The sequence below is a fragment of the Azolla caroliniana genome, unplaced genomic scaffold, assembly GCF_043228905.1.
Source record: "Azolla caroliniana isolate FFs.n. ecotype wild unplaced genomic scaffold, voAzoCaro1.0.p SCAF_4, whole genome shotgun sequence".
NCBI classification, from domain to species: Eukaryota; Viridiplantae; Streptophyta; class Polypodiopsida; order Salviniales; family Salviniaceae; genus Azolla; species Azolla caroliniana.
In genome coordinates this window covers 20,537,200-20,609,288 of record NW_028230439.1, presented here as the reverse complement: position 1 = coordinate 20,609,288, position 72,089 = coordinate 20,537,200, and the positions used below count along the sequence as shown (strand labels likewise).

General features: G+C 44.2%; 1 protein-coding gene and 5 non-coding genes across 6 annotated transcripts; all 6 read left to right on the top strand.

Moving 5' to 3' along the window:
- Positions 1-34,076: 34,076 nt before the first annotated feature.
- Positions 34,077-34,148, top strand: TRNAH-GUG (transfer RNA histidin (anticodon GUG)). Its single transcript has one exon. It is a non-coding gene; the product is annotated as a tRNA-His (tRNA).
- A 758-nt stretch (positions 34,149-34,906) lies between these two features.
- On the top strand, positions 34,907-34,978 carry TRNAH-GUG (transfer RNA histidin (anticodon GUG)). Its single transcript has one exon. It is a non-coding gene; the product is annotated as a tRNA-His (tRNA).
- Positions 34,979-35,736: 758 nt separating this feature from the next.
- On the top strand, positions 35,737-35,808 carry TRNAH-GUG (transfer RNA histidin (anticodon GUG)). The gene has a single exon. It is a non-coding gene; the product is annotated as a tRNA-His (tRNA).
- Positions 35,809-36,631: 823 nt separating this feature from the next.
- TRNAH-GUG (transfer RNA histidin (anticodon GUG)) lies at positions 36,632-36,703 on the top strand. The gene has a single exon. It is a non-coding gene; the product is annotated as a tRNA-His (tRNA).
- Positions 36,704-37,461: 758 nt separating this feature from the next.
- TRNAH-GUG (transfer RNA histidin (anticodon GUG)) lies at positions 37,462-37,533 on the top strand. Its single transcript has one exon. It is a non-coding gene; the product is annotated as a tRNA-His (tRNA).
- Positions 37,534-44,825: 7,292 nt separating this feature from the next.
- Positions 44,826-52,984, top strand: LOC147865332 (transcription initiation factor IIB-like). The gene is made up of 7 exons (XM_087318117.1): positions 44,826-45,311; positions 50,948-50,972; positions 51,215-51,344; positions 51,432-51,562; positions 51,656-51,744; positions 52,247-52,323; positions 52,720-52,984. The coding sequence occupies exons 1-7, from the start codon at positions 44,962-44,964 to the stop codon at positions 52,851-52,853; spliced, it is 936 nt and encodes a 311-aa protein (XP_087174243.1). The 5' UTR covers positions 44,826-44,961; the 3' UTR covers positions 52,854-52,984.
- The last annotated feature ends 19,105 nt before the right edge of the window (positions 52,985-72,089 follow it).

Genomic DNA, 72,089 nt, shown 5'->3' with positions numbered 1-72,089 from the left:
GGAGATGAAAAAGAAGAAGGGTTAGGTACTTTTTTTTATATGAAATTAAGAGAAGAAAATTCGTTATCGAATTGATTGTGTAACTTGTTTCTTAAATCTAAAGTCAATTGCTCAATCTTAATCTCTCTCTTTCGCCATATCAATCTTTCTCAATCTAAAGTCAAGCGTTTAATCTCAAACTCTCTCTCTCAAATTATCTTAAATACTTTCTCGCTAAAGTTTGTGCCAACTTTGAATCCTTTCAGTCCAGGACCCCGACGGTTCTACCTCGCGATCCACGCTTAGTGACGGATCTTCACGACAACGCTTGGCGCTTCCGTAGTCGTTCGACGAGTCGTCGCGCTTGCTCCGTTGTTGGGTCATTTGTTGGTTTAGTCATCCATGCCCCCCGTTGTTCACTACGCTTGAGTAGGAATCGTGGTCACCAAAAATTGTGTTACTCCTTGGGGCAGGACTAGCCCTAACATAGGGTGTCCCTCTAGGAAACTTCACTAAAGGGTGGTGCAAGTGGCGTAGGCATAGACCGTGATACAAAAGTATTCCTAACCAGCTATTAGTCGGTGTGGTTAATGATCTCAATACACGCGTAAGATATTCTATTAAGCACAGAACGATAATTAACTAAAGCTCCAAAGATTAAACAAGATATAGAACAACAACACTTTCATTAATAAACCGCTAATTGATTACAATCTAATCGGGTCCTTTTATAGGTCACCGGCTCTGGGTATGAACCGGTGCCAACCAGCAACCGGTTACGAACCGGTCCGGATCTGGATTGGCATACCGAATCCGGGTCCGTCCGTTCGCTTCTCAAAATATAATAATTATAGATAGTTCTAAAATAAATATCCCTTTCCCATTCTAGACTTTATCCGGCCTGTAAGTCTTTGTTGCCAGTCAACAAAATCGGCCATGTATGCCAAAGGTCTCAAAACCGAGACAAGCATCAAGTTGTGGCATAAGAGAATCGGCCACATCAACCTCCAACGATGCCAAGCTATGCAATCAAAGGGAGTCGTCATCGGAGTTCCGACCTTTGAGTCAAAACGAGTCGACCGAGTGTGTGAAGCATGTCAACTCGGCAAACAACATCGACTCCCATTTCCAAAGGAGAGCTATGTAAGCAAAGGCCTCCTTGACGTCATCCATTCGGATGTATGTTGATCGGCTCAAACACCGATGATCGGCGGATGCCGATACTACGTCACCTTCATCGATGACTAATCGCACTACACGTGGATCTTTTCGATGAAGAAGACGAGTGAACTGCTCTCCCACTTCCAAAAGCTCAAGAGCCAAGTGGAAAAAGAAACTGGTCGGCGCATTCGATGTCTACTATTGAATGGAGGCAATGAGTACTTCTCCGACGAATTCGTCTCCTACCTCCAAAGTGAAGACATACGAAGAGAATTCTCATGCTGACACACACCTCAACAAAATGGAGTAGCCGAAAGGAAGAATCGACACATACTCGAGGTGGCATGTGCCATGATGCATGAGAAGCACATGCCACATTTCTATTGGGCCGAAGTGGCATCCAAGACCGTCTATGTCATGAATCGGTGCACCACTAATGGAGTACATGAGCTAACTCCATACGAGATCCTTGTTGGAAGGAAGCCGATCTTGTTGCACCTCAAAGTGTTCGGGAGCATTGCGAATGTACGCATCCCGAACAAAAAAAAAAAAAAAAAACACTAATGATATTGGCTAAAGAAATAAATATATGTTCAATTCCAACACAAGAGGGCCCTTTATAAAATAGGGTTTGATTACAATGTGGCAACTTATAGTTAACCACAAACTCAACAAAACATAAATACTAAATGCCCTTAGAGACAAGAGCAAATCTGAACACGGAGCACGAACACACAAGCACCACAAAAATGCCGACCCCAACGAACCACAACCACCCGAACGGCGAGTACATTGGCTCGCAATGACAAACGGGGCGAACCAACGTCGAACCAATGAAGCTCGGGCTCACGAGCACCATAAACGAGTAGTTTGAGTGCCAACGCGAAGAAGATGAGCACATGGCGATGAGGGGATGAAGAGAAGTGGTGAAGAAGAAGATGAAGAGCTCTAAAGGAAAAATGGCGATAGTCTCCGCCTCTAAAAATGTCCACCCAAATGAGCCCCCCTCGACCTCCTTTTATAGGAAAAAAAGAAGGGGGTCGCCAATTTTGTCTTCAATGCAAAAGGAATAAAATTTCCTTAAATCACGTTGCATTATAAGACCAGATTTGAACCATGCACCTCTAACTAAAAATTAATGTGACTATTCACTAACCCATTAACTCTCTTTTATATAATATATAATTTTATCTCTACAAATTCATAGCCTATCTCCCCTCAACTTTTTATCTCTCCTCTCTCTTACTTTTTACACGAGCTTTTATACATCCTTTCCACCCTTTCTTTTCCCTTTTCTTTTGCATGTGCATAATTAATTGCCTTTGTGTGCACACACATTGTACATGCACATTTTGAACCCCCCTTTCGCCGGTTTTTCCCACTCTCGAGCACGCCACATCACGACAACGTAAGTGGGGATACATTCTAGATCCTCCACTACCAAGTTCATTTAATATAGGACTTATACCTTTGTACCTATATTCTCCTCACACATGTGCACTCTTGCACATAATATCTATACATACCTCATTGTGGGTATATTTGTATTAAATGATGATGTGTTTTAATATACACTCTTGTTAATCATCCCCCATTTCTATTATTGTTCATAAGTGTAACTTCCTCTCTCTCTCTCTTCCTCACACGCACATCACATAATCTTCCGTTGCTTAACACATACATGATTAACTACTCACATAATTAGATGTTAATTAACCCTTGCTTAATTACCTAATTATTAATAGGCCTCAATCGGTGCGTTCGGTCGAAATGATCTTTGTTCTTTTCCTACGCCGTCTGTAGCTTTTCCTTAGCTTGTTCTACGTCCTCCAGTCGTCTCTCGAGTTGTTGAATCTGCGCGACCATCAACCCCTCTCGACTCATCTCTTCTACCCAATCAACTGTCATCCATGATGTGATCGTTTGTTTTTCCGTCACGATGGGCTTCTGTCCAAACATGAGTTCAGCTGGCATGAACTCGGTTACCGAATTGTGTGTAGTCCGGTTCGCCCATAGCGCATAAGGCAGTCAACGCGGCTAGTTCTCGACTCATCTATCGCACGTGCATACGATGGCCTTCACGATCAGAACTTGCCCTCTTTCGACCTTCCCGTTTGCCTCTGGATTGTATGTCGTCGTGAGGAAAAGCTTGACCCCTAGTCGGCTGAACAACTCCTCGGCTTCTTGTGCCTCCAATTCTCCCCAGTCGGGCACGATCCTCCCTACGCATCTGTACCGACAAATCATGTCCTCGATTAAGAACCAGCATACGGCCACGATTTTCTTGTTTGTTAAGGCTCGACCATTTACCTGGTTCGTCAGGTCCTCCTTTGGAAGCACTAGGTACCTAATTTTCCCTACCCCCCTCGACATCGTCACTAAATCGACCATCCACTTGAAGTGTATGGCTAACGGGTAGGTCGAGTGCAACTCGTCATGGTGCCAAATCACAGAATGTACCTGAAAACTCTCGCAGGTCGTCACGAAGAGTTGCAGGCCATGATACATTCTCGGCCACCAATACTTCTCCTTCAGCTTCTCGAACGTTGCCACATATCTCAGTGTTTGGACTTGAGACTCGCATGAAATTTTGACATGACTACTGCTTGGTCCTCGTAGGAAGAACTTATATGCCTTATTCCGGATCCGACTCGCCTCCTCCCTCGCCGAGGACTCGTCCGGCGCCATCGTGCTTAGGAACCTTCCAATTCGAAGCTACTCCCTGTCGTAGTTGTTCTCATTGAACTCGTTCAGGGCCGGAGTGCTTCGTTTGTTCGCCGACACTTGAACCGACTCGAAGAAGTCCATGCTGACTTCTTCGTCCTCCAATACGATGTTGTTTTCGTCTTCATACTGTGCCCTCAATAGCATGTCGGCCATGGCATTATCTTTCCCGGAGATGTGTCGTATCTCCGGATTAAGGGACTTTATGTACGCAATCCACCTGAGCATTTCTAGGGCTAGAGTCACACATCCGGAAACCATATCGAGAATCGGTAGGCAGTCCGTCTCGATTATCACCTTCGTCCCAATCAGACAATCCTTGTCGGCCTTAACTGCCGAAACGATACCCCATAGTTCACGCTTAACTTGGGCATATCCTCGCTGCACCTCACTTAGAAACTTTGCGCCGAATCAGATAGTGAATCGCATTCTACGTTCATCCTCCAGGTTAATCACCCATCTGATTCTGGTCGGACTCGTGTTGACCATGACGAAAATCGGAGAGTCCTTCTCGTATATCGCCTTTCGATGAGCCTGTGTCACCGTCAACATCCCCTTTAGTCTCTGAACTGCCTCCAAGTGTTCTCCTCCCCACTCAAATTTCCGCCCCTTTTTAAGCAGGCCCCTAGGATTCGTTGGACGTCTGTGATTGTCCGACATACTTTTTTCATTGCCGAAATGGCCTCTACTTTCGTCGGAGACGATTTCCAGCCGTATGGTTCGCAAATGCCGATTTCTCTCCGGAGAAGGTCAGTATCTTCTCGTAGTCGACGATGTGGTCTGACATGAACTTCCTACATTCGTCCTCTCCGACCAACTCATCCTTCGCGTCCTCCGGACATCCCTTTATTGGGATGTCGTCCAGAAATGGCATGTTCATGTCCAGAATGCAATCCCTCAACACTTTGTTCATTGCATTCACCATGTGCGCCACTGAATTGGTACCTCCTTGCGGCAGGGTTCACATCCGAACTAAGCCGAGAGGGGTCCGCATCGTCGTGATGTCTCTGCTTTCAACGGCTAGCTAGAATTGATCGTACCCTAAGTATAGATAGTCGACCGAGTAGATTAACCTTCCGGTGAAGGCCTTTGCAAACTCATCGATTGTCGACCGTACTCTTGCGTTTTGAATGTTCACCTTGTTGATCAGTTGTAGGTCCTAAATGAAGCGCAGTGTGCCATTCTTTTTCGGCACGACGAACCACCGATTCGAATATGGAGCACTCGACGGATCGAGAATTCACCATGTTGACCTTTTCCTTGAGCAACTGCATCAACTTTGGGATGTGAGCCCTCGGCACCGAAATCGGTTTGAGGTTCCATGTTATAGGCGGTACCGCGAAGATTACCATCGGTTCCACGATTGTCGGGTTGACATACCTGATCTCCCCCGGTGAGAATGCAAAGGCCTTCCCATGCCTTTCGAGCATCCTCCAAAACCGGTCCTCCTTTGCGGGCAGTAAGAAGCCACCCCCACCGAACTTCAACTTCTGTAGCGTCTAGTCGGTGAAGCGGTGCCCTATGCCATACGGATCTCATAAACTTGGGTCGATCGCAGCCCCTTTCATCTGCTCCCAACTATCCTCCGGTAAGGGATCTGCAACTGGCCTCACCTTCCGGTCCACTGTCTTGTACTTAGTGCCCACTTGAGTGGTCCGATTTGCCCCAACCATCCATCCGAACTCCGCAATAACCTCATACTTGTGAATTGAACCGACTGGAATCGTCTGGCCTTCACTTAAGCCTTCCTCTATCACCTTCCCGATCTCTCTGAGGATGTCGTCGAATGAGACCGCCTTCACGATGCCACTGATCTTGTCGTCGGGGCCCAAGGCTCCCAAGCCTTCAAGTGCCCTTGCACCCATCTTTTCTCCTGGCCAGCGATGTCGGTTATGATACAACTGTTGGGAGACAGGTCCCTCTGGATGGGAAAGGAGAAGAACAGTGTTGATGAACAGTGGGAAACCGTATGATGAGTACCCAGCTACGGAGAGCCGGATGGTGTAGACCCGGTGAAGACCGGATGAGGAGTACCCAGCTACGGAGAGCCGGATGGTGCAGAACCGGTGAGAAGTGCTCACCGGATGAAGAGACATATTCGTAAATATGTTTCTGAGAGCCCATCATGGCTATATTTGTAAATAGCCGAAAAGTCATAGTAGTATAAATATGACTTAGGGCAAACTTTTTATGTGACTATGTGTGGTTATTATTCTTGTCTGCGTGAGATTAGAGCGTGTTGTCGTGAAGAAAACCGTCCACGAGCGGAATCGGTGCGCCGGAGCATAGGAACCGGCTCTTCATGTACGTACGCCTTGTGTTGTACATAGGAGAGAATTAGGGACATGGGAGATCCTAGGTAGGTAGATTCGGTAGGTAGGAAGTTAATAGGAAACGGATCCCTTCTTGCCTATGAAAAGGAGGGAGACAAGGAGGAGGAGGGATCGCGAAGGAAGGAGGACGAAGTGTTGTCGGATTGTGGGCCGAAGGCTTCTCTCTCTTCCAAACTCCATAGCTTCTTCTCTGCAGGTTTCGGGAGGCTCGCGCTGCTTATGAGGAATGCCCGAGTGCTTCCGGCAGCACCTCCAACCTACTCCTTTCTTTCTGTGCGTTTACGAACAGGCATCGGCATCTGTTCGCCGGCCTGGTCGGTTGTAACCGACTTCGTGTTCTTGTTGTTTGTCTTTGTTAATACATACATACATTCGTGTCTCTCTGTGTCGCTGTCCCACTCGCGTCTTTGTGTCGAAGGGCCATGTCCTTGTGAATCTACGCTCGCACGTAGTGGGTCTCTTCTCCTTTCTCTCTTGCTCTTTGGTACAGGACCCCCGAGGTCCCGCCTCTTCCTACGCATCCGCGAGGAATACCTCGACATCTTGGTGAACCCGACGTGAAAGGGGCGGCAGAAGAGCAGAAGATGAAAGGGTCAGATCTTGCGGAGGCCATGGCTTCGGTCGTGGATCGGATATTGAGCGCACGTGAGGGCTCCGGCGCCCTCAATAGAGCCATTGAGGCGGTCGTCGGTACGATCGGCCGGTTCAGCGGAAAGGATGCCACGAAGTATTTGGCGTCCTACGGGGCAGAAATGCTAATGCGGGACATTCCGGAAGAGAGGCGTCTTGCCGGGTTTCCTCGAGTGGCGATGCCGAGCATCCATGCGGAGGTGCTCGAGGTGCAGGCGGAGAGCCGTACCTGGGAGGAGTTCGAAGGCCGACTCCTAGAAAAATATGGGTTGGACGACGCGCTCCGGCTTTCGAAACGAGACTTCATGGAATGGGTGGAGTCCCCCGGCAAGGGAAGAAACGCGTCGGCACTCCTCCGGGAGTTCGAAGAACGCTTTGCGTGCCTTTCGGCGCTTGACCGAACCGTTCTGGATACGAGCCGGGTCCTACTGTTCGTCAAGTCGGTGGACGTGCGGGACCGGGATCAAGTTGGCTCGTTGCTGGAAACCGAAGACGGGCTGACGACCGACTAGGCTGCGGTTAAGAGAGTCTGTGGCCGTTTCGACAAACGGCGAGAATGGGCTGACAACGGGGCAGCTGGTGCGGGCTCTGTCACAGCAAGGAGGCTTGAACCGGCACCGCAAGGGCGAAGGGAAGAAACCCGGGAATGTCTAGAAACTGGTCCGGCTTCGACCGACATGGTCAGTGGCTCGTCCGAAGGAGCAGCGCTGGAGGAGTTGACGCGGGCGATAAAGGATCTCCAGATCACCCAGACTCGAAGGGAAGGCGGCGAACCGGCTCGTGACCGACGGCCGGTAGCGGGGAACATGTGCATGTGGTGCGACGAGGTCGGCCACATCCGGAAGGACTGCGGCGATTTCGCAGAAGCGTTGAGGAACCGGGTGGTATACCTGTGGGAAGGCCGGGTGCACGCCGGCGACACCAGAAGGGACCTAAACCGAAACGACGGGCGAGGAGGGATGAAGAGACTGATGGAAGAGGCAGCGGCCCGACACGTGGAGGCCATCCACTATTCGGCGTCGGCCGGCATTTGGGTCGGGGGCAACGAGGCCCGAAAGGAGGGCAAAGACGGATTCTGGTCGGCAATGCTCGAAGGTCTTGCCGGCGCACGGCTAAGGAAAGATGAAACGGACCGCGCTGAGAGACGGGTCCGGGAAATAACCGGGTGGAGCGATCCGGTCGAGGAGAAGACAGGCTTCGTAGAAGCCGCCTGCCGGAACAACGAGGCTCTGGTAGAAGACAAACGAGTGGGGAAAGTCGGAGCGGCCGGGCCCTCACAACGGTACGAGACCCGATTCGGGCAACGACGGAACGATGCCGGTGGGTCCAGCTCGCAAGATAACCCCAGGAAGGGCGGATACGGACTGGGGACGGAAATAGAAAGGACTACGGACCTACGAAAGGTCCTAGAAGAACGGGTCCTCGACAACAAAGTGGAGCTGTCATTACGGGAGGTGCTAGGGATCGCCAAGAAGGAGTTCCACGACTCCATTGTGGACCTGGTGAAACGGAGGAGGCTGTCGACGGAGACGGAACCGGAAAGACCGGTGGAGGTGCGAACGACGCACATCGACGACATGGCGCTAGAAGATGAGTGGGCGGAGAGCCACTATTCAAGGCCGCACTGGGCCCAAGCGACCACGGAGACCCCGGTAAAGATCGAAGATGTTTAGGAACCGGTGGTGGCACTGGTGGACCACGGTTCGGAAATAAACCTAATGTCCATGGACTTCTATAAGAAGGGAAAGTGGCCGATCAACACCAAGCACGGGTGGAAGATACGGGCGGCGACGCGTGCCACCGAGGAACTGCATGGGGCCTGCCCGAACGTGTGAGTCAAGATTGGCGACGTCGAGATTGACCAGCACTTCTTCGTACAGGAGACGTCCTCGCACCCAGTCATTTTAGGGGAACCATACATCACGGTGGCGAGAATGGAGACCAAAGTGCTGGACAACGGTTCGGCCTACGCGAGGGTCAAAAGCCAGGACGGGCGCCATTCGGTCCAATTTCTGACAGTGCGGCCGAACCACGAGCGAAACCGCGAGTCCCTCGGTGGCGAGAACCGGGAGGATTTTTAGAGAGGGCTGCCAAGGCGTGGGGCCGAGACAGTCCGGACACTCGGGAAAGACCCCACAGCTGTACGATAGAACCGAAACCGAAGAAACCCTGTACGATAGGTAGGAAATTTTGCTTCTCCAACAACGGAGGGTGTATGCTAGTCGGCATTGTTGGCCGAGAAAGGGCAAGGGCGGAAGTACAACTTCAAGCGAGCGGAGTTCTCGGCCCGGACGAGGAAATCAGCGGGGCCGTGGAGGCGGTCTCCTTCGACGACACCTTGGGGATGCTGAGGAAGGTAGCCGGAGAAGACCTTAACGAAGACCGGACGATACCGGTATGTTCCGAAGAGATGTACGAAGTCATCGCGAACTTCAGCCAGGGACTCCAGTCGGATCGGACGGCCCGAGTTAGCACAAAGTACAAGACTGTGGACTGGAAGGTAAGGCCAGTCGCGGCACCCTTACCGGAGGGCAGCCAGTCCCGAATCAGAGGGGTTGCGTCAGACCCCAGTTTACGAGATCTGGCCTGCATAGGACACACCTTCACCGACGGGATGCTCCGGGAGCTCAAGATCGGTGGGGGCGGGTTCCTACTGCCGGCGGAGGAATACCGGTTTCGGAGAATGCTCGGAAGGCACGGGAAAGCCTTCGCATTCTCACCGGAAGAGATCGGGTGCGTAGACCCGACAATCGTGGAGCCGATGGTGATATTCATGGTACCGCATGTGCCGTGGAATCTCAAGCCGATTCCGGTACCAAGAGCTCACATCCCGGAGTTGATGGAGCTACTGAGGCAGAAAGTCGATATGGGTATTCTCGAGCCGTCGAGCGCGCCATACTCGAACCGATGGTTTACCGTACCAAAGAAAAACGGAACATTGCGCTTCATTCAAGACCTGCAGCCGGTCAACAGAGTGACCATTCGGAACGCAGGAATCGGACCGACCATAGACGAGTTCGCGGAGGCCTTCGCCGGAAGGTCGATTTACTCGATCGGTGATCTGTACTCGGGGTACGACCAGTTCCAGTTAGCCGTGGAGAGCAGAGACATTACGACGATGCGAACTCCCCTCGGCCTAGTGCGAATGTGTACCCTGCCGCAAGGAGGGACCAACTCGGTGGCCCACATGGTGAATGCAATGAACAAGGTACTGAGGGATTACATCCCGGACATCACCATGCCATTTCTGGACGACATCCCGATAAAGGGGTGCCCGGTGGAAGAGAAGGACGAGACAGTCGGGCTGGACGGATGCCGGCGATTCGTGGCAACACACATCGACGACTGCGAGAAGGTGCTACAAAGGCTAGAGGATGCGAGGCTCACCTTCTCCGGGGAGAAATCGGCCTTCGGGCAATCAGAAATCCTGGTGGTCGGACACCTGTGTGGACCGTATGGCCGGAAGCCGTCTCCGGCAAAGGTAGAAGCCATCTCCGCGATGAAGGCCGACTGTAGCTCGGTTACGGAAGTTCGGAGGTTCCTGGGGGCATGCGCATTCTACCACATATGGATCCCGCATTACGCCCACATTGCGGAGCTGCTATACGGGTTGCTGAAGAAAGGGCAAAAATTCGAGTGGCGAGACGAGCACACGGAGTCGGTCCGAAAGCTGAAGGAAGCTCTTGCGGTAGCACCGGCGCTCCGGAAGGCTGTCTACGAGAAGGGTACCCTGGTATACATAACGGTGGATACGAGCCCGACCGGGATAGGATGGGTCGTCAACCAAGAAGACAAGGACGGCATTCGGTTCCCGATCCGATTCGGCGCGAAGGTCCTCAGTGAGCGACAGCGAGGGTACGCCCAGGCTAAACGCAAACTCTAGGGTATCGTTTCGGCAGTAAAGGCCGACAAAGACTACCTGATCGGGACAGAAGTGATTATCGAGACGGATTGCCTGCCGATTCTCGGATGCGCGACACCGGACCTGGCGATGCTCCGGTGGATAGCATACATCAAGTCCCTGGATCCGGAAATACGGCACATTTCCGGAAAGGACAACGCCATGGCCGACATGCTTTCGAGGGCGAGGTTTGATGACGAGGGCGGCATGGTTTCGGAGGACGAAGAAGTCGGCGTGGACTTCTTCGAGGCGGCGTACGTGACGACCGATGGGACGAGCACTCCGGCACTTAACGACTTCGACAAGAGCAAGTACGACGGCGAGTGGCTCCAGATCGGTGGCTTCTTGCGGACAATGATGCCGGATGCGTCGTGGACGAGGGACGAGGCCAACCGGATCCGGAAGAAAGCATACCGCTTCTTTCTCCGGGACGGATACTTATGGAAGCACCCAAAGAAGAGGAACGGCGTCCCGCTCCGGGTGGTGGAGATGAAGGAAGAACAGGAGGAGCTGCTGACGGCCTACCACGACAGCCCTTGGGCTGGTCACCGTGGAACGTGGGCCACGTTCGAGAAGATATAGGGGAAGTACTGGTGGCCGGGACTGTACCGGGACGTGCATCGGTTCGTGACAACTTGCGAGAGCTGTCAGATGCACTCCGTAGTTCGACATCGGGACGAGCTTCACCCTACATACCCTCCGACCATCCACTTCAAATGGATGGTAGACCTGGTGACGATGCCGATGGGAGTAGGATAGATGCGGTATCTGGTCCTGGCTCGGGAAGATCTGACGAACCAGGTGGAAGGCCGAGCCCTTCAGAACAAAACGACCGCGGTCGTATGTCGGTTCCTGATCGAGGACGTGATATGCCGATACGGGTGCGTCGGGAAGATCGTGGCTGATCGCGGGGAGTTGGACGCTGAAGAGGCCGAGGAGCTGTTAGACCGGCTAGGAGTCAAGCTCTCGCTCACCACTGCATACAATCCGGAGGCGAATGGGAAGGTGGAGCGCGGACATGGACCGGTCATCAAGGCGTTAGTTCGGGCATGCGGAGGACAAGTCGGGAACTGGCCGCGGCTATTGCCTTACGCGTTGTGGGCGGACCGAACTACGCACAGTTTGGTAACCGGATTCATGCCGGCAGAGCTCATGTTTGGGCAGAAGTTGATCATGCCGATGGAACGTACGATCTCCTCGTGGGCAACCGTGGACTGGAGAGACGAGATGAGCCGGGAGGAACTGCTGGCGGCGCGTATACGACAGCTCCAGCGAAGACCGGAGGACGTGGAGCAGGCTGCAGAAAAGCTTCGAGAAGCAAGGATGAGGAACAAAGCCCGGTTCGACCGAACGCACCGGCTCCGACCGAAGAAGATCGAGGAAGGCGACTGGGTGCTAGTCTACGATAGCAGCCTCGACAACCAGCACCGAACGACACGGAAGTTCGCAAGAAGGTGGTTCGGGCCTTACGTGGTACAAAGCGCCAACGACAATGGGACGTACCATCTGGCGGAACTCAACGGCACGAGAATGGCAATACCGTTAGCTGGGAAGCGGATCAAAACGTTCAAGAAGCGTCACGACGACGAGCCGGATCCGGTTAACTTGGACCGGAACGACGAACGATCCGAAACCGAGGAAGAACCGACGGGCGGGGAATGAAGGTTGGACCGGTTTTCTCCGTCCCAACTCAATTTGGCGCATACCGGTGGATGTGCGGTTAGGTGGGGGCGGATGTCGTGAAGAAAACCGTCCACGAGTGGAATCGGTGCGCCGGAGCATAGGAACCGGCTCTTCATGCACGTACGCCTTGTGTTGTACATAGGAGAGAATTAGGGACATGGGAGATCCTAGGTAGGTAGATTCGGTAGGTAGGAAGTTAATAGGAAACGGCTCCCTTCTTGCCTATGAAAAGGAGGGAGACAAGGAGGAGGAGGGATCGCGAAGGAAGGAGGACGAAGTGTTGTCGGATTGTGGGCCGAAGGCTTCTCTCTCTTCCAAACTCCATAGCTTCTTCTCTGCAGGTTTCGGGAGCCTCGCGCTGCTCTGAGGAATGCCCGAGTGCTTCCGGCAGCACCTCCAACCTACTCCTTTCTTTCTGTGCGTTTACGAACAGGCATCGGCATTTGTTCCCCGGCCTGGTCGGTTGTAACCGACTTCGTGTTCTTGTTGTTTGTCTTTGTTAATACATACATACATTCGTGTCTCTCTGTGTCGCTGTCCCACTCGCGTCTTTGTGTCGAAGGGCCGTGTCCCTGTGAATCTATGCTCGCACGTAGTGGGTCTCTTCTCCTTTCTCTCTTGCTCTTCGGTACAGGACCCCCGAGGTCCCGCCTCATTCCACGCATCCGCGAGGAATACCTCGACAGTGTAACTGTGTACAGAGAGAGAGAGTGAGAGAGGAAGAGGTCCTTGCCTCTGTTGTAACCGCCACTTGTGGTGAAGATCGTGAGCACGAGGTCATTGCCTCCGTGAACTCACTGTTGTACATTCTAGCATAGTGATAGTTTGCAGCCTGTGGGCTGCCATGGTTTTTTCCCTAGTTTGGGTTTTCCACGTAAACATCATGTGTACTCTTCTCTTCTTTGTGTCGTGCGTTTTATTTCCCATTTTTCTGTGTATGATTCTAAGCTCGGTTGTGGCTGAGCGTTGCGTATAAGGAGCGTACAGTTCCTGTCAAGTGGTATCAGAGCGAAACAACACAGAAAATAGACGAATCGTTTGGCGGCATGTTCAAGCTCACCGGCTCCAACTATTCGGTATGGAAGTCGAAGATGAGGGACATGCTCATGGTTAAAGATCTTTGGTTGCCGGTTCAGTTTGGGGACAAGAGACCAGACAAAATCGACGCCACGATATGGGAGGTGATGCACATGAAGACAACGACTTACATATTGTGCTTCATTGACATGAGCCTATACAACAACTTCAATGAAGAGAGCAAGGCTCATGAGCTCTGGGAGAAGATCGGCATAATGTTTCAAAACAAAAATGCTGATAATCAGGTTTCGGTGTTCTGGAAGCTAGTAAGACTCCGGTACCAAGATGGCTCCAGCATGGCGGAGCACATGAATGCCTTCCAGGGGCTGATCCACCAGGTAACTTCATTGGAAGTACCTCTCGCCGATGAGGTACTTGCGCTACTCCTGCTCGGTTCCCTCCCGGATAGCTGGGAGACGTTGGTTGTCACTTTGGGCAACGCCGGGCCGGAAGGAAAGCGGTTACCCCTAGCAAGAGTAAAGTCGAGCTTGCTAGATGAGGAGGCACGTCGGAAAGACAAACATACGAGCTCCGACTCCAAAGCGTTCCTTACCGAATCGGAACGCGGAAGACATAGAAACCGTAGTCCCCAGAACCGGGAGAAGTCGGGGACACAGTCAAAGTCAAGGGGAAGACCCACTTGCTTCTATTGCGGCAAGCCAGGACACTTCCAGAAGATTTGTCGGCATTTCCGAAAGGATAAGGAGACCGACGGTACCGATTCGAAGCGAACCCCGGACCGGAACGGTAAAGACCGGAGGGGGCCGGACCGGAAGGGAACGACGACAATCACGGCAAGTGAAGAAGAGTTGATGCTCATCACCGAGGAGAGTGAGATAAACCTTGCCGGAGACGAGATGACCTGGGTGGTAGACTCCGGAGCGTCGTTCCACCTTACCCCGGACCGGAAATGCTTCTCATCCTACTCAGCTGGTGATCACGGCTGTGTCCGGATGGGGAATGAAGGTACATGTCGAATTGTCGGCATAGGAGACGTGTGGCTGACAACACCAACCGGATGCAAGTTGCTACTGAAGGATGTCTGACACGTTCCGGAGGTTCATCTGAACCTGATATCAGCTGGTCGGCTAGATGATGAAGGCTACACAAGTAGCATCCGGAACGGTGTCATGAAGTTCAGCAAAGGGAACTTGATTGTGGCTCTGGCCCGGAAGGTAAACACGTTGTACCTGATGAATGCCCGGTTATGTCTGGAAGAAGTGAACGTGGCATTCGACACTGCCGGTGAGCTGTGGCACAAGAGACTGTGTCATATGAGCGAGAAGGGGATGAAGAGGGTTGCAGACAACAACCTCATTCCAGTGAAGAACGTGCACTTGGAGAAGTGCACTGATTGTCTGGCCGGTAAGCAAAACCGGACCTCCTTCCAACCAAGGCCACCGATGAGACGTAATGCACCACTGGAGTTGGTGCATATGGATGTGTGTCAGGTAGACACGAAGTCATATGCCGGAGCGTAGTACTTCGTGACATTCATAGATGACCACAGCCGGAAGCTATGGGCCACACCGTTGAAGACGAAGGATCAGGTGCTATCCGTCTTCAAAGAGCTCCACGTGAGAGTGGAAAGAGAAATCGGCCGGAAGCTAAAGGCGGTTCGAGCAGATAACGGAGGAGAATACCGGGGGTAGTTCGAGGAGTACTGCCACTCGAAGGGAATCCGGCTCGAATTTACCGTGCGGAAGATGCCAGAACTAAACGGACTGGCCGAGAGGATGAACCGGACCATAATGGAGAGGGTCCGGAGTATGCTAGCGCATGCAAAACTACCCAAGAAGTTTTGGGCTGAGGCATTGTCGATGGCGACATATGTGATAAATAGATCACCCTCAGTACCCTTGGACAGAGACACGCCACAGAGAGTCTGGACCGGTAAGGAAGTGTCCTACCGGCATCTGAAGGTGTTCGGGTGTCTCGCGTACGTGCATGTAGCTAAGGACCGGAGAGGAAAGTTAGATCCAAAGACCCGGCCATGCATATTCCTCGGTTACGGCGACGATGAGTTCGGCTACCGAGTTTGGGACCCGGTCGACAAGAAGGTATTCCGGAGTCGAGATGTTATCTTCATGGAGGACAAGAAGCTTGCCGACTGGGAGTCGGAAAAGAAGATAATGAAATCTGAGTCCACTAGTAAGGATCGACTCTACGATGAGCAGACCCAACCGGCAAGAGACCGGTTAGCACTCGAGGAACCAGTCGATTATGGTGAGAATACCGAACCGGCAGAAGAAGAAGTAGAGGAAGTTGAGACCGGAACCGGCCAAGACCCCGAATCGGATTCGAATGAAGAGCAAATGGATTCCCTGCATGAGAACCATACGTACGAATTGGTGGAGTTGCCGAAAGGAAAGCGGGCACTCCGAAACAAGTGGGTGTACAAGTTGAAACCGGGAGATGCCGGCAACCCCCCGAGATACAAAGCCAGGATCGTGGTGAAGGGGTTCCAGCAAAAGAAGGGCGTGGACTTCGACGAGATATTTGCCCCGGTAGTAAAGATGACCTCCATCCGGACGGTGCTGAGTATAGCGGCAAGCATGGACCTCGAGGTAGAACAGCTGGACGTGAAGACGACATTCCTTCACGGCGACCTCGAAGAGGAGATCTACATGCAGCAACCGTAGGGATTCGTGGAGAAAGGGAAGGAGCACCTGGTATGCCGGTTGAAGAAGAGCCTCTGCGGGTTGAAGCAGGCCCCCTAGCAATGGTACCGGAAGTTCGACTCCTTCATGACCAATCAAGGGTACCACAAGACGCAGGCCGATCACTGCGTGTTTGTGAAGAAGTTCGAAGGAGGCGACTTCCTGATACTCCTTCTGTACGTGGACGACATGTTGATCGTTGGACAGGACCAAGTCAAAATACAGATGCTGAAGAAGGCTCTTAACCGGACCTTCTCAATGAAAGACTTGGGTCCGGCAAGACAAATGTTGGGGATGCATATTATCCGAAACCGGTCAGCGAAGCAATTATGGCTCTCACAGGAGAAGTACGTGACAAAGGTGCTTCACCAGTTCAACATGTTAGATGCGAAACCGGTCGGATCGACACTTCCGGCAAACTGCAGGTTATCCGGTAAGCAAAGCTCGAAGACGAAAGCAGAGAAGGCGGATATGATGAAGATTCCATTTGCCTCTGCCGTCGGGAGCTTAATGTACGCAATGGTTTGTACCCGACCGGATATAGGATACGCAATCGGAGTGGTGAGCCGGTTCATGAGCAATCCCGGCAAGGAGCACTAGAACGCGGTCAAATGGATACTCTGGTATTTGAAGGGCACTTCAAATATGTGTCTCTGATTCGGCTCCGGAAAACCTCAACTGGACGGCTTCACCAATTCGGACATGTCGGCTGATGTGGATACCAGCCGGTCTACATCCGGGTATGTAATGACATATGCAGGGGGAGCTGTTTCATGGCAGTCGAGGCTGTAGAAGACGGTTCCATTGTCAACCACGGAAGCGGAGTACATGGCAGCTGTGGAAGCCGGCAAGGAAATATTATGGATGAAGGACTTCATCGGAGAGCTCGATATCCGACAAGAGGAATATCGGCTCTATTGCGACAGTCAAAGTGCAATCCACCTTGCTAAGAATGTGGCCTATCATTCCCGGACAAAGCATATCCAACGAAGATATCACTGGATCCGGGAAAGAGTAGATGACTAAGAGTTCGCACTGACAAAGATCCACACGACCGAGAACGGGTCGGACATGCTGACCAAAGTGTTGATACCCGACAAGCTGGATGCATGTCGGAAGAGGATCGGACTAGTAAGACACCCCATGCCGGAGTGAAGGGGGAGTTTGTTGGGAGACAGGTCCCTCCGGATGGGAAAGGAGAAGAATAGTGCTTATGAACAAACTCGGCCGAGGCCGAAACCGTATGACGAGTACCCGGCTACGGAGAGCCGGATGGTGCAGACTCGGTGAAGAACGGATGAGGAGTACCCTGCTACGGAGAGCCGGATGGTGCAGACCCGGTGAAGACCGGATGAAGCGCAATGTGCCTTGCGTTTTGAATGTTCACCTTGTTGATCGGTTGTAGGTCCTAAATGAAGCGCAGTGTGCCATTCTTTTTCGGCACGACGAACCACCGATTCGAATATGGAGCACTCGACGGATCGAGAATTCACCATGTTGACCTTTTCCTTGAGCAACTGCATCAACTTTGGGATGTGAGCCCTCGGCACCGAAATCGGTTTGAGGTTCCATGTTATAGGCGGTACCGCGAAGATTACCATCGGTTCCACGATTGTCGGGTTGACACACCCGATCTCCCCCGGTGAGAATGCAAAGGCCTTCCCATGCCTTTCGAGCATCCTCCAAAACCGGTCCTCCTTTGCAGGCAGTAGGAAGCCACCCCCACCGATCTTCAACTTCTGTAGCGTCTAGTCGGTGAAGCGGTGCCCTATGCCATATGGATCTCATAAACTTGGGTCGATCGCAACCCCTTTCATCTGCTCCCAACTATCCTCCAGTAAGGGATCTGCAACTGGCCTCACCTTCCGGTCCACTGTCTTGTACTTAGTGCCCACTTGAGTGGTCCGATTTGCCCCAACCGTCCATCCGAACTCCGCAATAACCTCGTACTCGTCAATTGAACCGACTGGAATCGTCTGGCCTTCACTTAAGCCTTCCTCTATCACCTTCCCGATCTCTCTGAGGATGTCGTCGAATGAGACCGCCTTCACGATGCCACTGATCTTGTCGTCGGGGCCCAAGGCTCCCAAGCCTTCAAGTGCCCTTGGACCCATCTTTTCTCCCGGCCAGCGATGTCGGTTATGATACAACTGTTGGGAGATAGGTCCCTCCGAATGGGAAAGGAGAAGAATAGTGTTGATGAACAGTGGGAAACCGTATGACGAGTACCCAGCTACAGAGAGCCGGATGGTGCAAACCCGGTGAAGACCGGATGAGGAGTACCCCACTACGGAGAGCCGGATGGTGTAGACCCGGTGAAGACCGGATGAGGAGTACCCGGCTACGGAGAGCCGGATGGTGCAGAACCGGTGAGAAGTGCTCACCGGATGAAGAGACATATTCGTAAATATGTTTCTGAGAGCCCATCATGGCTATATTTGTAAATAGCCAAAAAGTCATAGTAGTATAAATATGACTTAGGGCAAACTTTTTATGTGACTATGTGTGGTTATTATTCTTGTATGCGTGAGATTAGAGCGCGTAACTGTGTACAGAGAGAGAGAGTGAGTGAGAGGAAGAGGTCGTTGCCTCTGTTGTAACCGTCGCCTGTGGCGAAGATCATGAGCACGAGATCGTTGCCTCCGTGAACTCACTGTTGTACATTCTAGCATAGTGATAGTTTGCAGCCTGTGGGCTGCCGTGGTTTTTTCCCTAGTTTGGGTTTTCCACGTAAACATCGTGTGTACTCTTCTCTTCTTTGTGTCATGCGTTTTATTTCCCGTTTTTTTGTGTATGATTCTAAGCTCGAATGTGGCCGAGTGTTGCGTATAAGGAGTGTACAGTTCCCGTCAACAACCTCCATTTCCAAAGAGCCAAAACTTTGTACTGAGGGTACAAGTGTGGGGATTCTTCCGGTTTTCTGGACTATCACGACCCCACACTTTGATAGACCTCTCTAAAAATCCTCTCGGCACTCGGTGCCAAGGGAGTTCCGGTTCCTCTCATGGTTCAATCGAACTTTAAAAAATTGGACGGAGGGCCAACCATCTTGGCTCTTCACCCTCGTGTATGTTGAACCGTTGTCCAACACCTTGGTCTCCATTTGACCTGCCATGATGTAGGGTTCGCCGAGTATCACTAGATGGGAGGTTGTCTCCAGCACGAAGAATTGTTGGTTGATTTTGACGTCACCGACCTTCACCCATACATTCAGGCATGCATCGTGCAGCCCCTCCATAGCGCGGATCACTGCGTATATCCTCCATCTGTGATTTGTATTGATCAACCATTTGCCCTTCTTGTATAAATCCATAGACATCAGGTTTATCTCTGATCCGTGGTCAATCAGAGCCGCTACTCGTTATTTCACATCCCCGATCCGAACTGGGGTCTTCGTTGTCACTCTCGCCCAATGCGGCCGCATGTAGTGGCTTTCGGCATATTCCTCCTCTGCCACCACCTCATCGATATGCGTTGCCTTGACATCAACCAACTTCTCGTTTTCAGGCTCTATCGAAGTTGCTTTCTCTTCGCGAGGTCGATGATTGAGTCGTGTAACTCTTTCTTCGCAAGTCCTAACACCTCCCGCAATGAGAGTTCCACTCGACTGTCGAGGACCCGCTCCTCTAGGGCCTTTCATAGGTCCGTCGTCTTTTCTATTTTCGAGCTCAGTCGGAAGCTCGGGAACTTTCCCTTGTCTTTCTCCTGCCAGTGAGCCAAACCAACGTCATTCTTTTGTGCTCCTCCTCAAGTGTCGTAGTGATTCGAAGGACTTGCTCCTCCCTCCTTCCCGACTCATTTTTCTTCGACCAGAACTTCGTAGTTCTGGCATGCGGCTTCTACGAAGTTGATTTTCTCCTCAACCAAATCAGCCCATTAAGTGACCTCCTGAACCCGTGTCTCCGCGCGGTTCGCCTCCTCCTTCTTCAACTTCTTCCCGGAGAAGCCTTCCAGTATAACCGGCCAAAATTCTGAAGAGAATCATACTTGGACACAACCGGTTTCAAATACTAATGGAAGATTAACAAAAAGTAGAAACAATGCACTTACGCAAAACAACGAGATGACACCAAATGTTTACATGGAAAACCTCGAGAGACAAAAACCACGGGAGTTCACAAACTCCAAACAAGATCATTATATGGGAGAGGTACTACAATAGGAAACTCAAAGGCAACGACCTCGAGCTCTGTGTCTTCACCAACCGACGGTTACAACAGAAAAGCTTTATGTATATCTCTTTCTCTGTACAACAATACCTAACTCTTGCCCGCACAAAACTATTATTGCCCTAGTTATATTTATACTTATATAACTTTGGAGCTATTTACAAATATGACCTCAACAGTCACATCCGAACGTATTTACTAATATATCCCCACTTCTCGTTTACACCATATCCTGTTGGATACATCCGGTCTTGTTCCTTCCTCCAGCTCGTCAGATCCGGCTCGTCAAGTTCCTATCCGAAGGCACCGGTTTCTGAACAAAACTCCCCCTTCACTCAGGCATGGAATGTCTTGTCAACCCGATCTGTCTTCAGCGCACATCCAACTTCTCAGTCGACAACACCTTGGTCAACATGTCTAACCCGTTCTCCTCCGTGTGGATCTTCGTCAGCAAAAAATCTGTCTTCTACCTTCTTTCAAAGCTAGTGATATTGTCATAGACAGGATGCCACATGGAATGTAGGGGGTTGAACTCATGACCTCCTGGTTTTATTGGGCAACCTTACCAATTGAGCTACATCCATCTATACATTATTATATTGTATAACATTCAACTTATTACATTGTAGGTTAATCACTAGAACTTTCAGGAAACTTCTAGAGAATGCATCTTAATGCACTCTCTAGAAGTTTCCTAGCTTACATGCATACCTCCACATTCTTGTATAAATACTCTGGTGCACCTTGATAACAAGGCGAACAACACTAGTTACGGAAGCATAATATCAATTCTTGTTATCTTGTCTATTCTCTCTCTCCCTTTCTTATTCTCTCGTCTACCCACCCGTGACAGATATCTCCTCTGGATGTGCTTTGTCCGGGAGTGGTAGGTCACGTTCTTCATAAGGTGAATGGCACTTTCACTGTCATAGTAGAGCAAAAATTCCTCTTGTCGGATCCCTAACTCTTCGATGAAGTCCTTCATCCAAATTACTTCCTTGCCGGCTTCTATAGCCGCTATATACTCTGCTTTTGTTGTCGACAGAGCCACGGACTTCTGCAACCTCAATTGCCATGACACCGCTTCTCCTACATAGGTCATGATGTATCCAGACGTGGACCGGCTGGTATCTACATCAGCCGACATGTCTGAATCCGTAAAGCCTTCCAATAGAGGTAGAAGCCATCTCGGCGATGAAGGAAGAGTGCAGGTCAGTCAAGGAGGTTTGATGCTTCTTGGGAGCGTGTGCCTTCTACTACATTTGGATTCCCCATTACGCACATATCACCGAGCCACTCTACGGCTTGTTGAAGAAGGGTTGAAAATTCGAATGCAGGGAAGAGCCCTCGGAGGCGATCCCGAGACTAAAGGGGATGTTGATGGCGACACCGGCTCTCCGAAAAGCAATGTACAAGAAGGACGCTCCGATTTACATGACGGTTGACATGAGTCCGACTGGAATCGGATGGGTGATCAACCAGGAGGACGAAGGCGCAACACGATTTGCCATCCGGATCGGAGAGAAGGTCCTAAGTGAATGGTAGTGAGGATACGGCCAGGTTAAACGCGAACTGTGAGGTGTCGTTTCGGTGATCAAGGCCGACAAAGAACACTTAATCGGGATGGAGATGATTATTGAGATGAACTGATGGAAATAATCGAAACTTTCCGAACTTCACCTCTCGGCCACAACCAAGGAAACACACGAATCGTTGTTGCAGAAAATGGGAAATGCGAAAAATAGAGAGGACACACGATTTATCGTGGAAAACCCTGTACGGGAAAAACCACGGGAGTACAAGACTCCGAACCAAAACTATGCACAGAGAAGTATACAATGGCGAGCTGCAAGGCGACGACCTTGAGTTCGCTGTCCTCGCCACAGGCGGCGGAAATACACAGAGGCGTCGACCTCTTCCTCTCTCTCGCGCTCTATCTCTCTCACGGCTGCTCTCTCTTCACTCCTCTTGAGTGGAAAAACAGAAAAATAAGTAGCAACATTAAAACTGTTTGCCCTAAGTCATATTTATACACATATGACTTTAGGGCTATTTACAACTATAGCCTCAAGGGCCCTTGGCAAACATATTCACAGATATGTCCCCGCATCCGGATCTCGCTCCGGGTACATTCGTCATCCGGCTCCGAAGCCGGGGTCATCATCATCCGGTTCCGAAACCGAAACCGGGCTTGTCGGCATTCATCTCCGACATCCGACCATCCCATCCGAAGGGACCGTAATCCCAACAAACTCCCCCTTCACTTCGGCATGGGATGTCTCTCCAATCCGATCCTCTTCCGGCACGCTTCCAGCTTGTCGGGTGTGAGCACCTTGGTCAGCATATCCAACCCGTTCTCGTCCGTGTGGATCTTCGTCAGCACGAACTCCTTGTCTTCTATCCTTTCCCGGATCCAGTGATATCTTCGCTGGATGTGCTTCGTCCGGGAGTGATAGGCCGCGTTCTTCGCAAGGTGGATTGCACTCTGACTGTCACAGTAGAGTTGGTACTCCTCCTGCCGGATACCGAGCTCTCTAATGAAGTCCTTCATCCATATTATTTCCTTGCCGGCTTCAACAACCGCCATGTACTCCGCCTTCGTGGTTGACAACGCAACTGTCTTCTGCAGCCTCGACTGCCATGAAACAGCTCCCCCTGCATACGTCATCACATACCCTGATGTGGACCGGCTGGTATCTGCATCAGCCGACATATCCGAATCGGTGAAGCCGTCGAGTTCGGGCTTACCGGAGCCGAATCGGAGGCACACGTTTGCCGTGCCCTTCAGGTATCGGAGTATCCACTTGGTCGCGTTCCAATGCTCTTTGTCGGGATTGCTCATGTACCGACTCACCACTCCGACTGCGTATCCAATGTCCGGTCTTGTACACACCATTGCGTACATCAAGCTTCCGACGGCAGAGGCATATGGCACTTTCATCATGTCCTCCTTCTCAGCCTTTGTCTTGGGGCTTTGCTTGCTGGACAGCTTGCAGTTTGTCGGGAGGGTCGATCCGACCGGTCTTGCTTCCGACATGTTGAACCGTTTAAGCACCTTTGTCACGTACTTCTCCTGTGACAGCCACAACTGCTTCTTGCTCCGGTCCCGGATGATGTGCATCCCTAGTATTTGTCTCGCCGGACCCAAGTCCTTCATTGAGAAGGTTCGGTGAAGAGCCTTCTTCAGCATCCGTATTTTGACCTGGTCTCGTCCGACGATCAACATGTCGTCCACGTACAGGAGGAGTATTAGAAAGTCTCCTCCTTCGAACTTCTTCACAAACACCCAGTGATCGGACTGCGTTTTGTGGTACCCTTCGTCTGTCATGAAGGAGTCGAACTTCCGGTACCATTGCCGGGGAGCCTGCTTCAGACCGTAGAGGCTCTTCTTTAACCGGCATACCAGGTGCTCCTTCCCTTTCTTCTTGAATCCTTCCGGTTGCTGCATCTAGATCTCTTCTTCGAGGTCACCGTGAAGGAATGTCGTCTTCACGTCCATCTGTTCTACCTCGAGGTCCATGCTTGCCGCTATGCTCAGCACCGTTCGGATGGAGGTCATCTTCACTACCGGGGCAAATATCTCGTCGAAGTCGACGCCCTTCTTCTGCTGAAACCCCTTCACCACGATCCTGGCTTTGTATCTCGGGGGGTTTCCGGCATCTCCCGGTTTCAGCTTGAACACCCACTTGTTTCGAAGTGCCCGCTTTCCTTTCGGCAACTCCACAAGTTCATATGTGTGGTTCTCATGCAGGGAATCCATCTCGTCCTGCATGGCACTCAACCACCTGCGGCTCTGGGTGTCATGCTTTGCTTCTTCAAAGCTCTCCGGCTCCCCCTCGTCGGTTAGCAGCACGTGCTCTGGTTCCGGAAATCTCCGGGGGGCCCTTCTCTCTCTTAGAGGATATCTCCGTTCTGGAGCTTCGGTAACCGGTTCTTCCGATTCTTCTTCATCCGAATCCATTTCGGGATCGGGGCCGGTTCCGGTATCATTTTCATCTTCCTCGACCGGTTTTGTTTCTTCACCGTCTTCGGCCGGATCTTCGAGTGTTAACCGGTCCCTTGCCGGTCGGGACTGCTCCTCGTAGAGTTTATCCTCACCGGTCGACTTGGAGCTCTTCATCTTCTTCTCCGACTCCCAGTCGGCGAGTGTCTTGTTCTCCATGAAGATGATATCACGACTCCGGAATATCTTCTTGTCGACCGGGTCCCATACTCGGTAGCCGAACTCGTCATCGCCGTAACCGAGGAATATGCATGGCCGGGTCTTTGGATCTAGCTTTCCTCTCCGGTCCTTTGCCACATGCACGTATGCGAGACACCCGAACACCTTCAGATGCCGGTAGGATACTTCCCTACCGGTCCACACTCTCTGCGGCGTGTCCCCGTCCAAAGGTACTGAGGGTGATCTGTTTATCACGTATGTCGCCGTCGACATTGCCTCAGCCCAAAACCCCTTGGGTAATTTCGCATGCGCCAGCATACTCCGGACCCTCTCCATTATGGTCCGGTTCATCCTCTCGGCCAGCCCGTTCAGTTCCGGCGTCTTCGGCACAGTAAACTCGAGCCGGATTCCCTTCGAGCGACAGTACTCTGCGAACTGCCCCCGGTATTCCCCTCCGTTATCCGCTCGTATCGCTTTCAGCTTCTTGCCGGATTCCCTTTCCACTCTCGCGTGGAGTTCTTTGAAGACGCACAACACTTGGTCCTTTGTCTTCAACGGTGCCGTCCACAGCTTCCGGCTGTGATCATCAATGAATGTTACGAAGTACTGGGCTCCGCCATGTGACTTCGTTTCTACCTGACACACATCAGTATGCACCAACTCCAATGGTGCGCTACGTCTCGTCGGTGGCCTTGAGTGGAAGGAGGTTCGGTTCTGCTTACCGGCCAGGCAATCGGTGCACTTCTCCAGGTGCACATGCTTCACTGGAATAAGGTTGTCTTCTGCAAGCCTCTTCATCCCCTTCTCACTCATGTGGCACAGTCTCTTGTGCCACAGCTCACCGGCAATGTCGGCTGCCACGTTCAACTCTTCCGGACACAACCAGGCATTCATAAGGTACAGTGTGTTGACTTTCCGGGCCCGAGCCACTATCAGGCTCCCCTTGCTGAACTTCATTACGCCATTCCGGATGCTACCTGTGTAGCCTTCATCGTCTAGCCTCCCGGCCGAAATCAGGTTCAAACGAACCTCCGGAACGTGTCGGACATCCTTCAGCAGCATTTTGCATCCGGTCGGGGTTGTCAACCACACGTCTCCTATGCCGGCAATTCGGCACGTACCTTCATTTCCCATCCGAACACAGCCATGCTCACCGGCTGTGTAGGATGAGAAGTATCTTCTCTCCGGGGTCAGGTGGAACGATGCTCCGGAATCGACCACCCAGGTCGTCTCATCGCCGGCAATGTTTAGTTCACCTTCTTCGGTGATGAGCATGATTTCTTCCTCACTTGCCGCGAGTGTCGTCGTTCCTTTCCGGTCCTGCCCTCGCCGATCCGGACCTCTCCGGTCCGTGGCTCCCCGGTATGCACCGTTTCTCTCCGGTGACTTCTTCGAATCGGTGTCGTCGGCTCCGTTGTCCTTTCGGTAATGCCGACAATTCTTCCGGAAGTGCCCCGGCTTCCCACAGTGGAAGCATGTGGGTCTTCCTCTTGACTGCGACCGGGTCCCCGACTTCTCCCGTCTTTGCGGACTCCGGTTCCATTGTCTTCCCCGTTCCGATTCGGTAAGCAGCGCCTTTGAGTCGGAGGCCGGTTCCTTATCTCTCCGACGCGCTTCTTCGTTCAAAATACTTGTCTTTACCGTTTGTAGGGACAAGTTATCTTCCGTGCAGGAGGTGCTGAGAGTCACCACCAAGTTCTCCCAGCTTTCCGGCAATGTACACATCAGAATGATGGCTTGCATTGCATCCTCCAGTGGGAACTTAATCGCCGCAAGCTGGTTCACGAATCCCATGAACGTGCTTACGTGTTCCACCATACTCTCGCCGTCCCGGTACTTGAGGTTCACTATCTTCCTCATCAGGGAGGTCCGGTTCAACGCATTCTTCCTCTCATAGAGGCCCGACAGCTTCCGCCACATCTCATATGCGTTGATGTCGTTCGCCACATGTTGTAGAACGCTCACGTCTACGTATTGCCGAATGGTTGCAACGGCTTTCCGGTTCAGAAGCCTCCATTCCGACTCAAGTACCCCTTTCGGTATTTCCGACCTGTCAATCGGTTCGTACAGGTCCCGAACAATCAGAAGATCCTCCATCTTGATCTTCCAGTCGGCGTAATTCTGCGCATTCAGCACCATCATCCCCGGCTGCCCGCTGCCGCCGCCTTCCATTTTCTGCAGCAGTTCGCTCTGATACCAAATTGATGGAAATAATCGAAACTTTCCGAACTTCACCTCTCGGCCACAACCAAGGAAACACACGAATCGTTGTTGCAGAAAATGGGAAATGCGAAAAATAGAGAGGACACACGATTTATCGTGGAAAACCCTGTACGGGAAAAACCACGGGAGTACAAGACTCCGAACCAAAACTATGCACAGAGAAGTATACAATGGCGAGCTGCAAGGCGACGACCTTGAGTTCGCTGTCCTCGCCACAGGCGGCGGAAATACACAGAGGCGTCGACCTCTTCCTCTCTCTCGCGCTCTATCTCTCTCACGGCTGCTCTCTCTTCACTCCTCTTGAGTGGAAAAACAGAAAAATAAGTAGCAACATTAAAACTGTTTGCCCTAAGTCATATTTATACACATATGACTTTAGGGCTATTTACAACTATAGCCTCAAGGGCCCTTGGCAAACATATTCACAGATATGTCCCCGCATCCGGATCTCGCTCCGGGTACATTCGTCATCCGGCTCCGAAGCCGGGGTCATCATCATCCGGTTCCGAAACCGAAACCGGGCTTGTCGGCATTCATCTCCGACATCCGACCATCCCATCCGAAGGGACCGTAATCCCAACATGGACTGCCTACCGATTCTCGATATGGTTTCTGGATGCGCGACTTCGGACCTAGCGATGCTTAGGTGTATCGCCTATATCAAATCCCAGAATCTGAAGATACAACACATTTCCGAAAAAGACAACGCCATGGCCAATATGCTGCCGAGAGCACGGTACAACGACGAGAACGGAATTATGGTGTCCGAAGATAAAGAAGTCGACAAGGACGTCTTCGAGTCGGCTCGGATGTCGACGAACAAATGAAGCTCAGTCCGGCCCTGAACAAGTTTGACGAGGAGTGGCTTCACATCAGAAGGTTCCTAAACATGACGGCGCTAGACGCGTCGTAGGGGAAGGAGGAAGTGAGTCAGATCTGGAAGAAACCATACAATTCTTCCTGTAGAATGGGAAGATCTAGCAGCATCTGAAGAAGCGGACTAGCACACCACTCTAGGTGGTGACGAGGGGGGAGAACCAAACGATGATCATATTAGAGTTCCATGAGAGTCCCTGGACCAGACATCGGGGAACGTGGGCCTCGTTCGAGAAACTTAAGGAGAAGTATTAGTGGCCAGGGATGTATCATGGCGTGCGTGCACCACTTCGTGACGACATGCGAGAGCTATCAAGTACATTTCGTGATTAAGCACTGCTACGAGCTGCACTCGACCTACCTAACAACCATACACTTCAAGTGGATGGTCGATTTAGTGACAATACTAATGGGGGTAGGGGAAATGAGGTACCTGGTGCTTGCGAGGGAGGGCCTGAAGAACCAGGTGGAAGGTTGAGCCTTCACAAACAAGACGACCGTAGTCGTATGTCGGTTCTTAATTGAGGACGTGATTTGCTGGTACGGATGCACTGGGAAGATAGTAGCCGACCAAGGGGACCTAGACCCGCAAGAAGCTGAAGAGTTGTTCGACCAACTAGGGGTCAAGCTTTCCCTCATGATGGCATACAATCTGGAGGCAAACGGGAAGGTCAAAAGAGGGCACAGTCTAATGGTGAAGGCCATCATATGTGCATGTGACAGACGTGTTGGGAACTGGCCGTGACTATTGCCTTATGCGCTATGGGCAGACCAAACTATGCACAATTCGGTAACCGGGTTCATGCCGGCCGAAGCCATGTTCGGACAGTAGCCTTTTTGAGTTGGGACTCTACCGACTTGTTCATCTCCGACTAAAATCTGGGGGGCTGGATCATGTAGACGTGTTCTTCAAGGTCATCTTGAAGAAACATGTTGTTGAGGTGGGGGGATTGAAGCCTAGAATGGCTTCACCCCCCTCCCAAGGGGGTTAAGTTAGTGAGAGACCTAGAGAGAAAGATAAATAGAAAATTACACAAATGTGAGAGGGGAAAAATGCCCATCCCTTATGTGCCCCATAAGGGGATTTTATAGCACATAATGTAACGGTAAATAATGACCATTACAAAAAAACAACCGTTACATTCCTGTCACATGCACATACAATTTATTTTGAGCACGAAACTACTCCCCAACAATGATTCTTTTCCATCTAAGAAACATTCGGTGGTTGTAGTTTAGTGATTAGAATTCCACGTTGTGGCCGTGGAAACCTAGGCTCAACAAGAAATGAACTTGGCATTATACATTGATGTCACAGGTACTTCACTCATATTACGTATAGAATATGCACATGAATTTGTGTGTGCCAATGCAAACAACCATAATAATTAATTTCAGCAAAAAAATCGAGTCAATGGTTAGAATTCCACATTGCCACGGTGGAGACTTGGGCTTGAATCCCATTAAGCACACCGAAATTCAGTCTATATTCACTTGTGAAAAATTTTGGCTTTTGAATTAAGCAAGGTATGAAGGTGGCATATCATTGCTATACATGTTCCACATTACACAATGATGTTGTGCAATCTTCTCTCAAATTTCATATAGAATGTGGACATGAATTTGTCCATTCCTTTATGGATACCTCGCTCACGTATCATATAGATTGTGTACATGAATTTAGTCACGTGAGAAAGGGAGTGAAGACTTACTGAGGAATTCCATATTTGTGGATGCCTTTATGGAGACTTGACTCATATCTTATATAGAGTGCATATATGAATTTATGAATGTAACATGGGAACTCAGTACTCAGTCGTTAGAACTCCATCTTACGGTTGTGGAGATTTAGTTCCCATATAATATGACAAATTCTGTGGTTATAGTTTAGTGGTTAGAATTCCACATTATGTCCGTGGAGACTTGGGCTAGAATCCCAGCAACCACACTATACATTCTTGTGAAAATTCGTAGACTCCCAATGGATGCGAGATAGTAAGCTACATACAAATCCCAAGAACTGTAACAATTTATTTTGAGCATGAAGCTAGTCCCCAACAATTATTCATTTACATTTAAGAACAATCGGTAGTTGTAGTTTAGTAGTTAGAATTCCATGTTGTGGCCGTGGACACCTACGCTCAACAAGAAATGAACTTGGCATTATACATTGATGTCGCAGGTACTTGATTCATATTACGTATACAACGTGTACATGAATATGTGTGTGCATATGCAAACAACCATAATAATTAATTTGAGCAAAAAAATCGAGTCAATGGTTAGAATTCAAGGTCATCGTTGTCGAGACTTGGGCTTGAATCCCATTAAGCACACCAAAATTTAGTCTATATTCACTTGTGAAAACTGTTGGATTTTGAATTGGGCACGGTATGAAGTTGGCATATCATTGCTTTACATGTTGCACATTACACAATGATGTTGTGCAATCTTCGCTCAAATTTCATGTAGAATGTGCACATGAATTTGTCCATCGCTTTATGGAAACTTGGCTCATATATTATATGGATTGCCTACATGAATTTATTCACGTGAGAGAGGAAGTCAAGACTTAGTGATTAGAATTCCATATTTGTGGATGGCTTTATCGAGACTTGCCTCACATGTTATATAGAGTGTATATATGAATTTATGAATGCAACATGCGAACTCAATACTCAATGGTTAGAACTCCATGTTGCGGTTATGGAGATTTAGTTCCAAATTCAATTAAACATGGCAAAGTCTGTGGTTATAGTTTAGTGGTTAGAATTCCACGTTGTGACCGTGGAGACATGGGCTCGAATCCTAGCAACCACACTATATAGTCTTGTGAAAATTCTTAGACTCCAAATGGATGCGAGATATGAAGCTAGCTACAAATCTCAAGAACCGTAACAATTTATTTTAAGCACGAAACTAGTCCATCTAAGAACATTCGGTGGTTGTAGTTTACTGATTAGAGTTCCACATTGTGGCCATGGAAACCTAGACTCCACAAGAAATGAACTTGGCATTATACATTGATGTCGCAGGTACTTGACTCATATTATGTATAGAATGTGTACCATAATAATTCATTTGAGCAAAAAAATCAAGTTAATGGTAAGAGTTCCACGTCGTCGCGGCCGAGACTTGGGCTTGAATCACATTAAGCACACCGAAATTCAGTCTATATTCACTCGTGAAAACTGTTGGATTTTGAATTGGTCAGGGTATGAAGTTGTTATATTATTGCTTGACATGTTGCACATAACACCATGATGTTGTGCAATCTTGGCTCAGATTTCATATAGAATGTGCACATGAATTTGTCCATGGCTTTATGGAAACCTGGTTCATGTATCATATAGATTGTGTATATGAATTTATTCACGTGAGAGAGGGAGTCAAGACTTAGTGATTAGAATTCCATATTTGTGGATGCCTTTATGGAGACTTGCCTCATATCTTATATAGAGTGTATATATGAATTTATGAATGCAACATGGGAACTTAACACTCAATGGTTAGAGCTCCATGTTACGGTTGTGGAGATTTAGTTCCAATTTAAAATGACAAATTCCATGGTTAAAGTTAAGTGGTTAGAATTCCATGTTATGGTCGTGGAGACCTAAGCTCGAAACCCAACAACCACACTATACATTCTTGTGAAAATTCTTAGACTCCCAATGGATGTGAGATACTAAGCTACCTACAAATCCCAAGAATCGTAACAACTTACTTTGAGCACGAAACTAGTCCCCAACAATGATTCATTTCAATTTAAGAACATTCGGTAGTTATAGTTTAGTACACATTGTGGTCGTGGAGACCTACGCTCAACAAGAAATGAACTTTGCATTATACATTGATGTCGTAGGTACTTGACTCATATTACGTATAGAATGTGTACATGAATTTGTGTGTGCAAATGCAAACAACCATAATAATTAATTTGAGCAAAAAAATCGAGTAAATGGTTAGAATTCCACGTTGTCACGGTGGAGACTTGGGCTTGAATCCCATTAAGCACACCGAAATTCAGCCTCTATTCACTTCTAAAAACTTTTGGATTTTGAATTAACTAGGGTATGAAGTTGGCATATCATTGCTTTACATGTTGCACATTACACAATGATGTTGAGCAATCTTCGCTTGGATTTCATATAGAATGTGCACATGAATTTGTCGATGGCTTTATGGAGACCTAGCTCATGTGTCATATAGATTGGTTAGAATTCCACGTTGTGGCCGTGGAGACCTACGCTCAATAAGAAATGAACTTTGCATTATACATTGATGTCACAAGTACTTCACTCATAAATTACTTATAGAATGTGTACATAAATTTGTGTGTGCAAATGCAAACAACCATAAAAATTAATTTGAGCAAAAAAATCGAGTCAATGGTTAGAATTCCACGTCGTCACGGTGGAGACTTGGGCTTGAATTCTATTAAGCACATCGAAATTCAGTTTATATTGACTTGTGAGAATTGTTGGATTTTGAATTGGGCAGGGTATGAAGTTGGCATATCATTGCTTTACATGTTCTACATTACACAATGATGTTGTGCAATCTTCTCTCAGATTTCATATAGAACATGCACATGAATTTGTCCATGGCTTTATGGAGACCTGGTTTATATATCATATAGATTGTGTACATGAATTTATACACATGAGAGAAGAAGTTCCAATTTGATATGACAAACTCCGTGGTTGTAGTTTAGTGGTTAGAATTCCACGTTGAGGCCAGGGTGACCTTGGCTCGAATCCTAGGACCCAATGGATGCGAGATAGTAAGCTACTTGCAAATCTCAATAACTGTAACAATTTATTTTGAGCACGAAACTAGTGCCCCACAATGACTCTTTTCAATTTAAGAACATTCAGTAGTTGTAGTATATTGGTTAGAATTGCACGTTGTGGCCGTGGAGATATACGCTCAACAAGAAATGAACTTGGCATTATACATTTCTGTCGCATACTTGACTCATATTACGTATAGAATGTGTAAATGAATATGTGTGTGCAAATGCAAACAACCATAATAATTCATTTGAGCAAAAAAATCGAGTCAATGGTTAGAATTCATAGTTGTAACGATGGAGACTGGGGCTTGAATTCTATTAAGCACACTGAAATTCAGTCTATATTGACTTGTGAAAACTGTTGGATTTTGAATTGAGCATGGTAGGAAGTTGGCATATCATTGCTTTACATGTTGCACATTACACAATGATGTTGTGAAATTTTAGCTCAGATTTCATGTAGAATGTGCACATGAATTTGTCCATCGCTTTATGAAGACATGGCTCATATATTATATAAATTGCCTACATCAATTTATTCACGTGAGAGAGGAAGTTAAGACTTAGTGATTAGAATTCCATATTTGTGGATGCCTTTATCGAGACTTGCCTCATATGTTATATAGAGTGTATCTATGAATTTATAAATGCAACCTGCGAACTCAGTACTCAGTGGTTAGAACTCCATGTTGCGGTTGTGGAGATTTAATTCCAATTTATTATGACAAACTCCGTGGTTATAGTTTATTGGTGAGAATTGCATGTTGTGGCCATGGATACCTGGGCTTGAATCCCAGAAACCACACCCAATCTACTTGTAAAAATTCTTAGACTCCAAATGGATGCGAGATATGAAGCTAGCTGCAAATCCCAAGAGACGTAAGAATTTATTTTGACGATGAAACTACTCCCCAACAATGATTCTTTTCCATCTAAGAACATTCAGTGCTTCTAATTTAGTGCTTAGAATTCCACGTTGTGGTCGTAGAAACCTAAGCTTGACAAGAAATGAACTTGGCATTAAACATTGATGGCGCAGGTACTTGACTCATATCACGTATAGAATGTGTACATGAATATCTGTGTGCATATACAAACAATCATAATAATTCATTTGAGCAAGTATATATTCACTTGTGAAAACTGTTGGATTTTGAATTGGGCAGGGTATGAAGTTGGCATATCATTGCTTTACATGTTGCACATAACACAATGATGTTGTGCAATGTTGGCTCATATTTTATATAGAATTTGCACATGAATTTGTCCACGGCTTTATGGAGACTTGGCTCATATATTATATAGATTGCATACATGAATTTATTCACGTGAGAGAGGAAGTCAAGACTTAGTGATTAGAATTCCATATTTGTCAATGCCTTTATCAAGACTTGCCTCATATGTTATATAGAGTGTATGAAGGCAACATGCGAATTCAGTGGTTAGAAATCCATGCTGCGGTTGTGGAGATTTAGTTCGAATTAAATACGACAAACTTCGTGGTTGTAGTTTAGTGGTTAGAATTCCACGTTGTGGCCGTGGAGACTTGGGCTCGAATCTCAGCAACCACACCATATATACTTGCAAAAATTCTTAGACTCCAAATGGATGCGAGTTAACGGCAAATCCCATGAACCGTAACAAATTATTTTAAGCAGGAAACTAGTCCCCAAGAATGATTCCTTTCCATCTAAAAACATTGAGTGGTTGTAGTTTAGTGGTTAGAATTCCACGTTGTGGCCGTGGAGACTTGGGCTCGAATCCCAGCAACCACATGTTACATTCTTGTGAAAATTCTTAGACTCCCAATGAATGCAAGAAATGAACTTGGCATTATACATTGATGGCGCAAGAATAATTCATTTGCGCAAAGAAATCCGATCAATGGTTTGAATTTTACGTTGTCGCAGTGGAGACTTGGGCTTGAATCCCATTAAGCACACCGAAATTTAGTATATATTCACTTGTGAAAACTGTTGTATTTTTAATTGGGCAGGGTATGAAGTTGGCATATCATTGCTTTACATGTTGCACATAACACAATGATGTTGTGCAATGTTGGCTCATATTTTATATAGAATTTGCACATGAATTTGTCCATATCTTGATAGAGATTTGGCTCATATATTATATAGATTGCGTACATGAATTTATTCACGTGAGAGAGGAAGTCAAGACTGAGTGATTAGAATTCCATATTTCTGGATGCCTTTATCAAGACTTGCCTCATATGATATATAGAGTGTATGAAGGCAACATGCGAATTCAGTGGTTAGAAATCCATGTTACAGTTGTGGAGATTTAGTTCCAATTAAATATGACAAACTTCGTGGTTGTAGTTTAGTGGTTAGAATTCCACGTTGTGGCCGTGGAGACTTGGGCTCGAATCTCAGCAACCACACCATATATACTTGCAAAAATTCTTAGACTCCAAATGGATGCGAATTAACAGCAAATCCCATGAACCGTAACAAATTATTTTAAGCAGGAAACTAGTCCCCAAGAATGATTCCTTTCCATCTAAAAACATTGAGTGGTTGTAGTTTAGTGGTTAGAATTCCACGTTGTGGCCGTGGAGACTTGGGCTCGAATCCCAGCAACCACATGTTACATTCTTGTGAAAATTCTTAGACTCCCAATGAATGCAAGAAATGAACTTGGCATTATACATTGATGGCGCAAGAATAATTCATTTGCGCAAAGAAATCCGGTCAATGGTTTGAATTTTACGTTGTCGCAGTGGAGACTTGGGCTTGAATCCCATTAAGCACACCGAAATTTAGTATATATTCACTTGTGAAAACTGTTGTATTTTTAATTGGGCAGGGTATGAAGTTGGCATATCATTGCTTTACATGTTGCACATAACACAATGATGTTGTGCAATGTTGGCTCATATTTTATATAGAATTTGCACATGAATTTGTCCATATCTTGATAGAGATTTGGCTCATATATTATATAGATTGCGTACATGAATTTATTCACGTGAGAGAGGAAGTCAAGACTGAGTGATTAGAATTCCATATTTCTGGATGCCTTTATCAAGACTTGCCTCATATGATATATAGAGTGTATGAAGGCAACATGCGAATTCAGTGGTTAGAAATCCATGTTACAGTTGTGGAGATTTAGTTCCAATTAAATATGACAAACTTCGTGGTTGTAGTTTAGTGGTTAGAATTCCACGTTGTGGCCGTGGAGACTTGGGCTCGAATCTCAGCAACCACACCATATATACTTGCAAAAATTCTTAGACTCCAAATGGATGCGAATTAACGGCAAATCCCATGAACCATAACAAATTATTTTAAGCAGGAAACTAGTCCCCAAGAATGATTCTTTTCCATCTAAAAACATTGAGTGGTTGTAGTTTAGTGGTTAGAATTCCACGTTGTGGCCGTGGAGACTTGGGCTCGAATCCCAACAACCACATGTTACATTCTTGTGAAAATTCTTAGACTCCCAATGAATGCAAGAAATGAACTTGGCATTATACATTGATGGCGCAGGTACTTAACTCATATCACGTATAGAATGTGTACATGAATATGTGTGTGCATATGCAAACAACCATAATAATTCATTTGAGCAAAGAAATCGAGTCAATGGTTTGAATTTTACGTTGTCGCGGTGGAGACTTGGGCTTGAATCCCATTAAGCACATCGAAATTTAGTATATATTCAATTCTAAAAACTGTTGGATTTTGAATTGGGCAGGGTATGAAGTTGGCATATCATTGCTTTACATGTTGCACAATAACACAATGATGTTGTGCAATGTTGGCTCATATTTTATATAGAATTTGCACATGAATTTGTCCACGGCTTTATGGAGACTTGGCTCATATATTATATAGATTGCATACATGAATTTATTCACGTGAGAGAGGAAGTCAAGACTTAGTGATTAGAATTCCATATTTGTCAATGCCTTTATCAAGACTTGCCTCATATGTTATATAGAGTGTATGAAGGCAACATGCGAATTCAGTGGTTAGAAATCCATGCTGCGGTTGTGGAGATTTAGTTCCAATTAAATACGACAAACTTCGTGGTTGTAGTGTAGTGGTTAGAATTCCACGTTGTGGCCGTGGATACTTGGGCTCGAATCTCAGCAACCACACCATATATACTTGCAAAAATTCTTAGACTCCAAATGGATGCGAGTTAACGGCAAATCCCATGAACCGTAACAAATTATTTTAAGCAGGAAACTAGTCCCCAAGAATGATTCCTTTCCATCTAAAAACATTGAGTGGTTGTAGTTTAGTGGTTAGAATTCCACGTTGTGGCCGTGGAGACTTGGGCTCGAATCCCAGCAACCACATGTTACATTCTTGTGAAAATTCTTAGACTCCCAATGAATGCAAGAAATGAACTTGGCATTATACATTGATGGCGCAAGAATAATTCATTTGCGCAAAGAAATCCGGTCAATGGTTTGAATTTTACGTTGTCGCAGTGGAGACTTGGGCTTGAATCCCATTAAGCACACCGAAATTTAGTATATATTCACTTGTGAAAACTGTTGTATTTTTAATTGGGCAGGGTATGAAGTTGGCATATCATTGCTTTACATGTTGCACATAACACAATGATGTTGTGCAATGTTGGCTCATATTTTATATAGAATTTGCACATGAATTTGTCCATATCTTGATAGAGATTTGGCTCATATATTATATAGATTGCGTACATGAATTTATTCACGTGAGAGAGGAAGTCAAGACTGAGTGATTAGAATTCCATATTTCTGGATGCCTTTATCAAGACTTGCCTCATATGATATATAGAGTGTATGAAGGCAACATGCGAATTCAGTGGTTAGAAATCCATGTTACAGTTGTGGAGATTTAGTTCCAATTAAATATGACAAACTTCGTGGTTGTAGTTTAGTGGTTAGAATTCCACGTTGTGGCCGTGGAGACTTGGGCTCGAATCTCAGCAACCACACCATATATACTTGCAAAAATTCTTAGACTCCAAATGGATGCGAATTAACGGCAAATCCCATGAACCATAACAAATTATTTTAAGCAGGAAACTAGTCCCCAAGAATGATTCTTTTCCATCTAAAAACATTGAGTGGTTGTAGTTTAGTGGTTAGAATTCCACGTTGTGGCCGTGGAGACTTGGGCTCGAATCCCAACAACCACATGTTACATTCTTGTGAAAATTCTTAGACTCCCAATGAATGCAAGAAATGAACTTGGCATTATACATTGATGGCGCAGGTACTTAACTCATATCACGTATAGAATGTGTACATGAATATGTGTGTGCATATGCAAACAACCATAATAATTCATTTGAGCAAAGAAATCGAGTCAATGGTTTGAATTTTACGTTGTCGCGGTGGAGACTTGGGCTTGAATCCCATTAAGCACATCGAAATTTAGTATATATTCAATTCTAAAAACTGTTGGATTTTTAATTGGGCAGGGTATGAAGTTGGCATATCATTGCTTTACATGTTGCACATAACACAATGATGTTGTGCAATGTTGGCTCATATTTTATATAGAATTTGCACATGAATTTGTCCATATCTTGATAGAGACTTGGCTCATATATTATATAGATTGCGTACATGAATTTATTCACGTGAGAGAGGAAGTCCAGTCATACCTCGCAGATCCGAGAGACTGTCGTAACCTCCGAAGAAGTAGTCTCCCGGAATGTTCTTTACCGACGTCGGCGAACCGACGTCTTAACAAGAAGCATCGGCAGCTGCCGATTCAGCCACATGGCATCTGGCGATAGAGTCGGAAATGCACTCCATTCGGGCAAACAAGACTTGGGACTTGGTCGAATTACCGAAGAATCGACTCACTCTTCCATGTAATTGGGTCTATCGACTAAAAGAGACGTCCGACTTGACCAACCCAAACTATAAGGCCAGATTAGTTGCGAAGGGATTTAGATAAGAATATGGCTCGACTTCGATGAAATCTTTTCACTAATGGTGAAAATGACGACCCTCCGTTTCATGCTCGGCGTCGTGGCCGCCGACAACTTGGAGCTAATTCAGCTAGATGTAAAAACGACATTTCTCCACGGTGACCTACAAGAGGAAATCTATATGGAGCAGCTGAAAGGCTTTGTGGCATCCGACCAGGAACATCTAGTCTGCCGACTCAGGAAGAGTCTCTATGGCCTGAAACAGGTACCCCGACAGTGGTACAAGAAGTTCGACGACTTCATCCAATTGTTCGGCTTCTCAAAGAGCGATGAGGACCACTGTCTCTTCACCAAAACAACTCAAGACGGGTCTCCCGTCTTCCTCATCATCTATGTGGACGACATGCTACTCTCCAGTCGGCATGTGAGAGAGCTCACCGAACTTGTTCGGAAATTGCGGTTGAAGTTTGCCATGAAGGACCTCGGTTCGGTAAGACACATACTCGGTATGAAGATTAGTCGGCATCGCGATACACGACAACTTCTCTTGTCTCAAACCGACTACATCGGACGTGTCTTGGAACGCTTCAACATGCACTCGGCCATGTCTGCTTCAACCCCATCAACCTTCGGCTATCTCAACGAGACTGCCCGACATCCGGTCTGGAGGGGGAAGATATGAAGTCGATACCATATGCACCGGTAGTCGGCTCCCTCATGTACGCGATGGTCGCGACACGGCCTGATATTTCTCACGTCGTAGGAGTCGTCAGCAGATTCATGCACAACCACGGACGATTGCACTGGAACGCAGTCAAGCATGTGTTCAGATATCTAACTGGCACAAAAGACCACGACATTCTTTTCGGCCCAAACTCAACCTCAGGCGTAGTCGGTTACACCGACTCGGACTTCGCCGACTGTGTGGACAGTCGAAAATCAACAACCGGATATTGTTTCAAATTTGGCAATGGAGCAATCTCGTGGAAGTCAAAACTTCAGGAGTGCACAACCACCTCAACGATCAAAGCGGAATATGAAGCTGCGTCTGACGCGGCAAAAGAAGCTTTATGGCTCGGTCGGCTGGCGCACACGTTTCGACAGGTCGACTCCGACTCGGCTCCAGTTGTCTACAACGATAGTTAGGGTGTTATTGCTTTGTCAAAAAATCCGGTTCACCACAACACCTCTAAGCATATCGACGTTCGATATCACTTCGTTTGGGACTGTGTCATTTCAAGGAAAATCGGTCTCGAGAAGATATCCACAACCGATAATGTCGCACATGGAATGACCAAGTGTCTTTCGGCGGATCATTTCCGCTCCCTTTGGCACCAGATGGGCATAACGAAAAATCGGTCCGATTAAAGTTGGACGCATAGCACAGGATGGTTTCGGACCACCGACATCAGTTCTCTAAGGATCGGCTTCAGCTCTTCCGACCCGACCGGTTCGGTCCTTTGTCTTTGGATCTTGCCGACTCTAACAAAACCGATTTGTCCGATAAACCTTGTATATATACTTGTAATTCTTTAGATAACCCATGTATATGCCCATTATGGGGGAGTGTCGAATACGAGTGAATAATGGCCGTATTCACATTGTCCCTTTGGACACCCCAAGTTTGGGCCATTTCTGTAAATAGCATAAAGGGCAGTTGGCCTAGGATAGTCACTATATAAAGTGACTTTGTAACCTTTAGTGAAGGTTGGTTGTCATTTGTAACAGTTGCTATTGGAATATAACGTTTCCTTTGTGCCTCTCTCTCTCTCTCTCTCTCTCCCTCTGTGTCTATCTTGCTCATGCATACACATGTTCTTCTTCATCACGAATGTTGCTTGCACTTCCACATTGACCGCCTTGTCCCCAACACTCCCTCTGTTCGGTTGTTCCTTGGTTCAGGACCCCCGCAGTCCCGCCTTGGCTTCTCCTGCGCGTGAAAAATAACACAACAACGTAGTTGGGCACTTGACTATTAATGAGTCAGGCTCCTCATTAATCAGTCGGGCTCCCTCCTATAACATTGTTGTACATTGCTTTGTCTACCTTCTCCATTATTGACTAGTATTGCATTATTGTACATTGCTTTTGATACCTTCTCCATTATTGACTAGTATTGCATTATTGTACATTGCTTTGGAATAAGATTCACATTGAGTCACACACTAACCAAAATGAGATTCAAATTGAGTCATATACAACCAGAATGAGATTCAAATAATAAGACTCACAACCAGAATGAGATTCAAATAATAAGTGTCACAACCAGAATGTTCATCAAATTGAGTCATATACAACCAAAATGAGATTCAAATATTGATTTGATATTACAAAATGAGATTCAGATAGAGTCCACATTGAGTCATATACAACCAAAATGAGATTCAAATATTGATTTGATATTACAAAAAAGTTGGCAATCCACATGAGATAGTACATTGAGATCATATGTTTGATGTTACAAAGTAGTGATTAAAATAACCCTAAGCCTAGAGTCCTTCGTGACCATTTTGCCATGATTTTCCGAAGGAACTCCACGTCTTCAAATCCAAACCATTGCTCCTTACCCTACACCACAAGATGCCATCAACCTAAGCCCTTACAAAAACAAATGCTCAAATTCAATTCTCATAAATACTTACAAATTGATCGGACTCAAATCCTTGAATGAACTCCTCGACCAACATTTGAATGGTTTGCATCACGTTGTCGTGAAGATTTTCGTCCATAGGCGGAAACCGGGGTGGAATAGGCAAATCGATGGTGTGCACCATGTGCACATGTATACTAGGAAATGGTGTATAGAAATAAGAGGGGAAATTCTATCCCACATTGTAAGGTCCCTCCCTCTTTGGGCTATAAAAGGAAGGGAGGGGTCACTTATGAGAGGTTGCCTATTTTGAGGGAGAGAGGCATACCACTTAGGTCGAGGGTTTCCTATTCGGTTTTAGGGTTTCGGTTAGGGTTTTCTTCTTGGGTTTTCCTTTAGGGTTTTTGATATAGTCGTTTGGTGCGGCCATGGCGGCCACCATTGTAAAGCGTTTGTGTTTCCTTAAGCTAACTTGTTGAGCATCTTGCCCATCTATTCTACGTTATTGTCTTATTCTTTCTCACCTCCTCTTGAGCTAAGCTTCCTTTTTGTGTCTTATTCTTTCTCCTCCACTCCCTAGTCCAAGACCCCCGTGGTCCCGCCCCTTCTACACGCACGCGCGTAACAACGCGACAACGTAATACCCACAATTTGTCCCATTAGGTTGGGTTGGGATATGCAATACATGAAACCGCTCCTTGTTGATGATGCAATGGTCGTGTGTGTGGCGCTAGAGATATGTCGTACATCCAAATCACCCAATGTCTTCATGTCGGTAGTCGGATGATTATTTAGTTGATCGCAAAAAACAATTGGGCTCCTCACCTTGGCATCAAGACCTGTAGGAGTCTTTCGCAAAGTACCCATTGCCTTGAGTGCAATATTGGAATGAAGACATATTCCCGTTCAGGGACCTGAGTGAGTATGTCTTCTACCTTATCACTTTGGCCTTCTAGCTGTATCCACAGTGGATCCACAATATGAAACTGCTTGTTGATCTCGGGGGGCAGCGAGTACTCCATCCATAAGTGGAAGAGGGTCATCATCCATGTGGATGCCATCTCCCCTATAGTGCACAACGAACATAGTTCTACCTCCATTAAAAAGACCGCTAGATCTAGTCGTCGTCAAGCCACCTGAAACTTGTTTATTAGGCCAGATTAGTAACTACAAAAAAAACATGAAGTGTACTATTGATCTCATGCCCCCACCATAACGGCATATGTAGTGAACTTATTTCTTGTTGTGTTATCCCATGTTTTCGTGATTGTCCCAGGACCAACAAAGACAATCCCAATGTCTGCACCCTCATCTGTGTCAGATGATGTAATGAACAACAATTTACCAGGGTCCACTTTTTTCTTGCGGATTTGGATTTTAGGCCTCCTTGGTTGTTTGGTTGTTGATTCTAATAGTTGGTCTTGACCACCATCGATCTCGACATGTGCCTCATCTTCTGGCATGGGAAGCCCATGATTCATACACTGAAATTCATACATAAGATTCACACATAATCATTCACACACTGGATTTAGACTCACATAAGATGCACACATAATCATAAACCATACTTACATAAGCTTTAAACGTAGCCGCAATCTTGAACTTCAATTTTGCCATCCTATGCTCCTTCCCCCCGTCATACCTGGCTATCTCTTGGCTGACGAATTGGGCAATGAAAACGGCCTCCTTGGATGTTCGAAGTGCGTCTGGAGTGGCTTTGAAGATCTTAATCGCTCTTGTCCTCAACTTCCTCATGTGTGATTGGCATGATCTGTTGTACTTTAGCTTCGGATCCAAAAAACGCTTTATTGATCATTGTCTTTCATAGTGGTTGAAGAATGACGTGGTTGTGCTCCTCATGGAGGTCGATTGCTCTTCTTCTTCTATCTTTAGCCCCTAAGGCAGTATTACACGGATGCCATGTGCCTTCTGTAAGTGAGCCTCCATGTTAGCTTTTTTGCGAAACCATCATACCTCTTTTCTACACGAATCTCCAACGATACATGTGCGACATTTGATACCTGTCCAGTCTCTTCCACACTTGAAGAGGGACATAGGGTCCACTACAACAATGGTGTGACATTTGCATTAGAAAAACCCAATATATACTTCTTCAATAATGATTACAAGAAAGTACATCAACGCATCATTTAGTTTGATATCTTCAACACCTGACCCCACGTCATGTATGGGGTTCGTATCCATGTTCGAGTCTTCAGTAATGATGTATTCAACATCCATATCGTTGGATTTGGGGCACCTAGCACCCATGGTTGTTTACGTACCCGTATTTAACGTTTAAATACGTATAGTACCTCATCATTTGTATAGTACGTACTATACCTCGATGTTGTTCAGTCAAATATCATGTACATTTGTCCAATACAGTATTTAACGTATTTATAAAAAAACTGGTATAATATGTATTTATAAAGAAAATGTAAGTAAAACCCTAACAAAAAGCAAAAGTAAAAAGAGATTTTAGTGAAAAAGAAGCCAAAGGAAGGAAGAAAGAAGAATAGAAGAGACGACGATGAAGAAGATGAAGAAGAAGAAGAAGAGAGAAATGAAGACATAAACCTATCCTGAGTGTGATAATCGCAATAGATAGAAGAAGAAGAAGAAGAAAACGAAGAAAAGAGAAACCTATCATGAGTGTGATAATCGTAGATGATTCCTTGATCTATGAAGACATAATTGTAAATAATTACAATTTGAAGTAGAACATCGTGATACACACTTACACTGATTTATAGAATAAGGGAATGTCAACATCCATATTACTACACGTATTTTAGGATGTGAAATGTTCAAATGTCTTATATGCATTTTAGGATGTATAACTATATTGTACATCACAAAATTGTGTAAACATAGATGTTTTTTACAATATTATAGATAGTTTTTAGAAAGGTAAATAATTTTCAAATTCTAGAAGTATTTAATGTACTATATGTAAAATACGTATTTTATAAGTATTTAACATATTAAGAAAACATATTTAACGTATTTTTAAATTGGGAGGTACTATATGGGTATTAATACGTTAAATACGTATGGTATCCGTACCGTACCTAACAACCTTGCTAGCACCCTTTCTGACAAAAACCCTATTCAAGTTAGCACACAAACATCACTATTTATACACAATATATAGTTGGGAAATGATTCAGGCCATACCTCCCTTCATAGGATATTGTTTCACCCCAATCCACAACAAAGTCTATGAAGGTCTTGGACCGACTAGCCATCTATACAAAACACATGCCATCTTCAAAAACCACCAATTTGTGCAACCCACCCAAGCATTACATGATTGAAGGTTCGGGTCTTTTTCTTCTTACTCTGTTTCATATTAATATGGATTCCATATTATCTTATCAAGATTTTGACTTTGGCATGTAGTGGAGGTCAATAATAATATGGATTCCAGTTGCGAGGAAAATATGATTTCAAACACAAAACTCGAAGGTATAACCTCCAGAAAGTCTGGTGATACATACCTCTGGACAGCAGGACAACAGGTGCTCGCGGACAACAGGATAGTAGGTGGTGCGCCTCGTTGAAGATGCCTACACCCTAAACCTCTTTATACTCATCACAAACTAATGAATCAGGCTCCTTCTTTAGTGAGACGGGCTCCCCAAAAAGAGAACTTATGATGGTGCGCTTTTCGCGCTTTTTCTTCATCCACATTGGACGGTGCAGATCGCACGCGCCCTCATCTAGTGACCTGCACCGTCCCTCTCCGCGATTCCCGCTTGCCCTCATAAATATTTGGTAATAGTTAGACACGTCGATGTGTGTGTGTGTGTGTGTGTGTGTGTGTGTATGTGTGTGTGTGTGTGTGTGTATGTATGTATGTATGTGCGTATGTATGTATGTATGTATGTATGTATGTATGTATTAATTATAAGTCAGAAGGTTCTCCGGAGAGAAAGACAGACAGAGTCACAGAGAGAGAGAGAGAGAGAGAGAGAGAGAGAGAGAGAGAGAGAGAAGCAGAAACTAAGTTCAATCCAAAGAAATAACCATCGGCCGAATCCTGATCAACCCTTGCTACCTGACAGAGAAACCCTAAAGTCGAAACTATGGGCAGTGAGCCAATGTGCCCCGAGTGCAAGCGAGCAACAGAGATGGTTCTTGACCATGCTGCTGGTGACATGGTGTGCCGGGAATGTGGGCTCGTGCTAGAGTCCCGGTCAATTGATGAATCATCCGAATGGAGAACTTTTGCTAATGAATCTGCTGACAATGACCCCGTCCGTGTCGGCGGTCCATCCAACCCGCTCCTGACAGATGGTGGCCTCGTGACAGTCATCTCCAAGACCAATGGCTCCCAAGGAGATTTTCCCTCCCTCGGACGGTGGCAGAGCCGCAGTTCAAATCCTGATCGGATGCTTATTCAAGCATTCCGTGGCATCGCGATCATGGCTGATCGGTTAGTCTCGATGATGAAAACTCTCTCCATCTCTCCATCTCTCTCTCCATTTTGTTCAGTTTAATAACATTTTAATTTAAAGGAAAAACTTTCATTTTCACCTTTGTACTGTGGAAAAAATGTTTCAATGTCAATGTAGGTAAAGCCTTTATTTTAGGGAGCAAATTGGGCGAAGATTTTTTTGTAAGGTGGTGCCAAGTTGGTTAGAGTGGACATCTCTTATACCTTAAGGTATTCGGGCCTGGATGGGTAGACCAATTTGGGGAACCTTGCATGAAGCTCGCAGGCAATACTTAGATGCATGACCTCCCCATGAAGTTTGTCCCCCCAACAAGAAGTGTTATTTTCACTCTTTGCTTAAATATTGTAAACCATTCTGTTAGGATAAACCTGGACAAGCCTGTGTATTTGTGTCAATGTTGTAAAATTTTCCATCTCAGAGGAAACCGGGAGGTGCCATGGTTTTCAGTCTTTTTCTCAATGCTGTAAAGCCGTTTGTTTAGGAAGAAATTGAGAATTGCAGTTATTTTTAGTCATTGTGTCAATATTAAAAAACCATTCATGTAAAAGGAAACTGGGCAGTGCTATTGTTTTCATTCATTGCACTGTGGAAAACTTGTCAATGTGAATGTTAATGTTATTAAGATTCTGTTAAGAGAAAATTGGGAATGCTATCGTTTTCACTCTTTGTATTGTGGCAAATGTGTCAATGTTGTAAAGCCTGGTTTTTACTAGCACCATGGGCAGTGGTTGTTTTCACTATTTTATATGGATGTTTGGGCAATGCTTGTCGATAAATGATTGGTTAATTGGTTCTATGGGTCATAGTGGCTCCTACTCATCATGTCTAGGAGAATGAAAGCTAGCACAGCACAATGCTATTAATATGAGAACATGTGCCACTTGAGCCTCACTCAAATGTAACTGAGGTTGGGGTGGGCCAGTATTCGGGCAAGCTCATGGAATGAAATACTAAAGAAAATTCTAGCACATATTGAAATAAGTAAAATGTCTTGAAATCGCAATGTCACAAACAGGAGAGCTTGTCCATGTTTACTCACCCACCCACATTAGATTCCCTCATGAAATGTAGGCAACCCAATGTAGATCTTATTTTGAGTATTATTTGCAGTTTCATTAATACTCAAGGACTGCTGATGCCAAAGTTCACATCAGGACATCCATCCCAAAGCAAGCTGTGTCATCACACTGATGATCACATATTCACACGCTTAAAAAATAGAAACTGAGTGATGGTTAAATATTGGGCAGAAAAAGAGAATGTATGATTTATGTTGCCTCAACGTACTCAAAACAGAAGAACATGTCATTTTGGAATTCTTTGTTCACATATGAAGACATCCAGCATGATTTTCAAGGTTGTACTAGCTTTCAAGAACTCCTAATGAGGCTGGAATGATTGCTGACCTCACTAGGAATGCTCTTTGGCCCACCAACACAACCACATAACCAAACTCTTGGAAGAGCAGAGAACACAATTATGAAACAAGCTTTTTTACATTACAATTGTTCTCTTTTTGTTTTACCATTTTAGAATCCCTCACTGACATGGCTTGGGAAGATCACATTATAATGATTTTGGTTCCCTATAGTCGTGAATATATCATCATCATCATCTCTCTCTTTAGCCCCATCACTCCCACTAATGCTACAAGTCAATCAAGGGATACACAAATGGGCTCCTGACCAGGACATAACAAAGGGGTTACAATAGATCAGGCAATAGCAATTTGGCGTGCATGTATGCTCCAATCCCATGGACCATGACCTCAGCACCCTTGTCATCGACAGATAAAGGCCACTATCTCCTGCCATTGCAGGTGCTTCCCTCGCTACGGAGACCTCTCCATTCTGGATCAACCTATGCTAGAGATCTTTCAAAGACAAAAGTTATAATATTTAGCTTGTGAATCTCACATGTGCCAAAAAACCAGATTCCCTTGTCTCTTTTTATCTTATTTACTTTTATATTTACTGAGTAATATTTATTTTATTTTGATTTGTTGCTTTCAAAGACAAGACAACACTTAAGATGTACTCTCTTGTTTGGTCTTATTTGCCATTTTGGCCTCTTAAAAGACATTAATATATCTTTCTTTCTTTCTTTGTTTCACTCATTTTTTTGGTCATTTTTACTAACATGTTTTTACTTTTTTTTGTTGTTTTTTGTAGCCCATTGTGGTATCCTAGGAACCTTAAAATATATTTCCTACTCCTTTCTCTCTTTCTTGTAATTAGCATGCTCCTCTTCTTCTTTAATTTGCTTTCATATTTTCTTCTTTTTTGATCACTCTCTCTCTCTCTCTCATTTGGTTGCCCCAGCTTGTGTTCTTCAATTTGATATTCTACACCCTTGCATGTCTATAGTGGGGAAGGGGCATAGCATATCACCCAGTCTTGTGAATCGATTTGATATTCTACACCTTCCTCTCTAGGTAATGCATGTTTATTGATGAGGAAGCATGTGTGTGCAGATATTGTGAATCCCTCCTTGTGTAATAATAGTTAAGCAACTGTATTTGAATGGTGGTAAGCATACACACGTGTTCTTTTATAAGAGAAGCATACAAATTTGTACATTTTTTGCCTCTATTAGACTTCTCTCTATTATCTATAGAACACTCTACTAAAAGCTAGCTACTAATAATGCAAGAACATTTACTCCAACCTCGTATGGTCATATTATTGAATTTTGGAAAACTTGTCAAAATGAAGTTTGGGACAATTAAAAGAGACACTATAAAGGGTTCCAAACATCAAAAAACTCCATAATCTTCCATTTTTGTACTATTTGTACAAGTATTGACATTGACCAATGTAAAAATACCACAGGTAATATTGCCCATGAAAGTTTATTCAATCACACGTGATAATCATATAAAAAGATGTGTTAATTCATCAGAAAATTGGTTGTCACTTGTGGGAAGACAAAGGATCTGTTGCCAGTGCAAACCTACCTAAAACACAGTGGTCGAAAAAATGTAAAACCCTTGATCAACCTCTAAATCTAATCTCAAGGTTTGGCAGATACCAAAGCTCTCTTGAACACTTCCCATACATGATGTATCAAAGAGAAATACATGATGAATCTAGTAAAGAACCACAATGTTGTATCAAAAGTGAGTTAAGGACCGCTTCATGGGTGCGTTCCAAGTGGTCTTTGGTCTGTGAGGACGATATTGATCAGATAAATGCATTGGTACAGAAATTTGCTTTCCCCATGTCTTGTTTTCCTACTCAGTATCCCTTTTGTAAAATGGATATGCCTCAATCCATTCATCACCGAATCTTCCTATGAGCAGAAGAGTTAGTTTTGAGTCCTCACTTCTGGTCATGAATTGCAGCCTTTTAAGGAACAGCTCTGAAATAGTATTGAGTATTTTGTGCATTTCTCTCTCACTCTTTTAAGCTATCTTTGCTTAATTCTGCCGCTGTTGATATTATGATGAGAAATGAAAGTAGATATAGTGCAGATATTCCTAGTAGGTCTTTTGGAATATTAGGATTGAGCCAAGGAACTATGATAAGGAAAGGAAAAAGAAGATCTAATATAGTATACTGGCTGATTTTAATCAGTTTGCAACCGTGAGGGTATGTTTACTGACGTGTTTTCAAAATTTGCAATTTTCTTCTGCTTTCTTGTATGAGCCAACTTCTAAGAAAGCCATACAATAACTACTAGGAGATCATTTGGTGGTGAAGTTAATCTAAGAAATGTAAATGGAAATTTTGCATTCTCTTTCCTAGAAAATCACCTTCCATAGCCTGATTTTGTACACATCCTTTATTTATTAATGATGATGCATTTCAGTTTCTCAGTTTATATCTATATTTGTTCATTCTCTTGGTTCCTCTATCATTTAACTTATAGTATAGCGCATATGTTCTAGGTCCCCATGTGGTTTCGTCTGCATGAACACATCGACAACAATGATCAAAATGCTGATATTTACATTAGTTGTCGAAGAATATTATTCACTGTCATTTATTGATGGTATGGATTGCAAGATCGTGGTTCTAGTGGATATGATCTTCATGTGTAACAAATTGCTAGTGCTCGATCTATAGTCACCCTTTTGAATGCCTAGCTGTTGCCACCTGATGTTTATTGATGTATTAGTGGATATGTGTCGAAATGGGATAATTTGGTAGAAGGCTAAGATTTGTGGCTGTAACGTGTTTCAGCAATTTCTCTTTATTTCTTTTGATCTCCATAAAAGACAGTCAGTCCCACGCATAATTGTTATTTGTATTCCATTACATTGGAGAGTGGTGTAATTCCTTTTGTGAAGTGACAATGATATCCTCTCTTTATTTCAGTGTAAACATCAGATGAAGTTCCTCTGAATCCACCCCATGATGGCACAACTTGTAGGTACCATCCTCCAAAGTTGTGAGAATTGGCATGTCTCAGTATCTAATTAATGTGAAGAAGTCAGATGAAATTTAAAATAGGGATTGATTATGAATCAACTTCTTTGCAAGTGGACCTTGGGGCTGATTCATGTTCTGTCCATGTCTAATTTGAGGATGTCAATTTGGACTCAGCATGTGGTTAGTACATCTATAGAGTATACTCATGCCATGTGATTGAAACCATTCAGGTATTTGAGCATTCAAGGGGATGCCCATCGCCTCCTTGTTTTGCTAACTGATTTGATGACATAAGTGTCAATTGTAGGCATTTTTCTCTGTTTCTAATACTCCAAATCAATCAAGAGCTATGCAAGTATGGTCTCAATCACAACATTTGAAAGGGTACAACAGTTTGGGCAGTAGTAATTTTTGTTGTGCACATAGGCCATACCCATCTGAACCATTACCCTGCCAACTTTGTCGTTGAAAAATGAAAATACTTTTTTCTTAAATGATAATGTATGATATCATAATTGGAACATTTGTGGATCTCATAAGAACGCTTTAGCTTCTTTTGAGCTTTTATTATAACTTTAGTTCTATTCTGTGCTTATTGACACAACTGAGGCACCATCATTAAGTTAATGGCCAATCATGATTTTCACATAGTTGTTATGTTTCATGTGATCCCTAACCTTAAAGAGCAGACAATGGTGTGCTCTATCCAACCCCTAAGGATACCCCGTAGCTCTATTAAAGATGTGGACATGAATTGGGGTAAAGGCATTTCATGCATATACAAAATGTTCACCTACTAATCTGCGAGATGTTATGAGCTGCAGGCTCATTAAGCTTTGATCATGGATAATAACTAGTAAGTTAGAGAATAATTGAGATTAGCACGTAAAAGATAAATAATCTTTAATCCCCCTAGTATGTTGATGGGAACATGTACATCCCCAAGGTAGGAGAATTCTCTCCTAGGACAAAGAAATTGTCCATCATATTCCCACTGGTGCAAACTTCCTAAATATGGTTATTTTAGAGAAAATAACCTTTAATTTCCAGGACAAACGGGGAACCACTACTGGCTTAGTTGGTGTACCATAAAAACTATTTTCAACTTCTACTTCATAGCAACATGCATTTTGCTTTGACAGTTTATAACATTCTTGCATCGTCTGGGTTATGTTGTATTTGGTTCGGGGATTTTGTTAGTTCATGGAATCATTTACACGTGTCTTCTGTTTGATATGCAGGTTAGGTCTTGTTTCAACCATCAAGGTGATTATTGGACATTCTATTATCGATTATCACAAGCATTATAGTAATCAACAAATCTCCTGGCCTTGAATCACTATTGTAATCGTTTTATGACAAATTTACTCATGATTCTTTTCCAACCATAAATCACAGTTCTTGATGGAGATCTTATGCTCATTGTCACATCTGTTTGAATAGGTTAGACAGGAATCATTATATGCCAAAATTACTTGTGATTGGTTTACCCCCATTGGCATATATAGGATAGGGCAAATGAAATATACAAGAAAGTGGAGGACCTTAAATCCAACAGAGGGAGAAATCAAGATGCAATGTTAGCTGCTTGTCTGTATATTGCCTGCCGCCAGGAGGATAAGCCTAGGACTGTCAAAGGTTTAACTTTTTTCTTCAGCCCATGCCTTCCAGTTTTTTCTTGTTTCAATTAAAATACTAAATTCTAATGTAGATTTGAAATGACAGAAATATGCTCTGTGGCCAATGGTGCTTCTAAAAAGGAAATTGGTCGTGCGAAGGAATTTATCGTCAAACAGTTGGAAGAAGAAATGGGGAAGTCCATGGAAATGGGAACAATCCATGCTGGAGATTTCTTGGTCAATATTTGCGTTCCTTCCTTTTTTTTTGGCTCAAAAAATATAGAGAGGTATTTCTTATCATCATTCGATGTTTAACTTGTCTGTTTGCAGAGGAGATTTTGCTCCCATCTCGGTATGAGTCACCAGTCGGTGAAAGCTGCAACTGAAGCAGTTAAGAAGTCAGAGGAGTTGGACGTTAGGTAGGCATTCATGTTTTCAATATTAACATCTCAATTGAATGAAAGTATTGTGCTCTGTTGATACACGCATTGTATATGTATGTACTCCATTTTGTTTATGTTCTGAGAGAGATGGATGATATAGACCGTCTGTATACAGCTCTGTAAGTAATTTAGGAGATTAAACATCAATCATCAAGGGCAGTAGCATTACCAATAAACTGGAAATTTGATTTTTCCTTTTACTCCTATTTGCATGTGTAATGATCTGTATGATGTAATGATTTCTATTGTTTATTAAAATTTATTTCTCTCTATTTCTGTTCTGAACGAAAACTGTTGAAGAACATTGTTTTCGCGAGTAATGCTTACATTTATGATTGACTCAAAGGATAGTCTTCTGGAAAAATTAAAGTGATTTTAGGTAGAGTTAGGTGTTCCTCATTTTGTGAAACAAGTGAAGGAAGCTTCTGTTGATGTGGAATTAAAAGTTATTCTTTATTTATTTTTTGTTGTTTGACAGGAGGAGTCCAATTTCAATTGCTGCGGCTGCAATATATATGATATCACAGTTGTCAGATGACAAAAAACCACTGAAAGGTAAAGCCAAAAAAGAATGTTCTGGCTTTCTAGGAAAAGGCCCTCTTAAATAATATCAGCTTTGGAGACCTTTTAGTGTTGAGTAGGATCACCCTTTATATCAATATTCCTTGTGTTACTTTCTTATTAGTTTTGAGCAAGAATATTGTCATTTGTATAGGTATGTCTTGTGTTACTTTGTAGTAAATGTAGTCTTAAAACTCTTTTTTGTATTGATAAGAATTATCCTTTGTAGATAAATATTAAAAAATTACTTCCTAGTAAATGGCCTCTTTTTAGTACTGAAATTTTGACAAGAATACTGTCTTTTGTACATGTAAACATTTCTTGTATAACTTTCTAATAAATACACTCTCTTCAGTATTGAAAATTTGACCAGAAGTATTGTTGTGATAGATATTTCTCGCGTTACGGGGGTAGCAGAAGGAACAATAAGAAACTCTTACAAGGATCTTTATCCTCATGCCGCCCGGATAGTTCCAGATTGGTTTGCCAAAAATGAGGATCTCAGGAATCTATGCTCTCCTTAAAGAAACCTTCCGACTCTCGCATATCGTTACTCATTGCTACATTGCACCATAGTTAAAATTGATTGATAATGTTAAATAACAGCATTTAAAATTTTTCTTTTTTTTATGTGATGAGAAATTTTGCGATGAGAGTTTTACTTCATAGATTCTGAAATTTCTTTTTTCTTAGATCCTTTCAAGAATTATTTATGGTTTTTGTAAAGAGAGACTATTCTGTAACTTTTACTTTATTATACCTTGAATAGAGTGAAAAAGAAATCTCACGTTCACTATTGTATTACCTAGAATGGATTCTAAAGAATCCTTTTGAAAATGAGGATATTTGATGTTGCCGTGAACAAAGTCTCCAAATCGGTCAGGTAATCTTTCCTTGGCGAATAATCCAACTATGCCTTGGGGAACTGGCTGCACCTATGAACGATATCACATTTAGCGTATATTTATGCAGGTTTGCACAGGAAAGGTCTTAGTTATTCCAGTAAATATATCAAGCCGACTCTGGTATATACCTGTATGTGCTAAAGAATATGAAATTATTCCATTTCTTAGGACGTATTGGCTTGAGGAAAAACTAAATAGCTGCAGTGTCTTTATTGCCCATTGAATGATGTAGCTATAAATTGGGAGAAACCTGAAATGTGTTACATTTAGGAAATGTATTGCTCTTGATTGGAGATGTAATTTTGTATGAGTTTCCATTTCACAATATTGTATTTTCTTTTTCCATTCTGTAATATAATATTTGCTTTGCTAATAAACTAGTATATTAGGTCATACATTGTAGATTTTACTAGTGTCATTATGTAAAAGATAAAAAGGAAGAGGCTTAGCTCACATTGACAATGCTATTTGGCATCACTTCTATATGTTGCTGCATTCATGAGAGAAATCTCAATTATGTCGTTTAATGCCTTTTAAACTAGAATATGCGTTCATATGAGATGTCATTGGTATTTATTATTGTGTCCATTTGATAACAAGTTATGAGTTTTTGAAGCTTGTGCAAACATATAGTGATTGAGAGACAAATTTTGCCATTGGTGGAATTCCATCTTGCGCTCAGTTGTACTAAATACTAATAATGATGCTTGTCAAATGTTGACAACATGTGCAACAAATAAATTTCTTAGAGGAAGTTCTCAACACAATTGAACACAAAGTCTCATTCTAGCGACAAACCTATGTGATGACAAATAAACCCAAGGGTGAACAAAATACAAAAGTTTACCTTTGGTCCTGTGGATCCCCAACCTAATTGGAGTTATAATATATGAAAGTTTACATTCTTCCTTTTGGAGCCTCTCAAAGGGGCAGCTTCGGAAGGAAGAAGCAAACCAAGCAAAGAAAAGGGTTCAAGAGGTGATTGGATGGAAAGATCCCATAGAAGAGAAGATGGGCTTAGTAGACACCGTTGCCAAGACTAAGAAGGTCTAGTCGATGAAAAGAGAGTAAGGAATGATGAGGGAGCTGGACTGTCGAGGAGATACGACAGTCGAGGTGTACGAAGAAGGGAGGAGCCAAATATAACCCTAGGACACAATGAAAGGGGGAAAGAGAAGGGCAATGAAGACATGCACAATAAGGATTGGTGATGTTAAAGACTCGGTGGTAATGTTGATCGACCATGGATCTGAGCTGAATCTAATTTCCTTGGACTTCTACAAGAAGGGGAAATGACCAATCAACATCAATCACGAGTGAAAGATTAGACCGCAACCCAAATAATCGAGGAGCTACATGGGGCTTGCCCAAATGTACCAGTGAAGGTAAGGGACGTGGAAATCAACCAACACTTCGTTCGAGCTTCACCCTCTCACCCAATCATCTTGGGTGAACCCTACATTACGGTGGCTCACATAGAGACAAAGGTGCTCGAGAATAGGTTAGCCTATGCAAGGGTCAAGAACCAAGATTGGAGAAATTTAATCCAATTCCTTACCATAAGTCCAAACCACGAGCGTAATTGGGACTACCTCAAAAAGGGAAAGCTGGGAGGAGTTTTGATGTGGGCCACAATAGCCCACAAAGCGAGAATTCTTGCCTAGTCATACTACACTATCAAGTCAAAGTTCCCAGACATGACCTTCCGGAGAAACTGGTAAATAGAATACGCGGTACGCTTGTGGCTCTTAGCGTCTCGATTGGATCCAGACCCTGCATTGGAACTTTCCTACGTAGGGAAATAACTAAATAGCCCAAGGCAATCTAAGTTCCCAAACCCTTGTAATATTCGCAAAAATAGTAGGAAGCAATTTGGTTCTCCGAAAATGGAGCTTGTAAAATTACTAGGCTAGGTAGTGGAGATAGTCTTAGGTGAAGAAGTGGAAAGGTATCTCAAACAATGTAATATAATAGATGAGGAAGATACCATAAGCAACACCATGGAGGCGGTCTCGTTGGATGACACCCTTAGAGAGATGGAGAGTGTGATAATTTCGGGCCTTAATGAAAACAAGGTCATTCTAGTTAACTTAGTTCACATGTACCCTACCATTGAGGAGTTTGGGTAGTTGATTGAAGAAGAAAGGATTGACAAAGTACGCAAGAAGTACAAAACAGTGGACAAGAAGGTGAAGCCAGTGCATGCTCCATTGCCAAAGATGACAATTGGCAAATGATACAGGGAGTAGCAGTCAATCCTTACTTGCGGGACCTACGAGTCATAGGACACTTGTTCACCGACAAGACACAATGGTATCCCCAGACAAGTGGGGGTGGTTTCCTATTTCCCAAAGATGAATCAAAATTCCAAAATTCAGAAGAATGCTCAAAATCCATAGAAGAGCTTTCACCCTCTAGTTCCAAATGAGATATGATGTATGGAACCCATGATGATATTCACAGTACCACAAGTACCTTGGAATATTAAGCCAATCCTGGTGCCTAGAGCTCACATCCCGAAGCTAACTGAGCTACTTAAGGAGAAAATCGACTTGGGATCATCGAGCCTTCTATTGCGCCATACTCGAACCAATGGTTCATTGTGCCGAAGAAGAACAAAAGTTTGCGCTTTATTTAGGACTTACAATCGTCAACGAGGTGACAATTTGTACGGCAAGAGTTGGACCACAATGTTGAGGTATTTGATGAAGTATTTGCAGGAAGGTGTATCTACTCAATTGGGGATTTGTACAATCAATTCCAACTAGTCATGGAAAGTAGGGATATCATGACGGTGCGAACCCTTATCGGCCTAGTGCGGATGTGTACCTTGCCCACATGATGAATGCAATGAACAAGGTATTAAACGATTGCATCTAAAACATCACCACACCATTCCTCGACAACATCCTAATAAAAGGGTGCTTTGAAGCAGATAAAGAAGAGACTGTGGATGAGGATGGGTGTAAGCTCTTCATGGTAGATCATATTGTTGATTGTGAGAAGGTTCTTCAAAGACTAGAGTTGAAAGTTGACATTCAGTCAATCAGAGATTCTCATGGTGGGACACTTGTGCAGAACATACAGACAGAAGCCATCCTCGGGAAAAGTGGATGCCATCACGGAAATGAAAGAAGAATGCAAATCTCAAATGGAGGTGAGGTGATTTCTTCGTATCTGTGCATTAGAACCACCATATTGAGATTCCCCACTATGTTCACACAGTCGAGATCTTGTACGGGCTACACAAAGAAAGGACAGAAATTCAAATGGGAAAAAAAGCACATAGAGGCAATGAAGAGTTTGAATGGTATGTTGGTGGCGATACCAGCTTTAAGAAAAGTCATGTACAAGGAAGGGATGCCAATCTACGTAATGGTAGATACAAGACCAACTGGGATTGGATGAATCATCGACCAAGAAGGGGAGGATGGTAGTCTTCACGCCATCAGATTCAGAGCAAATATGCCTAGTCAATGACAATGAGGATATGCCGAAGGCAAGAGAGAGCTTTGGGGCATAGTTTTAACAATGAAGGTAGATAAAGACTACCTAATCAGAAAAGAGGTCATGATAGTGACAAATTGCCTTCCAATCCTAGGGATGATATCTGGGTGTCCAACATCGGACTTAGCCATGCTAAGATGGATTGCCTACATCAAATACATGAACCCTAAATTCTGCCACATATGGAGAAAGAACAACGTCATGGCGGACATGTTATCGAGGGCAAAGTATGAAGATGAATGCGACATGGTGTCAGAAGACGAAGATGTTGCTCTTGAATTCTTTAAGACGGTTCAAGCATCTATAGAAGAACGAGGAGTGCAAGTGCTCAACGCCTTCAACGAGAGTGAGTATGAAGGGGAGTAGCTACACATAGGCAGGTTCTTGAGTTCAATGACGACGGACACTTCGTGGACAAAGGAGGAAGCACAACGAGTTTTGCTTTTGCTGGTGATCTTCTTCAATTAAATCTACATCTTTTCTTCCCTAACTCTTTTTTGTTTTAGGGTTTTTGACATTTCGGAGAAGGAGCTCTTCATTTTTGGCACTCTTCTTTCAGCATTGGAGGCTTGACTTCAAATGAGGATGAAGGTATATCGTTCCTTCGCTTCTTCTTCTTATTAGGTGGTTGTCATGGTCTTCGACGTCGCCAAGCTCATATTCTTTGTGGAGGCATAAAGGAGAGGTTCAGCAAGCTCGCACATCGGTCCTTCAAAAGGTGGCTGAAGTAGCCCAAGAACTCTACTACGATTCAAAACATTGTCACCATCACAGGTAGTTGCGATCTCAACGGCCCACTCAACTCACCAACACCTGAAGCTCCAACCCTCCCCCATTTTCGTTTCTTATTTGGTAGTGTTGAGATATCAAGCTCAATTAGGTTTAGTCGTTTTGTTAACCATGTAACTTAGTAGTTACATCAATAGAATCTAGTTAGTATGTTGACTATAAAGTCTTAAATAGGATTTTATTCTTGTACTTAGTGGGGAATCTAGATTTGTACTTAAGTGGGGATACATTCCAGATCCCCCACTACCAAGTTCATTTAATATAGGACTTACACCCTTGTACTTATATTCTCCTCAAGCACCTTTGGACATGAGATGTATATATACCTCATTGTGGGTATTTTTGTTTTCTGATTGTTATTAATATATTAGAGAAAGGTCTTTAAACTATACTCATGTTAATCATCCCCCATTGTGTTTGTTCATAACTGCAACTTCCTTTGTGTGTGTGTGTAAATGAGGCCTTTTTGCAACGCCAAGTTATCATGACATGGGACAAATGTGGAGGCTCACGCTTCACACATTATACTACACATGTTGCACCTAACTACAAAGCCAAATTCTGCCATTACATCGATACATGTTAGAGCCCATACCGTTATCTTCCATTAGAACCATTGCTTCCATGTGACATAGCTCACATGCATTGCGATGTGAGACAGGGCGTTGGGGCACAAGTGATGAGAGTGGTCGGCTATGCACACTTTGCCCTAAACAAGTTTGCGAGTCTGAGTATCACACTTTGATACAATGCTCTGCCTTTGATCATATTCAACCATGTTTTCCACATCTCTTTGACCGAGCCCAATCCTTGCATGAATTCCTCTCACAACCACAATGTGCACTCTCGATTGCAACATTCATTGGTAAAGTTCTTGAACATTGAGAGCAGTACTCACTTTCACACGTATCACGTGAAGTGTAATATTTTTGGTCTCATAGGTCATATTTGATCTTCAAAGACGATAATATAATCTATCTATCTATCTATCTCTCTCTCTCTCTCACACACACACACACACACACACACACACAAATGCACTCACATATCACATAGTCTTCCGTTGCTTAATCACATACATGATTAACTACTCATATAATTAGATATTAATTAACCCTTAGTTAATTGCCTAATTATTAACATGGTATCAAAGCATGTGGTTTATTTAGTATATCCACTAATCCCATCCGACTCATAGTGATTGCGTGTTCGAGACGCCGATGAAAAACCCGACTATCTACTATTGTAATGCCACTACGTAGCCCATGTACGTGATCAAAGGAAGAAACGCCGAAAAAGAAGACATTACTTCAACATGAACACACAAATGGGTAGTTTGTTCCCTAGTGAAAAGCTAGATTGGAGCAATTTTTCATCTTGGGACTATAAGATGAACCAATACCTAGTCGGCCAAGGGTATTGGACCTACCCAATGTGGGAGCAAGGAGCAAGTCAAGTAATGTATTATTTGGCAACATGTGTCCATGATCACATGCTTAGCCACATTCGAGATGCCAAGATGCCTAAATAAGTTTGGGAGAACTTGAGAAAAATCTTCGCCGCCAACACGATTGCCCGCAAGCTTCAACTCCGTCAAGAGTTTAACAACATTCGGCAAAAGGACATGTCTGTGTCGGACTAAACATGGAAAATCAAGAGTATTTGCGACTCACTTAGCTCCATCAATATAAAAATTGAAGAGGACGAGATGGTGCAAGTGTGCTTGGGCAACCTCGCACAACGGTTCCACCCAATAAGGACGACAATTTTGGCGACACAAAACCCTCCTTCTTTCTTCAACCTTCAATCAATGTTATTGGTTGAAGAGAACCATGTCTGAGCTAAGAGCAAGACATCGGAAGGACATACGTTCATCTCAAATTCGAATGGTGGCCGAGGACGAGTTGTGGTGATAGAAGAGGTTGATTCGATCAAGGCAGAGGAGGTCTATTTGGCCCATCCCATAAGGGTACCTCAAACCTTCGGCAAGAAGATGGAAGCATTCGAGAAACATTCAGAAGAAGGGGAGCTTCCATGCCGAACGAGATCAGCATAACATGCCTGTTACTTGCAATTATTGTGCCAAGAAGACTGGGCACTGCAAAGAGGAGTGCCGAAGGAAGGGAAGCGAGTCGGCTTCCACAAGTTGGCAACTCACCAACTACGCTACCAACTCTGACTTTGAAGACTATGGTGGAATGTTTGTCATGCCACACGAGGCCAAGTGCATGCCGGGATCCGAATCCACCAACACCTCCAATTCGGAAGACATGTGGTTCGTTGACTCCGGCGCCTCAAATCATATGACGTCACACCTAGAATGGTTTAATGATTTAGGAATTCTAGATTGACCCGGCAACGTAGAGATGGGAGACAACAACACATCCAATTTGACACATCATCAATGTTCCTTTCAACAAGGATGGAAACAACACTTGCATTAAGAATGTCTTACACTTTCCTACCATAATGAAGAATTTGGTCTCAGTCGACCAAATCATGGAGCAAGGCATGCAAGTCCGATTCAACAACAGAGGTTGCTTCATAGAAAAGAAGGGTCGACTCATCGCTAGAGAACGAAGAGAAGGCCGAATGTTTATTCTTGATTTAGACAAAGTTAAGTCATCCATGTATGCCAAAGGACTCAAGATCGAGACAGACATACAATTGTGACATAAGAGCATCGACCACAATTAACCTTCAACTGCTTCGAGCCATGCAATCAAAGGGAGTCGTTATCGGACTACCAACTTTTGAGTCAAAGAAGATCCACAAAGTATGTGAAGCGTGTCAACTGGGTAACCAACACCAACACCCGTTTCCCAAGGAGAGAAATGTAAGTAGAGGCTTCCTTGATGTAGTCCACTCAAATGTATGGGGGGCGGCTCAAACATCAATTATCGGAGGATGCCGGTATTACATCACCTTCATCGATGACTATTCTTGCTACTCATGGATCTTCCCAATGAAGAAGAAGAGTGAAGTACTCTCCCACTTCCAAAATCTCAAGAGTCAAGTGGAGAAAGAAACGGGCCGGCATATTTGATGTCTACAGTCGGACGGAGGAAAGGAGTACTTCTTCGAAGAATTTATCTCATATCTCCAAAATGAGGAAATAAGAAGAGATTTTGAAAAATCAACATATACATGAGGTAGCACGCATCATGATGAATGAGAAGCACATGCCAAAATTCTATTGGACCAAAGCGGCTTCCACAACCATCTACCTTATGAATTGGTGCACCATTAATGGAACACATGAACTAACTCCATACGAAATGTATGTAGGAAAGAAGCCAACTCTACACATCCCGAACAAAAAACGACAAAAGCTCGACCCGAAGTTGGAGAAATGCATCCTTGTCGGATACTCGTTAAAGAAAAAGGGATATAAGTGCTTCAACCCCTCTACCCAAATGGTTCGGGTAAGTTGAATATTGTGTTTGACGAATTAGCATCCTGGTATGAACCCGATTCAGCTCCATTCGGCTTGACTCAGGAAGAGTCGGACATCATCTCGAATGACGACATTCTACCAAGGCCTATACCTAGTGAAAGTCCAAGCTCAACAATGATAAGCGGACAATCAAAGCCTCCAAGAAACTAAAGCACAACTCAACCATTGGCCAAATCGGACAAAGGTAAAGGTAAGATGCCTGAATATGAAGTCGACCACCCCCGCTAACGAAAGCGATTCGGACGTGTCAACTCACTCGCTAGACAGTGAGTTCGGAGTGCCCATCATGCACACACCCGACGTAAAGAAGGCGTTGGCATCGACAAACGAAAAACTCTGACGCTCGTCTAGAGAGAAGAATCAAGTCACCCAATTCGGCTATAAGGAGTATATGGTACATCACTATGCCTTCATGATGAAGGTTGCGACCAAACAAGAGCTTGAAAGCTTTGTGGAAGCAGCTCATGACCCCTAGTGGACGGAACCCATGGACGAAGAAATGCAAGCATTGGTCAACAACAAGACATGGGATCTTGTAACACCTCCTCCGCACAAGAAGGCGATCGGTTGCCGATGGATATACAAGATAAAGCACATTGCCGATGACTCCATCAACTGATACAAATCCCAGCTTGTAGCTAAGGGTTATGCTCAAACCCATGGCATTGACTACGAAGAAACATTTGCCCAATGGCAAAGGTGACCACTATCCCGACAGTACTTGCACTTGCGACGACAAAGAGGTGGCGCTCCACCAAATGGATGCGAAAAATGCGTTCCTTCAAGGTATACATGGTACAACCACCTGGTTTCAAGTCATCACATCAACCTCTCTACAGCCTCAAGCAAGCGCCAGAGGCTTGGCATTCCAAGATCACGAAATGTCTACACCGAATCGGCTTTTGGATGTCCAAGGTTGACAATTCTTTGTTCATCTGAAGCAACTCCAATAGTCAGATCTTCATAATCATATATGTCGATGACTTAGTGATTTGTTGTGAACGCCTGGCCAACATCAACATAGTCAAGATGCTCCTCTCCAGGAAGTTCGAGATGAGCATCAAGGTCATCCGAAGCGGTAACGACATCATGCTCTCCCAACACCACTACATCTTGAACCTTCTATTCAAGTTTGGCATGACGAACTACAAGCCAATTTCAACTCCCCTCGACCACAATTTGAAATTGTACATGGACTCCGACACACCATGTGAGCTGACCCAATATCAACAAATCATTGAGAGTCTCATATACCTGACTATCACGCGCCCTGACCTTAGCTATTCGGTTGGCGTCCTTAGCCAATTCATGCAAACACCTTACGACACGCATTTGCATTCTATTAAGTGCATCTTATGATATGTCAGTGGGACCATGGATCAAGGAATCTTCTACAAGAAAGGAGTGACTATTCGGCTGGAAGGATACACTGATGCCGATTGGACCGGTAGTGTATCCGATAGATGGTCAACATCTGGGTTCGTCTTCTCACTCAGAAGCGGAGCAATCTTTTGGAGTGGCAAGAAGCAACCAACAGTTGCATTATCTAGCATTGAAGCCAAGTACAGGGGCCCAACCATACCCACTTATGAAACAATTTGGCTAAAGCAATTGCTAAAGGACTTCAATGAATCGGTTGATGAACCAATATGTATCTACTGCGACAATCAAAGCAGTATTCAGCTAGCCCAAAATCCGGTGTTTCATGCCCGACAAAACACATAGAGGTACACCATCATTATGTTCGAGAACACATAATTGTTGGAGATGTCTATCTCCAAAATATTGTAAACTAAGACCGTCAATATGCGGAAACAAGAAACAATACCCTTAATGAAGCACAACAAGTTGATGTGTAACTAAGCAAGATGAACAAAGAACAAGATCAATAGACAATGTGTGTGTGAGAAAGAGACAATTGTAAGCACACAAGAGTAACTGTATACGGGTGAAAGAAACCTACGGTGTACCAACTTTTGGCCAAAATTCTAGTACTAATTCAATGAGGAGAAAAAACATAAAAATTTGAAAATAATCCAATATTTGGGTCTAAAAAGTTTATCAACACTTGTTATAAAATTAAAAGTCACATCCAATGAGTTTTGGATTTCAAATAACAATAAACATTGCAAATCCTTCCACTATTATGTCTGTGTCCAAAGTGTCCCTCGTGTAATCAATTTCATTTGAGATTGTCAGTTCACAATCCTAGGTAAAGTTGTACGGAGTACTTAATTGTATAAGATCTTGAGCTGTGAGTCAATTATTCAGTTAGTCAGTCTCTCTCTCTCTCTCTCTCTCTCTCTCTCTCTCTCTCCCCTTCCACCTTCTACTCATTGTTTCCCCATGTTCTCTACACACTCTACTCATTATGACCCCTCTATAACCTCCAAGTTGTCTCTGCTCGTCATGTCTATTAAGAAAACATGAAGAAGGCACTCGGGCTCTTCTTATGTGCGCGGCAGATTGGTGTGCTAGATCGTTTGGTGCTCAAACACAGAAGGGAAGAGGGAAGGAGACTTACCTCTGTAGCAGCTAATTAGTTGTTTCTCCTTTATGTTCAGAAGTAGCTAAATAGCTACTATAGCTTATTTCCCAATAAGCATCACATACCATGTTGAGCTTGCTTCTCAACAATGTCTCTCTACAACGACCTTCTGCTCGTTGTTTCCCCACATTCTCTACTCAGTCTCCTCGTCGTGACCCCTCTACAACCTCCAGGCGTTCTTTGCTCATTGTGTCCTCTCTACATCAACCTCTGCTGGCTGTGTTTCGTCTACTCACTGTGTTCCCTCTACAACCACCTCTGCTAGTTGTGTTCCCTCTGTCAATGACTTGTGCTTGATGTGTTCCCTTTACTCGGTGTGTTCCCTTGCTTTCGACCTGTGCTCGTTGTGTCCCCTCTGCAACGACATCTGCAACAGGTACCTAGATCAAGTACAACATTTGGGTCTCCCCTTGCTTTAGTCTTTGTTTCATGTTTTGCATTTGCTTGAATCTTGTACATGTTCACATATGGAAAGAGGGTGCTATGATGCTATGTTCTTGTTGATGAAGTTAAATGTTCTTGTTCTTGTTCTTGTCTTGTCTATTGTTGTCCTTTTTGTTGTTGTTGTTTGTGTTTTTCTCCTCTATTCATTTGAGAGTCTTGTACATGCATATGCTTGAATCTTGTATAGGTTCACTCATGGAAAGGGGGTCCTATGATGATATGATGCTTTTGTTGTTGTTGTTTTTGTTCTATTTGGGCATGTTTGTGTTGGGAATATGTCCCTCCAGTGGAAGGAAGAGCCGACAGTTCAGAAAGCCGACAGTCGAAGAGTCAAAAACAGTGAGTCGATTGTTTGAGAATTCGACTATTATTATTATGGTAATAATGATGATGATGTTAGGAAACAGGTCTCTCCGAATGGGGAGAGAGAGGAGCCGAGTTGATGAGGGACTTGACCGAGGCCGAAACCGGAGTCGTGTACATAGCCAACTCGAGAGACTATATTTGTAAATAGTATGAAAGTTGCGTAAGTATATATGCAACTAGGGAAAACTTTAGTTAGTGTAGAACAGTGACGAATAGAAGTCATAGTATGCTGAGAGTGAGTGAGAGAGAGAGAGGTGTGTGAGTCGCGCCATAGTTGTGTGAGTAACAGCAGACGCGAAGAGCCCTGTGCGGCTGATACACTCAACACAGTGTTGTATTCCTCTCGGTGTTGTATATCCAATTTGTATAGTGAAGATTCTGTTCACCCGTGATTTTCCCTGGTTTAGGGTTTCCACATAAATCTTTGTGTACATCTTGTTTATCTTGTCTTTCTACCATTTTTGTAATTTGTATTTCAACGCGTAGTTCGTTTTCTATGATCTATTCCGCATCGATTTCTCATCAGTTTGTTGTTGTTCTGTCTGTTCACAACATGTTCATGTTGTGTATGTTTCTTTGTGTTCTGTCTGTTTGTGTTCTTGTTTTTCTGTAGTGTTCATTTGAGAGTCAACTTCTTGCAATTGTTGTTGTTGTGCTATTGTGCCTGACTTAGTACTGTTATGATGACATGTATATGTTGTGTATTGGGAGTTAATATTATGTTGTGGTATTATTATCTTTTGACATTTTGTGGAAGTCTTAGCTGAAGAAGAGCGGCGGGAGAAAAATGGCAAAGAAGACACTAGTCAAAGAAAAAGTGAAGACACCATAGGAAAGAAAAAGGACCCCCATCAAAGAAACTAAGAAGACCCCCACTAGAGAAAGGCTAAAGATTTCAACAACTCATGGCAAGAAGATGTGCACAACCATCCTTCGAGGTACAAAATTAGGATGGGGTTATTTCCTTCATGCACGACTTGACATTTATGAAGACCTATACATGTGGATGATGAAAACCTGGGGCTCATCACAACCCAATTCAAGGAGAGGATTCCACATTAGCTACTTTGAGAAGGATTATATCACCAAACGGAAGACGTGATATGAACAGGTTTATGATACTAAGCATGTCATAAACAACAAGGTTGGAACAGATTTTGCACGTGCATTTGCATGTGAAGTTCACGTTGGCATTGAAGTTGATTGGGAAGATTTTGCTCATCACCGATCATCACATTATAGAGGGTCCTCCAGTACAAACACTACTATGAAGTCTGAGGGTACCTCTCATATTGAAATCCCAGTGAGGTCACCTGTGTTGGATGAACAGATTGCAAAAGTAAGAGCCACACTAACAAAAACACATGAAGAGTTGTTGTTGAGCTGCATAGTTGCCATGAAAACAAGAATGCAAGCACTACTTGCCAATTTGGAGCCAGTTACATCAGGTGAGATGGCGGCAAAGAAGCAATTCTCATCGATATCGACTGCATACGAATGGATTGCATCAACAATCCAAAATTTTGAAAGCAATGTGTTGAAAGAGGAGTTGGAGAAGGAGCTGACAAATATGGATACTCAATTGTGCTCACAGAAGAGAGATCTTGATACATGGAGATCTTCTCATGTGGAAATTTATGATAAGTTTTCAGCCTTAAAGCTGCATTCTGAGAACCTTGTATGTTTGAGGAAGGCTCTAAAAGAGAAAGGTTTAGATACTTTGTGTCCAGACGTAGTTGAGCACCCCGCTTGCATGGAAAGTAGCATTACAAGTATTACTATATCACGGTATTGCTTTACATTTTTCCTTTTTGATCTTCTATGGTATAAAATATCATCTGTGCTAATATATTGTAGTTTGTGTCTCGTTACTACACATGTGTATTTTGTGGCCTTGGATTCAAGCTTGAGGCTATGGATGCTATCATTACACCATACTTGCACACATATAATTCGTTATGTGCTAAGTACCATTTTGAGAAAGAAAATACATGTATGGACTGTAAAAGTACAGTTGGAGTTGAATGGTACTTAGCTTGGGGTTTCAAAGTTCACTCCTATGGTATGTGATTCTGCTAATATGTAATTTGTATTATACGATTCCATTTTACATTTGGTTTAGTATTGGTGTAGGCCACAATTCATACCACACACTAGGAAAATAATGGTTGAGTACTGATGTTGCTCCAAATACTATATTTTGCATAGAAATCTATGTGGTTTAGTACTGGCGCATTCATCACAGCTAATTTTACAAATTGGTGTAGAGTTGTTGTAGTACTAGACATGTTTCTATGATTAAATCCCTTACGTATATTTAGGTGGGTTACTACTAGCATAATACACATGTCATTCTGCAATTAGGTGTATAGTTGATTTAGTACTAGAATCCATTGTATATTAAATGTTGGCCCTTACTAGCACAATACACACTTCATTGGGAATTATGTGTATAGTTCCTTTAGTACTAGAATACATTGTATATTTAGGTGGGCTAGTACTACCTCCTACATTTTCGACGTTTAGTACTACCAAATGTCCTTACACTATTGCACATTCTTTTTTTGGCATTTTAGTACATTGTTTACATGATTTGGCTCTAAGATATTTAGGTAAATTTTTAGTTGCCGAAGGAAATCTAGCTTAAGTTGTATTAGTACTTTACATTGTGTTCCTTGGTGTTCAGTTGATTCAATACTCATTATTTAGTACTGAAGGTCTTAGTTGTTTCATTGTATAACTTGTATTAGTACTAACATTGTTCCTTACCACCTAGATATGTGTGTCCAAGTGGTTTAGTACTTGAGTCGCAAGTTCCTTCACTATTCCTGACTCTATTTGTAATATTAGGCTCATGTTATAATATGAACTCTTGTTGATTCTCGCAATGAATGTTGTAGTATCAAGCAATACCACACCAAGGAAGGTAATCGACCAACCAGCCCTCGCGCTACTACGTACAATGTCTGCTGCAAATTCCAAAGTTCACGATGTCGTGGATTTCTGAGTGTACGTGTCGGATCAGGCAAAACCAAGGGGGTCCTTGACTAGGGAGTCGGAGGAAGAGAAGCTACTAAGTTCGTAGCGGTTACCCGACTCGTTGCTAGAGTCCTTTATTGCGCACAAGGGCTTGTAGAAACTGTATCCGATCTGGCCCTGTCATTGGATTACGGGAAAATGAGTGCATGGGCTCGCAGACTCAAGTAAAAACACGAAAACGAAGGAGGGGAGAAGAAACGCCTTCTCAGACACCGAAACAGAGATATAAATGTTGCCACAACACAGAGGGAGAAAGTACCCGAATACTGGAATTACAAATAATAGATTAAAGAAAAAAATCAAATACACAGAATTGGCTTTCAGCCAGTTAGCAAGAACACATGGGCTTCCTACATGAGCATAGGCCTCAGTCTACCTCACCGGACAGTGCAAACCGACAACACCTTCCCCTCCAAAACTATAGATCCCTAAAACGGTCTTCCTCCCCTCCTTTTATTGCTCGAGGGTCGGTTACATCATGTTGAGCGAGCAAGTTGAACATGATCCGTATCAGCCGAATAAGCCAAGAGCCAGATCGGTGTCCAGATCTGAGTGTAATCGTTAGGCCATTAGCGGCCTACGATCCTAGCCTAGTATGTAGGCATATGTTTAGGAGTTAGTGTTTGTCGCTCGGTACAAGCATTGAAGTACTTGTCAGTACTTCTATCAATCCTTTTATGTTAGGATCAGTACTAAGACAGAGAAGGAATTAGTACTAAAAGATGAGAATTAGTACTAAGAGAGGTGTAGAACTCTCGAGAGAAGGAAAGAGTGAGTGAGTGAGTGAGAGAGAGAGAGAGAGAGAGAGAGAGAGAGAGAGAGAGAGAAAGGGTGAGAGAATGATGATAAAAGATATATATTATGTGAAGAGAGTATACAATAGTAGCTAGGAGGCTTAAAACTGGCGTTGAACCGATTTGGTTCGAAATAATGCCTTGTGCCTCCTTTTATAGTATTCCCAGGAATACTCTTGAAGTTTCTAGAATGTTTTAGAGAAATCTGGACTATACATCAATTTTCTATAATAAAACTTAAATGAAAATAATATTTTATGTATTACAATAGATGGTATAATGGTCAAGAGCTCGACCTATGTAACCTAAGGTCATGGGTTTGAGTCTTGCCATATCATGACATATTAAGGACTTGTATAAAAGTGCTCACAAAGCACATTGTATGCACAGAGTTTTATTGTCTTGCTCTCTCTTTGTCTCTCTCTCTCTCACCCACTCCGTGTATCTCCATTTTCTCTCTGTGTTCTCTATTTCTATCCGGTTGAGCCGGTTGTGATCTGTTACAGCTTCCACATATTTTCTTTTACATGGTATTAGAGTGTGAGGGTTGAACATCCTTTGCTACCTACAATAACTTTCAACATAAACCAAGACCTAGCACCTGGTAAGAACAGACAAGAAGAGAAATGGACAGAAGTATGGGAAGCTCGCTTCCGATGGAGAAGCTCGACAGAAACAACTACGCATCTTGGTCGTACAAGATGCACTAGTACTTGATCGAACACGAATACTATAGTAATGTCGAAGGAGAAAATGATGCAACACCGAATTCGACACACAGGGATTTTCAGGCCTGGGAATAGGTGGCAAGCAAAGCTCTCTACTACTTTGCATCTAGTGTCGGTGATCAGCTATTGAGCTACATCCGAGACGCCAAAACACCAAAGGAGGCTTGGGGAAATCTGACGAAGATATTCTCCGTAAGCACCACAACCAGAAAGCTACAACTCAGACAAGAGTTGAGCAATGTCCGACAAAGAGACATGTCGGTGGCTGATTACACCTCTCCGATCAAAGACATTTATGACTCTCTCGCCTCCATCAATGTGATCGTCGAGGACGAAATGCTGAAGGTCTATCTTGGTGGGTTGGCATCTAAGTTCGGATCATTCCGGATGGCAGTTTGCACGAGAGAGAGTATGTCATCATTGTTCGAGTTGCGATCAATGCTTCTCGTTGGAGAGAACCACAAGGGTCCTTCGACGAGCACACACACCGACAACAAAATGGTGAAGGTGTGATACCAGGTGTGGGTGAGTTGGTGAGCATGTCAAGGGAAGTTAGAGGGTCAAGAGGCAATGAGATATTTATTTTATAATTTGTATTGTATTTTAAAATTATTTATTTAATTAATTAATTATGTATGTATAGAAGTATGGTGTTAGACTAAGTACTAGTAGTAGTAGTATGCGATGGAGAAATAGTGGTAGTGGGTATAGTGATTAGGGTTGGCATAAAGGAAGTTATAAGGGTGAGTATGAGTAGTGCACGTAGAAAATTATGACTATATTTGTTACGGGTTGGTGTTAGTTGTTGGTGACAATGAGGATGGGGAGGATGATAGTGTGGTGTATTGTTGATGTGGTAGGAAAAGATGATTGGGGTGGTAACATTTTTTGGGGGAGGGGGTATCCGTCCAAATTGTGAGCTAGCTTTCTCGAGTTGTCTTCACGTAGTCATATTGTGTGCTCTTCATACATGAGTTTCTTCACTAGCATGACTTGTGTGTGTTCTCTTCCTGAGCTTCATTCTTTTGGTTCTATGTAGTGAGCAATGATCATAAGCTATCTTCATGGGCATTCGTGCCTGGGATGGTCCTGTTAGAGGCAAATATGAAGATGGATATGAAGATTAAGATGAAAAATGAGGGTGAAGATGGAGCTAGAAGTGAAGCTAGAGATGGGTATGAAGATGGGTAGAGATTTGATGGGAGGTGCACATGGGAGGAGTGTTAGCAAGAAACAACAAAAGAAAAGAAGAAAAAGAAAAGGCAATTATACATAGCTTAGACTATGCAACAAAAATTAAAATTGTATATGTACACAACCTATACACTTACATCCATGGGCCCAACTTCAATACTACAGACTAGAAACCTCAAACTTGTAAGGGGGTTTTTGGGGGCACCAAAAACATGAGTCATTAAACCACTTAGGTGAAAATGGTGAGAAGTTAAACTACTATAGTTAGCTACCCCTAGGTTGTGGAACTGATGTGACTTCGTGTGAACGTTTGGTTCTAGTGCTGGTGTATGTTGGTTGGCCTTGAACGAAGGTTGTGACATTAGTTTAGTTCGTATGTCTTCCTTGGTCACCCCATCATTACCTTGTTTTCTAGAGGGGCAAACATAACATTGAGGTTTCTGATCAGGTGTTTTTCTGTCATGATTGGCTCAATCAAGTCTCTATACTGAACTATGCTTAGGAACCAAAATTTGGGTGGTCCCTTGCGCCACCTTGAGATTTTGTAAGTTGTTTTCTATCTTGCCTCGTGGCTTGAGTGCCCTTATCCTTCCGTTCGACTATGACATCGTGCATACTAACCCACCCTTTAGTTTTAGTTGGCTTTTGTGAATAGGTCAAGTCATGAGGTGGGTATGCAATATCCTATGATGCTACATGTGTAGGTCAAATGACACAAGAATATGTGGTTAGCACCGTGGTGAGTTACCAAATATTAGGGGTGATGAGAACACCCCGCTTTGGCTCCTCAACTCATCCCAAGTGGCCACACAAGATTGTGTGACAACAATCACTCACCACAACCCCTAGTGCTAAACTCTAGTGTTAGATGAATTTGTATATCTACCAATAAATCAATCAATAAGTCAATAAAATAAATACTAAATAGATAAATCATACAAAATAAATAACAAATAATAAAATAATCATAACAATATAAACTACTTTAAAAAATAACACAATAATATGCCATATGCGATAGTGAAGCCAAACAATGCCGCTTCAACAAAAAAAAATTGCGACAACAATTGCAACACATATATGATGCCGAAAATCATAATGATGTCAACCCCTCTACACTCCATGATGAATCTACTAATAGTAATACAATAATAAGTAATGGTAGCATTGTTGTAGAATAGTTGGCATACCATATGTGTAGAATACGTATGCCAAGTATTCTAACTATTTAAAAATATACTTAGGATACATATTTTACAAATAAAATACATTAAATACTTAGAATACGTGTAGAATACTTTAAATACATAGAATACTTGTAAAATGCATTAAATACTTCTTAAAATTTAAAGTTCATTTTCAAAAAAAAAATCAAAAATTTTGATGTTTTTTTAAATGATAAATACTCGTTAAATACGTAGAATATGTGAAATTTTGAAAAGTGGCAGTTCTAAAATGTAGAATACTTCAAAGTATTCTAAAACGTATTGTAAACGAAGAATAAACGTTTTTTAACAACTATGAATGGTAGCAAAGCCAAACCATTCCCCTTGTAGAAAGACGTTGATGATGACAACTGCAACACGTGTGATGGTGACAACCATAATGATGTTGAGTCCTCTACACTCCCTGATGAATCTGCTAGCACTGACACTAACCTCTCAGCCACCACCATCCCTAACACTAACAGAACTACTCTAACCCCCTCTGATTACCCACCTACATATACCTTTATCACAACGCTTGCCGCCCATATTTCACACTATTTCCACTCTTCATAAAACACATTCGCGTTCACAAGTGGAAGGATCGTGCATAAATGGAAAGACAAGGAATATTTTGGTTGATTTTAGTACCTTTTCAATGATTTTACAAAACACATTGATACCAGTATCATACATGTTCAAATATACAATGAAAAAGGTTTAAAATCCACTATTTTTGTGATTTAGAAATAAATAAAAAAAGAGGAATTTCAAAAAGTTACAT

What these genes read in the sequence shown, in the direction of transcription:
- LOC147865332 (XM_087318117.1), top strand. Translation starts at nt 44,962, where the DNA reads ATGGGCAGTGAGCCAATGTGCCCCGAGTGCAAGCGAGCAACAGAGATG. An exon ending in TCCATGCTGGAGATTTCTTG is followed by an intron (nt 51,563 to 51,655) that starts GTCAATATTTGC and finishes GTCTGTTTGCAG; the next exon opens with AGGAGATTTTGCTCCCATCT. An exon ending in TGACAAAAAACCACTGAAAG is followed by an intron (nt 52,324 to 52,719) that starts GTAAAGCCAAAA and finishes TTGTTGTGATAG; the next exon opens with ATATTTCTCGCGTTACGGGG.